General features: G+C 36.5%; 1 pseudogene; it reads right to left on the bottom strand.

Moving 5' to 3' along the window:
• Positions 1 to 11,826: 11,826 nt before the first annotated feature.
• LOC105725624 (dnaJ homolog subfamily C member 8-like) lies at positions 11,827 to 66,300 on the bottom strand (annotated as a pseudogene).
• Between the last annotated feature and the right edge of the window lie 5,789 nt (positions 66,301 to 72,089).

Raw genomic sequence — 72,089 nt, 5'->3', positions numbered from 1 at the left:
TCCTTGTTGCATATGCAAATTTCTGCAGCTGGCTTGAATTTCTCTTAGAAAACAGGGTTTTCTTTTCTATCACATTGTCAGGCTGCAAATTTTCCAAACTTTTATGCTCTGCTTCTTCTTGAGCACGTTGCCACTTAGAAATTTCTTCCTTCAGATACCCTAAATCTCTCTCAAGTTCAAAGTTCCAAAGATCTCTAGGGCAGGGGCAAAATGCCACAAGTCTCTTTTCATAGCAAAAGTGACCTTTACTCCAGTTCCCAACAAGTTTCTTATCTCTATCTGAGACCATGTCAACCTGGACTTTATTGTCCATATTACTATCAGCATTTTTGTCAAAGCCATTCAACAAGTCTCTAGGAAGTCCCAAACTTTCCCACATTTTCCTGACTTCTTCAGAGCCCGCTAAACTATTCTAACCTCTAACTGTTACCAAGTTCCAAAGTTGCTTCCACATTTTTGAGAATCTTTATAGCAACACCTCACTCTATTGGTCCCAATTTACTATATTAATCTGTTGTCAGCCCGAGACTGAGTAATTTATTAAGGAAGAGGTTCAGTGGACTCACAGTCCCACATGGCTAGGGCGGCCCCACAATCATGGTGGAAAGTGAAGGAGGAGCAAGTTACATCTTACATGGTGGCAGGCAAAGAAATCATGTGCAGGGGAACTGCTCTTTATAAGAGCATCAGTTCTTGTGAGACTTATTCACTATCAGGAGACCTGCACAATAAAGATCTACCCTCATAATTCAATTACCTCCCACTGGGTCCTTCCCAGAACACATGGGAATTATGGGAACTACAATTGAAGATGAGATTTGGGTGTGGACACATATTAACCATATCAAAGTGTCCTTAACTTGATATGGGAGATACATGATCTCTATTTAGTTTATATGTGCTATGTGTCTCTCTCTGTGGAGAAATATATTTTTTACATATTGAAAAAACATTTGTTACCTTAATAATGATTATCTAGGTATTGTCTAAGATCCCTTCCTGTTCAATCATTTTACTTTTTTACATAGTAGTATGTGGAGATTATAAAAACAACTGAACATGCATATAAAGATAGAGATGTTGTATTTTGATTTGGATTTAGTTCTGGAAACACATGACTATGTGACAATGAAGAGCTATTATCTCCCCTGGAAACCTTATCCATAACTAAGACTTACATTACTGTGTTAGGAAGATGACTTCCAAATTTATATCACCAGATCAGATTTGTTTTGGTGACATTTACTCACATATGTCTATCTACTGGGTATCACTCATTGATTTCTCAAAAGCCCCTCAAAGTCAATGTTGCCAGAACTGAAATTATCATCTTGTCCTCACTACCCTCCTCACTCCAAACCTTTTTAAACTACTATTTGTAGTTTAGGGAGTGTTTGTATTTACTGATGATTTTCATTTCTTAACTCACTGTGCTTTGGGGAGACCTTTCTCCATGTGTCTCCCATTTTTCTATGTGACTTACAGGTAGTGTTACTTACTGCCTTTGACCTGGACTATTTTTTTCAAAGATGTTTACATAGCTTATCTGTCTTGGAAAATAAAGATAACATTTCTCCAGAGCAAAGAGCAGATTTGTTTATTGTCTAGTATAACAGAGATAATGTCTCCCTCTAAGACAAGGTTAGGCATGCCTACAGCCAATTATAAAGATGTTTGTTCCCTAAATTCAGGATTTTTCTCTTCTAAGGCAACCTACTGCATCTACAGACCCAATTCACATTGTTGTGGGAATTAGAGGTAAAAGAACCAATGTATTATAATTGCTGACACTCTGGTTACTACTATTTTCACCATGAGTAATAAAATCTGTTGTCTCCAACACAGACGTCTCATATCCTCTACTGGCATCCATGAAGCTGCATCAGGCTAACTTCTTGTCTTGCAAGTAGGATAAAATATCAGGCCCTTTATACTTGTGGACAGGTATCATATTTTATATTAAATCAATGTTAAGTATTAGGTAACTCATTCTGTCCATTTTTATCCATCTGCATCATTACTCTTTTACTTTAAGTTACCATCTTATTCTAGACTGGATTGCTTTCAAAGCTTGTGCTAAAATGTTCAAAAATACTTAGTAGCTTGTCAGTGCACTTGGAAGATATGTATACTTATTTATGTAAAATCAAACTTCTTAGCCAACATGAACTTTATCAGTTCACACTGAGGACTGATGCTTATTCTAAACGGGTCAATATCTGTACCACACCCCTATAGTTGCTCTTTGGGGTTGAACCATGATGTTTTCTTTGCAGTTTAAGGGAATTTTAGGCTCCCTCTACTTCAAACCCTTTTAAAATGTAATTTAATCTGCCTGGCATGTTGTTTTTTCTTTACACTACTTTACTAAACTAACATTTATTCATACTTCTGTTCCAATTTAATGGTCACTTTCTCAGAGTAGTCTTCTTTGACCTCCTTTCCTCCCAAAATATATGTAATATACAATATGTATTTTAATAATATTCTATACTTTTGTATTCATGGTATCCTAATACTTTGTTATAATATGTTTGTGTGATTTTATATACAATATTTATCTCCAATTCTAGATGGCAACTCTATGCTGGCACACACTGGGTTAATTTTTCATTTAGTCACATTCTCAATTTTTAGCATGATGTATAACATAGATAATGAACTAGGCATATATTTGTTGAATGAATAAGTGAATGAATGATTAAATAGTCAATGTTTCCATTTTAGTGAGTTTGGGTTGCTTTAAGAAAACACCACAGTCTGTGGCTTATAAACAAAAGATATTTATTACTCACAGCTCTGGAGGTTGGAAGTTCAAGAACAAGGTGCCTGCATTGTGTGGTTCTGGTCAAGGCCCTCTTCTGGGTTGCAGACTGCCAACTTCTTGCTGTATCCTCACATGGCAGAAAGAGGACTGGAAATCTCTTTGGGATTTCCTTTATAAGTGCACTAATCTCATTCATAAGCCATCTACCTGCATGGCTTTATTAGCTCCTAAAACCACATTTCCTACTACCAATGCCTTGGAGCTTAGAATTTCTACATATGAATTTTGGGGTGACACAAATATTCAGTTTATAACAATAACTAACTGGGATTATCCTAATTGCCAAAATTTCATTTCACATATAAATTATATTTTTCTCAAAATGATTTGGTAGATTTTAGTGTTTCTTTTTAGACTAGGTGACAAATATCTTTTTTTTTTTTTTTTTTTTTTTCCTGAGACCGAGACTTACTCTGTTACCCAGGCTGGAGGGCAGTGGCACAATTTCAGCTCACTGCAACCTCTGCCTCCTGTGTTCAAGCAATTCTGCCTCAGCCTCCTGAGTAGCTGGGATTACAGGCATGTGTTATCATGTCCAGCTAATTTTTGTGTTTTTAGTAGAGACAGAGTTTCACCATATTGGCCAGGCTGGTCTTGAACTCTGACCTCTAGTGATCCATTTACCTGGGTCTCCCAAAGTGCTGAGGCTACAGGCATCAGCCACCACACCCGGCCTATTTCTTAATATATTTATGAAATACATTTGAAGCAATGTATGTATTTAATCCTGAAAACATTAAGTTGAATCTCTGTGACAGAGCAAGTTATTTATTATTTTCTCTTAGTGCCTGGGCTGGGACTGATTAGTACAAATACTCAGGGAAGGCAATAGCCATGGATCAAAGAGAAACCTATATTAAAGGGATTTTAAAATAGAAATTAAGTCATGTTTAATTTTATCATTTGATCACTTCCTATCAATATATACTCATGGTAAAATTATACGAATATAAATGGCTGTTTCCCAAATACTAATTCATAACTCCTTCTTAGCAAGTATATTTGGTATATAATTCATTTGGTTCTACTAATCTCCATTTTGGGGGTGGATAAAATGATCATATATTGTGGCTTCAACTACTACCTCTTTGTGGACACCTCTTATGTTTGGTTGCACCATCTCTAGTTTTAGCTCTAGTTTCATATATCTACATGTTGATAATATTATAAATTGAAAATTTAATTACCACCTCACTCAATGTACCTGTAATAAGGCTCATTACCTGCTCACTTCTCTTAAAAATATTGGCCTATTTCCCAACTTCATTACTTCAACCAAAGGCATTACCATTCTCTCAATCAGCGTTAAATTTCCGAAGCAAATTTTTATCCTCAAGTCCTGTTGATGTTCTCTTTAAAATCTCTCCTTATAACATTCCTTATGCCCTCTCCCTCCACACCACCTACCCTTCCCTGAAAATAAGGACTGGGTATAGATGCCATTTATCTTTATTATAGCAGTAATTAATTTCTATAATTTTATTTTGCTTCAGCATCCATTTTTAATAAAAGTTAGGCTTTCTCATACCAGGAATCTTAATTGCTCTTGACAAACTTTCTAGTTCTCCACCTCCTCCCAGTTCCTCAGTATGGTCGACCCAAATATTTGCCTTGTACATCCACCTCCTGGTGACCCACATCCCTGAGGAACAATTAGATACAACTTATTTGGCTCAACCCACTGACTCCTATACTCTGTATGGATTGTGCAGGTATGCCAAAGTTACCACCTCCCAGTCACAGTATGACTCCATGGAACCTGCTTGCTCTAAACCCATCAATTAGAACTTCTTGCAGGATACCTGCTTGATGAATGCCCTGGAGCCCCATAAGTGTAAATCTAGGGATTATAGCCACTCTTGTTATAGAGATCTCAAGACCAAATTAGAAACAAACAAACAAAAAAAATACAATAGTTCACCTAGCTAACTACAATATGGACAGATCACTTTGATGTATCCGAGCTCTTTTCTTGGAGAGCATTATTACCTATACCTTCTCATTTTATTGGATTCTTTTATTATATCCATATTTTTTTATCCTGACTGTATTAAAGATGGAACTTCAAAAGAGGATAGAAGGATGAAAGATAAATCTAAAAATATAGCTATCTTTTCCTTTTACTGCTTAAACTCTAGTCGTCTTTTCTAAATGTGGGTGATTAGTTACCATTTTTAATTCCCACTATTGCTCTCTGTAAGGAATTCATATATTATTACAAATCCAAAAACTTCTTGTAAGATATTGTGGAGTGATACATTATAATGCAAGCATATTCTCAACTATAATGTTATTTTGTGTTTCAGAAAACAGTTGTTTTTTCTTTCTAAATGTCCACAAAGGTATTGAGAAAAAAGTTTTATATACCTAAATTTTTCTTTAATATTAGGTTTCTTTTTTTATTTCAGAAATATAAATTTATAATGTCCAGGAATGACCACCCAATTAACAAAATAAACTAGTAGAAAGCAATCTGTAAACAGAGGAAGAATAGAGGAGATACATAAGACACAATAGTAGTAAATTATCTTATTCAATGTTGTAGTCTATCTTATATTTTGCTTCCCTATGAAATGATTCTAGGATAAATTTTACTCATAAAGCTCAAATAATTTTTGTGTGAGTTTATTCTATGGGAATCACTGTTAAAAGTTGACTAGAAGGAAGTTCATTCAACAACAGCAAAGCTTATATTTTAATTTTCCTTTCCAAACACAATTACTTCGTTAAAAGTGCACATTTAAAATACTATTTAGGAAATAATTCCCTAGTATTTGAAAAAGAAAAACACAAATTCTGAAACCGTGATTTTGTGAAAGAACAGAGAAATAAAATCACAAATTATTACAGTCGTTTAAATTAAGATTTATTATTTGACTTTCAAATACTGGGTAGGTCTTTCTGGTGTTTTGTTTTATTATGAGTATATTTTTCTGGGCATCCCTCAGATCTTCATAGTGTAAAAAAACTGTCAATATTAATTATAACCAACTAAAAACACAACTTGCATTGTTTAGTAAATTATGTATTATAACCGTACATTTATTCCTTATGTAGCCACTAAAGCTTTAAATGTATATATGTTCGTTCACAAATTATCTATTTTTCTCCTTTTCACACTTAAAATGATACAATCTTTCTATTTACTTATATAGTTTTATTTGCAGGATTCACATTATTATACCATAGGCTATGCCTGCCAATATAACCTAGACTATTAATACTAACCATGTTCTATTTCTCTCAAGAACAAAAGATCAACATTGAAAGAAGTCAGGAAGTAAACTTGTACCACACATAAAGCATGTGTTGTAATGATCTAAATATAATAAAATTTCTTTAACTTGTGCATCCCCATAAGCAATATCCTGGCTGGCTTATCCAATTCTCAAAACTTTCAGAGATTTTTATGTTGATAAACACACATCGTACTTTTACCATTGTGCTGTTATAAAAGAGCACTATTGTATTTTTGTTTTAATCTGCAGTTTTTGTTGCTAAACCTTGCCCCTTTGTACATATATTGTAAATTAAATTGTTTCATTATTTAGAATATTTACAAGTTTTTCTATATTTAAAATAATGAAAATTTATATTGTCACCTACATAACTTATACTTACCATAGACTTGTAGTTCCATTAATAAATCCATTGTGCACTCCATGAAATAAATGAAAATACAGCTCCATAACCACCAAAACCATTTTAAACAACATATTTATGCAAAGTTTTCACTGGAGTAGCTGAAGTTGAATTCCTTCTAATTACATCTCTTTCTATATCTGATAGAAATTGTTTGGTGGAATATTAATGGTTCATTATTGCTGAAATAATGACTTTTATCTTTAAAAAATTCAAAAATTCTATTACAAAGTCAGTAGTTTTGAGACCAGTTAAATTTACTATGGTCTTTTCCTTCTTCTCCTAAAACATTCAAAGGGTATAGGCTGATCAAAGTTATATTTTCTCCAGTATCTGCTGCTAAAATGCCTCATAATGTTCTTGTATGGCTAGTGACTTGGGCATTCTTTATTTCTTGATTTTTAAAAACTTTGTTCAATGAGTAATCATCTTTCATTGCAGAATGTCAGATTATTTAAATTTTTACTACAATTTGATTTCCAAATTTTGAGATCAACATAGACAAGTTTTAAAGAGTTTCTGTTAACTAAAAACTCTTAATAAACTAGGTATTGATGGAACATATTTCAAAATAATAAAAGCTATTTATGACAGACCCATAACCAATATCATACTGAATGACCAAAAAAACTGGAAGCACGGTGGCTCACGCCTGTAATCCCAGCACTTTGGGAGGCCGAGGCAGGTGGATCACGAGGTCAAGAGATTGAGACCATTCTGGTTAACATGGTGAAACCCCGTCTCTACTAAAAATACAAAAAATTAACTGGGCATGGTGGCGCGTGCCTGTAATCCCAGCTACTCAGGAGGCTGAGGCAGGAGAACTGCCTGAACCCAGGAGGTGGAGGTTGTGGTGAACCAAGATTGCGCCATTGCACTCCAGCCTGGGTAACAAGAGCGAAACTCCGTCTCAAAAAAAAAAATAAATAAATAAACTGGAAGCATTCCCTTTGAAATCTGGCACTAGACAAGGATGCCCTCTCTCACCACTCCTATTCAATATAGTATTGGACGTTCTAGCCAGAGCAATCAGGCAAGAAAAAGAAATAAAGGGTATTCAATTAGGAAAGGAGGAAGTCAAATTTTCTCTATTTGCAGATGACATGATTGTATATTTATAAGACCCCAGCATCTCAGCCCAAAATCTCCTGAAACTGATAAGCAACTTCAGCAAAGTCTCGGGACAGAAAATCAATGTGCAAAAAACACAAGCATTCCTATATACCAATAACAGACTTAAAGAGAGCCAAATCAAGAAAAAACTGCCATTCACAATTGCTGCAAAGAAAATAAAATACCTAGGAATACAACTAACAAAGGATGTAAAGGACCTCTTCAAGAACTACTAACCAGTGCTCAACGAAATAAGAGAGGACACAAACAGATGGAGAAACATTCCCTGTTCATGGTTAGGAAGAATCAATATCATGAAAATGGCCATACTGCCCAAAGTAATTTATAGATTCAATGCTATCCCCATCAAGATACCAATGGCCTTCTTCACAGAACTAGAAAAAAAATCTTAAACTTCATATGGAACCAAAAGAAAGCCCACAGGGCCAAGGCAATCCTAAGCAAAAAGAAAAAAGCTGGAGGCATTACGCTACCTGACTTCAAACTATACTACAAGGCTACAGTAATCAAAATGGCATGGTACTGATACCAAAACAGAGATATAGACCAATGGAACAGAACAGAAGCCTTGGAGGCAATGCCACTCATCTACAACCACCTGATCTTTGACAGACCTGACAAGAAAAGCAATGGGGAAAAGATTCCTTGTTTAATAAATGGTATTGGGATAACTGGCTAGCAGTGTGCAGAAAGCAGAAACTGGACCCCTTCCTGACACCTCACACTAAAATTAACTACAGATGGATTAAAGACTTAAACATAAGACCTAACACCATAAAAACACTAGAAGAAAACCTAGGCAAAACCATTCAGGACATAGGCATAGGCAAGGACTTCATGACTGAAACACCAAAAGCACTGGCAACAAAAGCCAAAATAGACAAAAGGGATGTAATTAAACTCCAGAACTTCTGTATAGCAAAAGAAACAATCATTAGAGTGAACTGGCAACCGACAGAATGGGAATAAATTTTTGCAACCTACCCATCTGACAAAGGGCTAATATCCAGAATCTACAAAGAACTAAAGCAGATTTACAAGAAAAAAAAAACAAAAAAAAACCCATCCAAAAGTGGGCAAAGGATATGAACAGACACTTTTCAAAAGAAGACATGCATGAGGCCAAAAAACATACGAAAAAAAATACTCATCACTGGTCATTAGAGAAATGCAAATCAAAACCACATTGAGATACCATCTCATGCCAGTTAGAATGGCGATCATTAAATCTGGAGACAACAGATGCCGGAGAGGATGTGGAGAAATAGGAACACTTTTATACTGTTAGTGGGAGTGTAAGTTAGTTCAACCATTGTGGAAGACAGTGTGGTGATTCATCAAGGATCTAGAAATAGAAATTCTGTTTGACTCAGCAAACCCATTACTGGGCATATACCCAAAGGATTATAAATCGTTCTATTATAAAGATACATGCACACATATGTTCATTGTGGCACTGTTTACAATAGCAAAGACTTGGAACCAACCCAGATGCCCATCAATGATAGACTGGACAAAGAAAATATGGCAGATACACACCATGGAATACTATGCAGCCATGAAAAACGATGGGTTTGTTTCCTTTGTAGGGACATGGATGAATCTGGAAACCATCATTCTCAGCAAACTGACATAAGAACAGAAAATCAAACACTGCATTTTCTCGCTCATAGGTGGGTGTTGAACAATGAGAATACCTGGACACAGGGAGGGGAGCATCGCACACTGAGGTCTGTTGGGAGGGGCTGGGGGAGAGACAATGGAGGTGGGGAGTAGGGGAGGGCTAACATGGGGAGAAATGCCAGGTATAGGTGACAGGGGGATTGAGGCAGCAAACCACCTCACTATTTAAGTAGCTATGCAACAAACCTGTATGATCTGCACATGTACCCCAGAACCTAGTACAATTAAAAAAAAACAACAAAATATAAAACATCTGAAATCAATTTAGGAGCTGAAAACACTTCATCTGAAATAAAGAATTCAGACAAATTATTTGATATTGTCTATTTATTATAAGAATAATTATAAAATCAATATATTGTGCTATTTTCCAGCCAATGGAGATTGCAAGATTCAACTATGATAGAAGGAATAGTTCTTTCTGTGAAGGCTGTTAAAACCTGACATTAACTATTGAAAGAGATTTTATAATATACATACCTGTGTATTTTTAATTATTACATCTATGTAGCAGGTTAATCCTCTGTGACACATGAACTGTTTCTGAGGACTTAACATATGCCAGGCTTTGTTCTAAATACTTCAGGTGTGTGAATTCATTTAATTCTTACACATCCTATGAGAGAAATATTACAACTACAAAGACCAGGAAACTGAGACCAAAATTGGGACCACTATACTATATTCTGATAATTAGCTGGTCTTTATATTTAATTGCTTAAAATTTTAACTCTTTTAATTGCAGTGTTTATTTAATTTGTTGCCAATTTGATTTCCTTCTTATATTCATCATGACTTTCCATGTTTTATTACACTTTATTTTAATAAATAATGTCATATAAGCCTATATTAGTTATTATGTGCAAAGCACTTGCTTAGTGTTTTATATGTACTACCTTTTTGCAGGAAAGTAAACAGATTTCAAGATAATATAGTAGATTAGTGAAAAGCAAAAACTGAAGCTAGACTGCTTGGATTTGAATTCTTACACTAAAGCTTACTAGCTATGTGACAAATTATTTGATCACTCCCTGACTTGGTTTTTCCACTTGTAGAATGGATTGTTGTGAGGATTAAAGGAGTATCAGCATTTATGTATCAGTTGGCCATGTATTTATTATCTATCAATCTACGTAGCATTTAAAAAGTATATTGTACATACTAAACACTGTAGTGGATAAATGTTAAATACTATTACCTACTAAATGGATGAATTAAACTGACTGACTAAGGCCACAGAACCAATAGCATTGAAAACTCCAACCTAGGTCTGACAAGTTATCAAGTCCAAGTTCTTTTTTTTTTTTATTGTGTTAAAAAAGACACATATACGAATTCCACCCTCTTAACAAATATTTAAATGCAGAGTACCTTGTTGCTAAGTATAATCCTAATGTTGTGGATTTCTAGAAAATTTTCACCCTGAATGAAGGAAACTATATCCTTTGAACAGCAACTGTCCATTCTCCGTTTCTCCCAGTCCCTGGGAGACAACATTCCACTCTGTACTTCTATGACACCTTTAGATAGCTAATATAAGTTAAATCAGACAGTTTTTGTCCTTCTGCAACTGGCTTATTTCACTTAACATAATGTCCTCAAACTTCATCCATATCATAGCATATGGCATATTTTTTATCACTAAATAAATTCTATGTATATATCACATTTTATTTCTTCACTAGTCTATGGACATTTAAGTAATATCTACCTCTTGGCTACTGTAAATAATCTGCCCAGAATATGAGATTACAAATATCTCTTCAAGATCTGGATTTCAGTTGTTTTTGAAAAAATACCCAGAATTAGAATTACTGGATCACATGGTAATAGCATTATTAATGTTTTCAGGAAATTCTATACTGTTCTTCCTCGCAGCTTTACTATTTTACATATCCACCTGTAGCACTCAAGTGTTCCTTGTGTTCTACAACCTCATCAACACTTGCTACTTTTTGTTTTTTGTTTTCGTTTTTGATTTTTGGTATAAAAATTTATTATACATGAAGAATATTACCACTAACAAATGCAGACAGGCTAGGACACCATGGTACTGGGAGGAGGACCGCTAGCTCTTCAGAAAGTGAAAGGTTTGGGTGGCTGGGCCTCATGCAATGCTGATTGGTCAGTAGACAGGAGGGCACATGACAGTCACCACAGGGTATCAGGGCAGCGGGTGCCTGCTCTGAGTGCTCACAAGTGTTCCCTGTCTCATCTGTGGCTTCGAAGGGAGCACACTCAGAAGTAAGCAACTGAAGCGAAGGGGCTTCCTAAGGTGCCCCAGGCTTGTCTCTGAAGTCATGGCAACACCATTTTAAGCAATATGTTTAATTGGATGATTTCCACAAACTATCCATGAAGTTTCTAACCATCACAATTCAGTGAAGTACAAAACATTAAGTTACAGGCTGTGGGAAAAGAAGGCAGTACCAGTGGTGGCACCTTCCAATCCTGGTGGGTCTAGAAACAGGGAGACTGGAAGGTCTTTTTTTAAACCAAGCCCCTTATTTCAACGTACAAAAGAATTGCTCTGATCCATATTAAATTGCACTAAAAACAAAATGGACTAAAAAGCAAATGTTACTGTATGTTGGGGTGGAAGTGGGAGGAAAGAATGAGTCCTTCAAAGCAGGAACGGAGACAGCAGGGGAAAGGTTCTGTGTCTGTGACCCCAGGCAGTCATGCTGCTTGATTTTTACTTTCGGTGGTCTCAGGAAGGTCTGATTTTTCCTCTCTTTCTTCCCCTTTGTATTGGCTTGGAAGTTTGGCCAGCTGTCGATGCGACCATCTCGACTTTCCTCAAAGTTTTTCTGCCACTCTCTTTCTCGTTTGGCTTTTTCTTGAGCTTCAATCTCTTCTTCCCTTTGTCATTTCCTTTCATGCGTCCCTTTGGCTTTTCTCTCTTTCCTTTTAGTTTCCAGCTCAGCAAAGGGTTTGTCTGTTTATATACAGCTTGTTTGAACAGCTCAGGATCATCCTCCCCTACAGTAGTAGGTTTTCCTTCTTTAACTTTTTTTTTTTCTTCACTCTTTCACAGTGTGTTCACGTATTCTTTTCCTGCCTGAATTACATCCAGGGCCCTCTTCTTTTGCTCCTGACCCAGTAGCAACTGGTAAGCTTTATCCACAGCTTCAAAAGCCTTTTGGGCTCTATCAGAATCATCTTGATTTTTGTCAGATTGCACCATATGGATAACTGCTGAAACATCTTTTTTATTTCTTCATCTGTAACTTCAGGATCTAGCTGAAAAACCTCAAATGGGTTCAAATTGAAGTAAGAGTAACCAAGACGTGTCAGCCTTTCAATCTGATTTTTGGATGTTAGAACCGAGTCTCTCTTCTCTATTTGTTTCACCTGAAGACAATGCCAGGGAGAACAAGCACCAGGCAGTCCCCAGAGAACATTCTTGGTGTCACTGTCAGAGTTAGAATGCTAGCTGGAATGAATCTCTTTTATGCTATATGCCATCTTTATTCCTCACTGTAGTTGGTCATAAATGCTTCCTCTGTGCTGTCTCCGTCACTGGATGTCCTGCTCTCACCTGAAGCCACCAATTCCTCCTGTTTTTGTTTTTAAATTCTAACAGGTATAAGGGGATATCTCGTTGTTGTCGAGTTGCATTTCCCTGTGGAGTATGATGTTGAGTAACTTCTAATATTCCTCTTGGCTATTTGGATATCTTTGAACAAATATCTATTCAGATCATTTTAGTATTTATTAATTGGCTTATTTGTTTTTTGGTATTGAGTTGTAGTTTTTTTAATATATTTTGGATATTAAGCTATCAGATATATGGTTTACAAATATTCTTCTATAGTCTGTAGGTTGCCTTTTTATTCTGTTGGTTTTTTCCTTAGTTGTGCAAAAGCTTTTTAGTTTGATGTAGTCCCACTTACCTACTTTTGCCTTTCTCACCTGTACTTTTGGTGTTATATCCAATATATGATTGCCAAGATCAATTTCATGAAGTTTTTCCTCTGTTTTTTTCTAGAAGTTTTACAGTTTACATTATACAATTAAGTTTTTAACTTATTTTTAGTAGGTTTTTATGTATTATGTAAGATAAAAGCCCAATTTTATTCTTCTGCACGTGAACTTGCAATTTTCTCACCACCATTTGTTGAAGAGACTACGCTTTCTCCATGTGTATTCTTAGCACCCATGTTGAAGCTCTGTTGACCATATATGCATGGTTTTATTTCTGGACTTTCTATACTGCCTATTGGTCTAAGTGTCTATTTTATGCTAGTATCATACTATTTTGATTACTGTGGCTTTGTAATCTGTGTTAAAATTAGAAAGTTAGAGTCCTTCATCTTTGTTTTTCTTAAGCTTTGTGTAGAGTCCTTTATAGTTTCATATAAACTAAGATTTTTTTTTCTGTTAATGTAAAAAAATGGGTTTTTGATGAAGATTGGAAAAATTTGTAGGTCATTTTGAGTAGTATGCATATTTTAACAATATTAAATCTTCCAATCCATAAACACAGGAAATCTTTGCATTTATTTGTATCTTCTTTACTTTTGTTTACCAGTGTTTTGTGGTTTTCAGTGTACACAAATCATTTCCCTTTTTGGTTGGGTTATTCATATGCATTTTATTATTTTGATGCTATTGTTAATGAGATTATTTTCATTACTTCTATTTCTAGTCTGTTTTTATCATGAAAATGTATTGAAATTTCTCAAATGTTTCTTCTGTACTTATTGAGATGATCAAATAAATTTTATTTTTCATTCTATTAATGTGGTATATCACATTGATAGCTTCCTATATTATTATTACTCATTATTATTATTATTATTTTGCATTCTAGGGGTAATTCCACTTGGTCATGATGTATGAGCCTTTCGTCATCTTGCTGAATTTAGTTTGCTCGCTTTTTGTTGAGGTGTTTTGCATTTATGTTCATCAGGCATATTGGCCCATAATTCTATTTTCTGGTAGACTCCTTGCTTTGCTTTGGTGACAGGATGATGTCAGCTTCATAAAATGAGTTCAAAAGTATTCCCTCTTCTTTATTTTTGGAAGAATTTCAGAAGGGTTGGTGTTAATTCTTACTTATGTGTTTGGTAGAACTCACCAATAAGACCATATGGTCCTAAGCTTTTCTTTTTTGGAAGGTTTTTGATTGCTCATTCAAACTCTTAGAGTACTAATTATAAGTCTGTTCAGAATTTCTATCTCTTCATGATTCATGCTTGGTGGGTTATATGTTTGCAGGAATTAATCCATCTTTTCAATTATCTAATTTGATGTATAATTGTTCATAATAATCTCGTAATAATTTTGTATTTCTGTGGCATCAGTTATAATGTCTCCTCTTTCATTTCTTATTTTATTTGAATTTTTTTCTCTTTTTCAGTCTAGCTGAAGTTTTGTGAATTTTGTTGATCATTTCAAAAAGTAACTCGCTTTTATTGAGTTTTTGCAAATTATTTTCTATTTTATTCTGTTTTAATATTTATTATTTACTTCAGTCTACTAAAGTGGGCTTAGTTTTTTTTTTTACTTCTTTGAGTCTGCACACACACAAACACACACACAGAGCACAAAACAATAAACAGAGGTGAAATGCTATAATCTGATATATTAAACTGAGCATTCAGAAACCAGAAATATTATGGTTAACCTGCCATCATCTTAGCATAATCAGTTTAACATAAATACTCATTATATTAAAATAGTTAATAAATTGTACCATTGGGGCTCTTATAGATGTGTGTCATTGAATTTGGCTTGTAGCTTATCACATTTATGGAGATAATATCAGGGTCTATGTGCTGTAAGTATTGTGTTTTGCAGCTCAAGGGCCAAAGCAAGCCAAGATTTAAGTGTAGCTTATCAACTTGTCTTCCAGATCTTGAAATATGTATGCTATTTGTAGCTAATATGTGTAGAGGGCAGCACTCTAGAATTTAGTTTTAGGTCGGAATTAAGATTTGCTACTCTTTCTTCAGTGAACCCAGGAATTAATTAAGAGAGAAAATATTTTGGTCTATGTCCTAGGAAAAATGAGCAATTTGATTGTACAGAATGAGAAAGCTCTATAAGCATACTTCTATACTTGTAAACTTCATTCAGTTAACCTATGTTGACAAAATATTTTGTGTTATGTATTATTGAGTATTCAGTGTATTAACAACCTAACATATGTCTAAGCAATGATCTATACTTTTCAATATATTATCACAGATAATAATAAGAGGATAGTTTAGGCAGTTTATAATTTTAAGCCACATTTCCTGCAAAAGTGAAGACAAAGATTCAAGAATACTATTTCCAGACCAGGCACAGTGGCTCATGACTGTAATTCTAGCACTTTGGGAGGCCAAGGTGGGTGGATCACTTGAGGTCAGTAGTTCAAAACCAGCCTGGCTAAAATGTTGAAACCCCATCTCTACTAAAAATACAGAAAATATTAGCCAGGCATGGTGGCAGGCACCTGTAATCCAGCTACTCAGGAGGCTGAGGCAGAGGTTGCAGCAAGCCAAAATCAAGCCACTGCACTCCAGCTTGGGCGGCAGAGTGAGACTCCATCTATAAATAAATAAATAAATAATAAAAATACTATTTCCAAATTGTTTTGTAAATGACTCAAAGGGAGATGAAAGAATAAAAAATAAAAATATTAGTTTGAGAAATTCATTCCATCATAGGTAAAATCATTTAAAACAGCAGTATTGATTATACAACTCAAACCATATATGAATAATTAGGCCCAAATTCCTCCATCACAAATTAAAATGTACAGTTAAACAAAGTTTGATTTTCAAACTACTAACATGGCATCCATTTTTCAGTTGGGATTATTGGGAACTTCTTAAGTAATAAAAGAAAATATTTTCATTTCTGAACAGATTTGGGTAGAGATAAATTATTAACACTGGCAGTGAAACCAGATCATTAGAAAAAAATATCTTATGACAAAGACACTTTAATTCCAATATTTTTTCTCCTGTATATGGTTGTTACCAGTCTTCATGGGAAAAAATTGTTTAGGCAATTAGTTTAGATATCAGAGAGGCTGGCTCATATAGGGAGATATGATTGTTTACCAATTATACTCGTGACACAGTTAACTGTTTAAGATTTGCAGACAAAGGAAACTTAAATTTGAGCAGTTAATTTGCTATGGAAACATAATAGGTTAATGATCCAGTGACCATCAAAACTTAAAATTTCCGCTTCCTATTTTTGTGAGTGCAGAGCCAATGGGTTAGGCAGTCGGAGCTTTTTTAGATTGTATTGTTTTGTGTTAAATTTTAATTTTTGAACTCTGATTTGTTTTCTGAATTTATAACTGGAAAAAAATTGATTTCATTACTGTTTTTAGTCTTCCTGGAGGCTTTAGAATCCCAGTGTTAGGGACGAGCCATGCTGCCTCAGAAAACCCCCTCCGCGCAGGCTGACCCCTTACCCCGCTCTGACTGCTCTGCAGCTGCATTCCTGAACCCCTACCTAGGCCTCACATCAAGGCTGCCAGACGTGCCACAATTAAGCAAAACCTCATTACAGCCATCCGGGCAGCACGCCCAGCTTGAGGGAGGACAGGGAAAACATATGTTCGTTATCTATACTTGTAAATTCCTATTTGACACATATCTGTAAAAAATCCTGGTTTTGGTCTTTTTTTTAAAAGACTGCTGCCACAAAAGTCACAGGATGATGTATTGTAGGTCTGTTGCAAGTTAATGAATTATCTCTGTGCCTGTTACCTGAAACCCCCTTATGCCCCCCTCACCCCATATAAACCACTCCTTTTGTAAACACAGAGTGCTGCCTCCTCTGAGCAGCCCAGGAAGGTTAATTAACTTTCTTGCCTAACTTGGGGTCTATTCTCCTTTCTCTCAGCTACCCTTACACCCAGGAAGTGGTGTTTATAATGAATTTTTAACAGGAAAACATCATATCCTTTTACAAAGTTCTGAAGATTTTATAAGAAAAATAAATGGATTTAAAATAGATGATTTTAATAAATTTTTGCTAGCATTATTTTTTTACTTTTTAATTTATGAAGAGATCACTCTTTTAGTTGCAGCGTTTAGAAAGACACCTGTTATTTTTCATGATTACAGAGAATATATGCCAATATATGTTTTATAGATTTATAGAATCTGGAAATGCCAATTTTAAATTCACTGTTAGAGAAAAGTATTACCAATATCATATTTACTAGCCCAGGATTGACTCTTGAAGCATAATCCTGGTGGTAGGTAGCTATAAAATAATTTTTATGCTTCCATCACTACTTTTTAGGCATCTTAGATCAAACTTTTTTGGCCCACTCTTACCTTATTTTTTCTACCAGGTAGACAATAACTAGGGATGTCAAATGACTTGAAATAGACACCATGACTGTGGAAAAAATCCTGCCTCTAGATGGCTTAATAAGTGACTGCTGTAGATTCCCGACTGGAGTTTACCAGCTCTTCCTGGAGTTAACATGCTCAGTTTCCTTGCCATGCACCCATTCTCTCCCATTGCTGTGTGCACTTGTGTGCACTCTGTCAATTCACTCTGCATCATGACATAAAGTTGGAGTGTCAGAGGTGGTATTGTGATATGAACTTGTTTATGACACTTAACCCTAGGAGTACATGAGTACTGGAGAAGAAATAAAGTTTGAAATGTGCATAGCCAGTATCTAAGCTATGGAAACATGTCCCAAATCTTGCTGCTTTTGTATGAAAGATACATTATAGTCAATTGTATAAATTTGACTAGAATCCTGTAGTTTTATTAGATTACCAAGAATGAGTTATAAAGCTAAAAGAAACTTTCCCAAACTATACTAGAGGAAAACCAAATTATTTTTCTCTTCTCTCTATAGAAAATAACGTCACAAAGTCATTGTGCTATGAAGAACTAATCAAAGCATTGGTAACAAAATATAGAAAAATAATATAAAAGAGGTTTTCCAGACAGTTAATTTAAAAATATTATGTTCCTTTTCTGGATGTTGTGATGTTTGTGATATTTGTCAGCTTTTATAAATTGGTAATTGTGTGTGATTTCCTTTGCTCATTCTAAAGAAATACTCACTTTCATTCCTAATTTGTTATTCTGAGTCCTACCTCAAATTATATAAGGGACAAAACCTACAGAGCCTGAATCCACCAGTGCACCTACATGAGACAATCTCACTTGCTTTCTCATGTTTATTAGTTTTGCAGCAGATATTTCTTCTATTACTCCTCTCTAAGGTATAATTGTACCTGCCTCTGGAAGATACTTCTGTTGCTACACATTCCGTAATAGCAATTTTTTTGTAGGAATTTGAAATTTGCACCTGGATAACACAGAACAGCAAAACAATTTTGCATAAGCTTTTGGCATTGTTGACCCCATCAAAATGTTTAAATTATTCCCAAATGATCGGATTGATTCACTCCTTTTGAACCATGTTTTCAATGCATGCCATGAAGTTGAAGTTCTTTGGCAGCGTTTGTTTTTTTCTGGCAGGTTAGAGAAATTTGACTTTTCAACATGGGAATTCAGATCAGGAAAATTAAAAAAAATAAGAAATAGGGAAATATAAATAAAGAAATAAAGAACGGTATACTGATCTCCATATGTTTGGAGATTGTAACTCTATTTCAAGCAATTATCATTATTAGCATTTATATGACTGCCTTTGTATTATAGAAAATGTTAGATTATGATGACTGGACAGGCCAGGTTTATATTTGTAGCAAAACAAAACAAAAACACTACTAAAATGATGAAAACTTGAAATAATTTGTTAATTTGTTACTTGTTAGTCATGCTGTGATAAGGCTTTTCTTTTTACATTGGTGTACTTTATTTGTGAATATCATTTACAAAATCAGTAAGCATAGCCTCAGGTCCATTGAGTCTTAATAAAAAATGTTGAATTTCAGTAATTAACTGCAACATTACACCAATTCCGTATTATAGGTTTCAAGGAGAAGTACATTTTATAATTTTCCAATAAAAATATAACTATTTAGCAGTTCTGATTGTCAGAAAATGTATACTTAAATTCAGCCTAATTCTTCTTTCCACAATAATTGTTACTTTCTTGTTCATCGGTGTTTGGTAAACAGTAGTGGTGGGATAAGTGTAGTTATATTCAACTGTCTGTTATTTTTAAATTCCAAAGCATTCAGAAGAGTAATGCAAAATTATCTACAACTCTGTAATGTAAGTATAGTACATTACCTCTGATTTGAAAATATGGAGTATTTAGAGAAAGAGAGAATCATTTAACAAAATATAGGCAAATTTGAAATAGCATTATTCTGAACACATGAATATGTTCGGAATTCAAAGATAAAGAAAATATTTGCAGCTCGGATTAACAGAGCAAAATGTTTAGCTCTAGAGGTACGTCTTAAGATTTAGTGGGAAAATTTAATGAGTTTCTATAGTTGTAGAGTTTAAACAAAGACAATGACAATGACACAAAAGAAAGCAAAAACAAACAACACAACAACAACAAAACCTCCTTTTGGGAGAACAGTAAAAATAACAGAAAACCAAACTTTTCATAAAGTGCTTAAGAAAGCAGTCCTTTCTAAATTATGATGTTTATAAATATCATCATCATTACCCAGTAAGCCATATGTGAAACTTCAGAGTCATCTGTGATTTATCTATAAACTTCTTGCCCATGAGTTAGTCACCAAAACATTAATTACTTTATTATCTCTCTCTCACAAATTATTTTATAATTTAGTATGGAGGTTATTCCAAGTTCTCGAAATAGCTCTGGTCAGTTATTAGCAATGTAGCCTTGAGTGAGCATATAAACTATAATAACCCCAAGTCACTTTACTTGTAACACAGTAATAATAAAAGCACATGCTTAATTTGTGTGGTAGATACTGTAGGACATTTATAAAGCACATAGCAGTTACCATAGTAAGTCTTCACTATTACCTATTAATATTTTATGTTATTCCAATAATCTCTAGTTTTGGCCTTAACTATTTGTGCTTAGTTATTCTAATAACCTTCATATTCATCCTTCTGACTATTATTTCCCCACAGCAATCTATCCTACATGCCTTTGCTAGATCAATATTCCAAAATCATAGTTATAATCCTGTTTCCTTTCTTCTCAAAATCTGTCCATATATTTTGAGCACCCAAATAGTTAATTTTAATACAATTTACCTGTCACGCAAGCCATTCGATATCCACATTTTGTCCTTCAAAGTTTACCTAATTACAGGCATAACTTGAAGATATTTTGTATTTGGTTCCAGATCACTGCAATAAAGCAAATATCACAATAATCTGACTGGCATGACTGTTTTGTTTTCCCAATGCATATAAAAGGTATGCTTACACCATAGTCTATTAAGTATGCAATAGAATAACATTATGTCTAAAAACATATGCATACCTTAGTTTAAAATTGTCTTATTGCTGAAATATGATATCAATCATCTGAGTCTTCAACAAGTCATATTCTCTTGAGTAGTGGAGGGTCTTCCCTGGATGTTGATAGCTACTGATTGATCATGGTGGTGATTACTGAAAGTTGAGTAAGCTGAGGCAGTTTCTTTTTTAAATTTTATTTTATTTTAATGTTTTTTTGGAAACAGACTTTTTTTGTTAGATACATAAGTCCTTAATGGTAATTTCTGAAAGTTTGGTGCACCCATCACCTAAGCAGTACACACTCCACCCAGTCTGTAGCATTTCATCCCTCTCACCCCTTCCACTCTTTCACCCAAGTCTCCAGAGTCCATTATATCATTCTTATGCCTTTGTGTCCTCATAGCTTAGCTCCCACTTATAAGTGAAAATATATGATTTTTGGTTTTCTATTCCTGAGTTACTTCATTTAGAATAATGGTCTCCAGCTCCATCCATATTGCTGCAAATGCCAATATTTCATTCTTTTTTTATGCCTGAGTAGTATTTCTTGGTATGTGTATATATACCATATTTTCTTTATTTACTCATTGGTCGATGGACTTTTAGGTTGACTCCATGGTTTTGTAATTGCAAGTTGTGCTGCCATAGACATGCGTGTGCAGGTGTCTTTTTCATACAATGATTTATTTTCCTTTGGGTAGATACCCAGTAGAGGGATTGCTAGATAAAATAGTAGTTCTACTTTTAGTTTTTAAGGGAATCTCCATACTTTTTTCCATAGTGTTCGTACTAGTTTACATTCCCATTAGCAGTGTAAAAGTATTCTTCTTTCGCCATATCCATGCCAACATTATTTTTTGATTTTTAAAATTATAGTGATTCTTGCAAGAATTGGGTGATATCTCATTGTAGTTTTAATTTGCATTTTCATGGGAAGTGTTTCCGTCAGTCTGTGTCATATGCGATTTCTTTTTCAGCAGTGTTAGGTAGTTTTTCTTATGGAGATATTTCACTTCCTTGGTTAAATATATTCCTAAGTATTTTATTTTTATTTTTTGGAAGCTGTTATAAAACAAATTGAGTTCTTGATTTGATTCTCAGCTTGGTGTTTATTGGTGTACAGCAGAGCAATTCATTTGTGTGCATTGATTTTTTTTTTATCCTGATACACTACCGAATTCATTTATCAGATATATGATTTTTTTGGATGAGTCTTCAGGGTTTTCTAGTTATATGAACGTATCATTGGTGAAAGTCAATGACAGTTTGACATTCCCTTTTCTGATTTGAATGCCTTATACTTCTTTCTCCTGTCTGTTCTGGCAAGGACTTCCAGTAATATGTTGAATAGAAGTGGTGAAGGTGGACATCATTGCCTTGTTCCAGTTCTCAGAGAAAATGCTTTGAACCTTCTTTCCGTTCAGTGTGATGTTGGCTGTGGTTTCTTCATAGATGGTTTTACCTACTTTTAGGTATGTTCCGTTCATGCCAATTTTGCTGAGGGCTTTAATAATAAAGGGATGCTGGAATTTGTCAAATACTGTTTCTGCAACTATTGGGATAATATATTTTTTGTTTTTAATTCTTTTTATGTGATGTATCACGTTTATTGACTTGCATATGTTAAACCATCCCTGCATCCCTAGTGTGAAACCCTCTTGATCATGGTGTATTCTCTTCTTGATATGCTATTGAATTTAGTTAGATATATCATTATATAATGTCCATCTCTTTCTTTTTCTATGTTACTCTTGTTGCTTTAAAGTCTGCTTTGTCTGACTGTAAGTATAGCTATTCCTGCTCACTTTGATTTCCATTTGCATGGAATATTTATTTTTTGCCCCTTTACCTTAAGTTTATGTGATTCTTAATTTTTTAGGTGAGTCTCTTGAAGACAGCAGATACTTGATTGGTAATTATCCATTCTGCCATTCTGTGTCTTTTAAGTGGAGCATTTAGGCTATTAACATTCAACATTACTATTGAGATGTGAGTACTTTTCAATTTATCCTATTAGCTGTTGCATTTATAGTTTTTCATTATGTTATTTTTGTATAGGCCCTGTGAAATTTATGTTTTAATGAGGTTCTACTTTGGTGTATATTGAGGTTTTGTTTCAAGATATAGAAGTGCTTTTAGAATTTCTTGCAATGCTTGCTTGGTAGTGACAAATTCTCTCAGCATTTGTGTATCCAAAAAATACTTTATCTCTCCTTCATTTATGAAGCTTAGTTTTGCTGGATAACAAAACTTTTATCTGACAATTAACTTGTTTGAAAGGCTAAAGATAGGACCTCAAGCTCTTCTGGCTTGTAAGGTTTCTACAGCGATATAGCTGTTAATCTGATAGGTTTCCCTTTATAAGTTATCTGATGCTTTTGTCACACAGCTCTTAAGAGTACTTCCTTTGTTTTGACTTTAGATATCCTGATGATTATTTTGCCTTAGTGACTATCTTTTGGTGATGAATTTCACAGGAATTCTTTGAGCTTCTTGTATTTGAATGTTCAGATCCCTAGCAAGGCCAGGGAAGTTTTCCTCAATTATTCCTTCAAATAAGTTTTTCCAGCTTTTAGATGTCTCTTCTTCCCCAGGAATACCAATTATTCTTACATTTGGCCACTTAATATAATCCCAAACTTCTTGAAACCCTTCATTTTTTAAATTATTTTTTTCTTTGTCTTTGTAGGATTGGTTTAATTTGAAAGCCTTGCCTTCAAGCTATAAAGTTTTTCCTTCTACTTTTTCTATTCTATTGTTGAAACTTTCCCCTGCATTTTGTATTTCTCTAAGTGTGTCTTTCATTTTCAGAAGCTGTGATTGTTTTTTCTTTATGGCATCTATTTCTCTGAAAATGTTCTCATTCATATCCTCTATTCTTTTAAAAAAAAATTATTTAAGTTGATTTTCATGTTTATCTGTTCTCTCCTTGAGTAGCTTAATAATCATTCTTCTGAATTATTTACCTGGAAATTCAGAGATTTATTCTTGGTTTGGATCCACTGCTAGGGATCCAGTGTGATCTTTTGGAGGTCTCATAGAACCCTGTTTTGTCATATTACCAGAATTACTTTTCTGGATCCTTCTCATTTGGGTAGACTAATACTTAAAATTGTTCTTGAATTTTTAATTGAACTGTGGATTTAAAAAATATATATATTTATTTTTATTCTCTTAAGGATCAGACTTCAATGTTTATTTTACCGTAATTTGATTCTTGATGCTTGTAGGGGTGATGAGTCTCTATGAGATCCTTAGTTATAGAGAGTCTTCGTGTGCTGGTTTTCCCTAACGCTAGTTGTAGTAGTTATATTCTTGGTGTGTGGGCAAGTTTACTATCTCCTATGGAGTTGAAATGGCATGTATCTCTTGAAGCGTATCTCATTCTCTTGTGGTATACACTTTATTCATTTATTATTTTTCCTCGTATTTTATGTACTGAGTTGATGATTCAGGTTTCAGGCCAATAGGGGAGGTATCCCTTGGTAATCTGATTCTGATTAAGGCAGGTGGGTAGATGTACTACCCAATGTTGGTTCCAGGTCCCCCCTTAATGTGGATAGCTGAGTGAACTCTCAATTGTGAGGATGGTTTTATCAGGATGAAGGTTTTATCAGGATGAAGAGTGGGAGCTTCCTCAGCTACCTGCCAGATCAGCAGGAAAGCTATTCACCTCACAGTCTCACTCCTGTCTTAGTGTTTCAGTTATTCAGGTCATACAGGCACCAATTTTTGTCTATGGAAATGTTGATGTTTCAAGTAGGGAGCAATTGTGACTCTGCCACACTTGCAGACCTGAATCTGGGGTGTGCTCATCCTGTGGGGCTGCATTCACCCTGGATTGTTCCAGAAAGGCTGTCTATAGGTGATGCCATGGTGCATTCCTGTGGGGGAAGCCCCAACTATGTCTGCAGTAGAATACCAGGGGGAAACAAGGACCCCTTCTCCAAGACTCTTCATGATCATAGAAGCTGCCTGCCTGTTATGGTATAGGTACAGACTTTTTATTGCTGCATCCAGCACTGCAATTGCATTTCTGCTGTGAGAAACTACCCACCAGAAGAAAGATCTGGAACTTAAGGCCATCTGTTCAGATTCTTTTTTCCCATGGGGTGATATCTTGATGTGGTGTTCTCCCCTTCCCCTAGAGATGGGGCCTCCTAAGAACCAGACTGCAGTGATTGAATTGTCAGTGAAAAGTAGTATTTGGAATGAAATCTTTATTTCTGAGTAGTAGGTCTCAACAATGGGCTTAACATATTAAGTAAACCATGCTGTAAACAGATGTTCTGTCATCCAGGTTTTGTCACTCCATTTATAGAGGACAGACAGAGTAGAATTAGCATAATTTTTAAATACCCTAGGATTTTTCAGAATGGTAGATGAGCATTGACCTCAACTTAAAGTCACCAGCCGCATAAGCCACTAACAAGAGAGTCAGCTTGTCTATTAAAGCTTTAATGCTAGGCATTGTCTTCTTTTGTCCAGCTGTGAAAGTCCTAGATGGCATCATCTTCCAACAGAAAGCTGTGTTTTTATGCAATGAAAATCTGGTGTTTAGTATAGCCACCTTCTTCAATTATCCTAGCTAGATCTTCTGGATAACTTGCTGCAGCTTCTACATCAGCATTTGCAGCTTCACATTGCATTTTTGTGTTATGAAGATGGCTTATTTCCTTCAACCTCATGAACCAACCTCTACTAGCTTCATTCTGTAACATCTTCACCTCTCTCAGTTTTCATAGAATTGAAGAGTGTTATGGACTTGGCTGGATTGGGCTTTTGCCTAAGTGAATTTTGTAGCTGGTTTGTCTTTGACTCAGACAACTGAAATTTTATCCATATCAGTATGTAATAAGGCTGTTTCACTTTCTTATCATTGAGGTTTTTGCTGGAGTAACACTTCTAATTTTCTTCAAGAACTTTTTCATTGCATTTACAACTTGGCTCATTATTTAGTTCAAGATGCATAGCTTTCAACCTATTTTGAGTTTTGAAGTGCCTTCTTTATTAAGTCTAATCTCTTTCTAGCTTTTGATTTAAAGTGAGAGACATGCAACTCTTTATTTGACATGAATACTTATATGTCATTGTAGGGTTATTAATTGGCCTAATTTAAATATTGTTGTGTCTCAGGGTATAGATAGGCCTGACAAGAGAGAAAAAGATGGGGGAAATGCTGGTAGGTGGAGCAGTCAAAACACATACATTTATGTATTAGGTTTGCTGTCATATGTGAGTGCAGTTTGTGGTGCCACAAAACAATTACAATAGTAGCATCAGAGACCATAGCTGACTTTAACAGATATAATACTGAAAATTTTTGAAATATAATGAGAATTTCCAAAATGTAACACAGAGACACAAAGTGAGCAAGGGATGTTGGAAAGTTATTACCAATAGACTTTCTTGATACAGGATTGCCATAAACCTTAAGTGTTAATAAACACGATATCTGTGAAGCACAATAAAGCAAATAACAATAAAACGAGGTAGCCCTGTTGCAATCATGTATTGTTTAGAACAGTGAATATGTTTCTGAGAAGTGCACTTAGGCAATTTCATCATTGAATGAATATCGTAGAATGTATGTACACAAACCTAGATGTTATAGCTCACTACACACCTGAGCTATAGGGTATAGCTTATTCCTTCTGGGATACATACCTGTATGATACATTACTGAATTGAATACTGTACGCAATTGTAACACAAAGAATACGTATGTGTGCATCTAAACATATCTAAGCATAGAGAAGGTAGAGTAAAAATATACTATACAAGATTAAATTGGATACATATGTATAGGGCTCTTACCGTGAATAGAACTCGCAGGACTAGAAGTTGCTCTGGTTGAGTCAATGAGTGAGTGGTAAGTGAATGCAAAGGCCAAAGATTGAATTCTACTGCAGGCTTTACAAACACTGAACACTTAGGTTATGCTAAATTCATTAAAAATATTGTGGGTTTTTTTCTTGAAAAATAAATTAAGTTTGGCTTACTATAACTTTTTTACATTATAAAATTTTTATTTTTTACAACTCCTTGACTGATTAAAACTAGTATTTAGCTTAAAACACAAACACATCTCATAGCTGTACAAAATATTTTGTTTATATGCTTATTTACAAGCTTTTATATAATTTTTAATGTTTTCATTAATTTTTGAACTTTTTTTTATTCAGATGAAATGAAGGATTTAATACATGTGTTTAGTAGCAAATTACGGTGGTTACATTTCAACTTGAGATTTAGACAGAGACAAATATCCAAACAATATCATTCTAGCCCTGACCCTCCCCGCAAATCTCACATCCTTCTCACATTGCAAAATACAATTTTGCCTTCCCAATAGTCACCCAAAGTGTTAACTTATTCCAGCATTAACTCAAAAATATAAAATCCCAAGTCTCATGTGTGACAAGGCAAGACTCTTCCACCTATAAGCCTGTAAAATCAGATGCAAGTTACATACTTCCAAGATACAGTGTGGTATAGGCATTGGGTATACACCCATTCCAAAAGTGAGAAATTGGCCAAAAGAAAAGGGCTACAGGCCCCATGCAAGTTTTATGACTGACTCAGCAGGGCAGTCATTAAATCTTAAAGCTGCAAAATAATTTTTATAAACTAAGATACAAATACATACTTGATCCTAGGCCTACACAGAGCCAGAATCATAAATATCACTGTCTTCTGCCTCTGCATCTTTTCCCATGAGAAGATTTTTGAGGGGCAATTACTTGCATGAAGCTGTCATCTCCTACCAATAAGAATACCTTCTGAAATACCTCCTGAAGGACCTGCCTGAGGCTGTTTTACAGGTAATGTTTTTTTATAAGTTACTCTGTCACAATAGTACACTCTAAATAATGATGAAAAGTACAGTACAGTAAACAACAGGCGATAGGAATTTTCAGCTCCATTGTAATCTTATGAAATCACCGTCACATACGTGGTCCATCACTGACTGATACTATGTGGTGCGTGACTGTGAATCTTTTATTCTGACCAGATTAATCTATTTGGTAGTCAGTCAAGAAAAATTTCTCATTTGTCACCACTAAAACTTTGTATAAGCTAAGTCTCCCCTAACCAGATCTGGTTCTCTCTCTCTCTCTCCTAATACTTTTATTACTTCTTAGGGGTTATTGAGATATAAATCTTTTTTCTTAACTTTATTTATTCCATGAGATGGTTCTTGACTACCTAAGAGAAAGTGAACTATTTTGTATTTTCCATAATGCTTAGAATGCTGATATATGCGTACAAGTTGCATGCAGGTGATTTTTGAAGCTCTAAACTCATTAATGGTCTACTGTGAATGGTTACTCTTCTTTCAACTCCCTCCTACAGCCAATTTGTCTCAGTTATTTATTCTGTTACTAATAGAATCTCCCTTGTGCTATCATGAACCGTGTAATAAGTTTCTTCATGGGAGAATAGTTAGAATTAACATTACAGACTCTGCTGTTTTTCGTTTCATAAATGTTACTTAGAATTTTTCTGCTAATTGATAAAAACCTTGAACATTAACATTAGGAATTTGAGCTAATTTCATTAGAAAAATATATGTTATTCTATTTCAAAGATCTGAGGAATCGTCCAATAAAGTGATGCTTTAAGATCAAATTGTCATGTGGAACAGGGAAAGATGGGAGTAAATGAGCCTAGCTAGGTGTCTACTACAATGCCCATCAGCAATCTCGTTACTGGATATATACCCAAAAGAATAGAGATCATCATACCAAAAAACACACTCACTTTTATGTACATCACTGTGCTATTCACAATAGCAAATACATGGAATAAATCTATGTGCCTAGCAATAGTGGATTGGATAAAGGAAGTGTGGTCCATATACACTATGGAATACTATGCATCCACAAAAATATGAGATCATGTTCATGTATGCTTGCTGCCTTCCTCCCCATCACCTACATCTGGCATTTCATACCATGTTATCCCTCCCCAACTCCCCACTCACTGCTGTGCCTCCCCTAGTTCCCCCCTGCAGACCCCAGTGAGTGATGCTCCCCTCCCTGTGTCCATGTGTTCTCATTGTTCAACACCCACCTATGAGTGAGAACATGCGGTGTTTGATTTTCTGTTCTTGTGTCAGTTTGCTGAGAATGATGGTTTCCAGCTTCATCCATGTCCCTAAAAAGGACACAAACTCATCAATTTTTATGGCTGCATAATATTCCATGGTGTATATGTGCCACATATTCCCTGTCCAGTCTATCATCGATGGGCATTTGGGTTGGTTCCAGGTCTTTGCTATTGTAAACAGTGCTGCAATGAACATTCATGTGCATGTGTCCTTATAATAGAACGATTTGTAATCCTTTGGATATATACCCAGTAATGGGATTGCTGGGTCAAATGGAATTTCTATTTCTAGGTCCTTGAGGAATCGCCACACTGTCTTCCACAATGGTTGAACTAATTTACACTCCCACCAACAGTGTGAAAGTGTTCCTATTTCTCCACATCCTCTCCAGCATCTGTTGTCTCCAGATTTTTTAATGATCACCATTCTAACTGGTGTGAGATGGTATCTTAATGTAGTTTTGATTCACATTTCTCTAATGACCAGTGATGATGAGCATTTTTTCATGTTTGTTGGCCTCATATATGTCTTCTTTTGTAAAGTATCTGTTCATATCCTTTGCCCACTTTTGAATGTGCTTGTTTTTTTCTTGTAAATCTTTTAGTTCTTTGTAGATTCTGCATATTAGCCCTTTGTCAGATGGGTAGATCGCAAAAATATTTTCCCATTCTGTTGGTTTCCGATTCACTCTAATGACTGTTTATTTTGCTGTGCAGAAGCTCTGGGGTTTGATTAGGTCCCATTTGTCTATTTTGGCTTTTGTTGCCAATGCTTTTGGTGTTTTGGTCATGAAGTCCTTGCCTATGCCTATGTCCTGAATGGTTCTGCCTAGATTTTCTTCTGTGGTTTTTATGGTGTTAGGTCTTATATTTAAGTCTTTAATCCATCTGGAGTTAATTTTAGTGTAAGGTGTCAGAAGGGGTCCAGTTTCTGCTTTCTGCACATGGCTAGCTAGTTTCCCAACACCATTTATTAAACAGGGAATCCTTTCCCCATTGCTTGTTTTTGTCAGGTTTGTCAAAGATCAGATGTTTGTAGATGTGTGGCATTGCCTCTGAGGCCTCTGTTCTGTTCCTTCGGTCTGTATCTCTGTTTTGGTACCAGTACCATGCTGTTTTGATTACTGTAGCCTTGTAGTATAGTTTGAAGTCAGGTAGTGTGATGCCTCCAGCTTTGTTCTTTTTGCTTAGAATTGACTTGGCTATGCTGGCTCTCTTTTGGTTCCATATGAATTTTAAGGTGGTTTTTTCCAGTTCTGTGAAGAAGGTCTTGGTAGCTTGATGGGGATAGCGTTGAATCTGTCAATTACTTTGGGCAGTATGGCCATTTTCACGATATTGATTCTTCCTAACCATGAGCATGGAATGTTTTTCCATCTGTTTGTGTCCTCTCTTATTTGATTGAGCTGTAGTTTGTAGTTCTCCTTGAAGAGGTCCTTTACATTCTTTGTTAGTTGTATTCTTAGGTATTTTATTTTCTTTGTGAATGGCAGTTTGTTCTTGATTTGGCTCTCTTTAAGTCTATTTGTGTATAGGAATGCTTATGACTTTTGCTCATTGATTTTGTATCCTGAGACTTTGCTGAAGTTGCTTATCAGTTTCAGGAGATTTTGGGCTGAGACAATGGGTCTTATAAATATATAATCATGTTGCCTGCAATTAGAGAAAATTTGACTTCCTCCTTTCCTAATTGAATACCCTTTATTTCTTTTTCTTGCCTGATTTCTCTAGCTAGAATTTCCAATACTGTATTGAATAGGAGTGGTGAGAGAGAGCATCTTTGTCTAGTGCCAGATTTCAAAGGGAATGCTTCCAGTTTTTGCCCATTCAGTATGATATTGGCTGTGGGTTTATCATAAATAGCTTTTATTATTTTGAGATACATTCCATCAATACCTAGTTTATTCAGAGTTTTTAGCATAAAGCGTTGTTGAATTTTGTCAAAGGCCTTCTCTGCATCTATTTAGATAATCATGTGGTTTTTGTCTTTGGTTCTATTTATGTGGTGAATTATGTTTATAGTCTTGGTATGTTGAACCAGCCTTGCATCCCCGGGATGAAGCCTACTTGATCATGGTGGATAAGCTTTTTGATATGCTCTTGCAATCGGTTTGCCAGTATTTTATTGAAGATTTTTGCATCTATGTTCATTATGGATATTGGCCTGAAGTTTTCTTTTCTTGTTTAGACTCTGCCAGGTTTTGGTATCAGGATGATGTTGGTCTCATAAAATGATTTGGGAAGGATTCCTTCTTTTTGTATTGTTTGGAATAGTTTCAGAAGGAATGATACCAGCTCCTCTTTGTATGTCTGGTAGAACTTGGCTGTGAACCCATCTGGACCTGGGCTTTTTTTGGTTGGTAGGCTATTAACTGCTGCCTCGATTTCAGCCTTTGTTATTGGTCTATTCAGGGTTTTGACTTCTTCCTGGTTTAGGCTTGAGAGGATGCAAGTGTCCAGGAATTTATCCATTTCTTCCAGATTTACTAGTTTATGTGCACAGAGTTGTTTGTAATAATCTCCGATGATGGTTTGTATTTCTGTAGAATCTTTGGTGATATCCCCTTTATCATTTTTTATTGCATCTATTTGATTATTCTCTCTTTTCTTTTTTATTAATCTGGCTAGTGGTCTGTCTATTTTGTTGATCTTTTCAAAAAACCAGCTCCTGGATTTATTGATTTTTTCAAAGGGATTTTTGTGTTCTGCTCTGATAGTAGGTATTTCTTGTCTTTCCTAGATTTTGAGTTTTTTGATCTTGCTCCTTCTTTTCAGCAACATGGATGAAGCTGAAGGCCATAGTCTTAAATGAATTAACACAGGAACAGAAAACCGAATAACCACAGTTTCTATTGTTCCCATGTTTATGTCCATATTTATTCATTGTTTAGCTCTCACTAATAAGTGGGAGCTAAACTACTAGACTACTACAGGGAGGAGGGAAAAAAGTGGGAGTGAGTTGAAGAAATAGCTACTGGGTACCGTGTTCTTAAATGGAGTCCAACATACCCATGTAACAATTCTATACGTGTACCCTCAGATCTTAAAAAAAGCTAAAATTAAAAATAAAATATATAACAGAATTCCTAGTCCCAGGTAAGCAGTGTTAAGAGGAAAGTTTATAGCATTAAATGCCCATTTCAAAAAGTTATAAAGATTTCAAATTAACAAGCTAAAACAACTGGAAAAAAAAAACCCAAAGCTGGAAGAAGAGAGGAAATAACCAAAATCTGAGCTAAACTGCAGGAAATTTAGAGTTGAGGACTATACATTAAAAAAAAGTCAAAGGAACAAGTAGTTGTTTCTTTGAAAGAATAAATAAAATTTATAGATCACTAGCTAGACTAATAAAGAGAGAACTAAAATAAACACAATCAGAAATGACAAAGGTGACATTACTACAGACTCAACAGAAATACAAAAAAATTCTGAGACTATTACAAACAATTGTGTGCACACAAACTAGAAAATATACATAAAATGAATGAATTCCTGGAAACATTCATCCTCCCAAGACTGAAACAGGAAGAAAGTGAAACCCTGAATAGACCAATAATGAGTTTGAAAATTGAATCAGTTACAAAAAGTCTAACAACCAAAAAAAGCCCTGGACCAGATGGATTCACTGTGTAATTCTATAAGATGTACAAAGAATGGCTGATACTATTCCCCCTCCTCCAAAAAAAAAAAAAAAACAAACAAAAACAAATGCAGAGGAATGACTCCTCCCTAAATCATTCTATGAGGCCAACTTTATTCAGATACGAAAACCTGGCAGAAACACATGCAAAGATGAGCACTTCAGGTCAATATCCTTGATGAATATAGACATAAAACTTCTCAACACAAATATTACCTAACTGAATCCTGTAGTACATCAAAATGCTAAACCAGCTTGATTAAGTAGGCTTTATTCCTGGAATACAAGGTCATGTCAACATATGCAAATTATAAATTTAATTCATCACATAAAAAAGAATGAAAAAATTCTACATGATCTCAATACCTGCAGAAAAGGGTTTTAATAAAATTCAACATCATTTTACGTTAAAATGCTCTTCTATCTTCTGATGTTTACAGGCACTTCTTGTATTGTTTGACTTGTAGCAGCATCACTCTTGTCACTACCTTTGTATTTAAATGATCATGTATTCCATATGTGTGTCTCTTTCTTCTTATAAGGACCTCAGTCATTTTGTATTAAGGCCCCGTCTTACTCTAGTATTACCTCACCTTTACTTAACAAATAACATTTGTAACAATCCTATTTTTAAACCAGGTCACATACTGAGGTGCTGGGGATAAGGACCTAAACATGTCTCTTGTGGAGACACAATTCAACCCATAATATCCACTTTCCCTTATCCACTGAATTGTTTTGCTTTTTACTTCTCCAGCACTACTTCTAATTTACAGCAATTTTAATACTCTTGTGGATAATCTTTCTAGTCTTCTGTTCTCTTTGTGCCTTGAAATATTTTTTGGTTAACTTGTACTTTGTTTTACCTCAGTGATAGGGTTAGGCTTTGTCTCCACACCCAAATCTCATCTTGAATTGTAATCGCCAGATGTTAAGAGAGGAACCTGTTAAGGGGTGATTGAAACATGTGTGCAGTTTCCTCCATGCTGTTCTTGTGATAATGAGTGAGTTACCATGAGATTCGATGGTTTTGTAAGTGTCTGGCAAGTTCCTCCTTTGTGCACTCTGCTCTCTCCTGATGCCATGTGAAGAAGGTCCTTGCTTCCCCTTTGCCTTCCTCCATTATTGTAAGTTTCCTGACACCTCACCAGCCATGTTTAATTGTGAGTCAATTAAACTTCCTTCCTTTATAAATTACCCAGTCTTGGGTATTTCTTTATAGCAGTGTGAGAACTGATTAATACACTCAGCTTCACATTCCTGTTGACAAACCGAAGACCTTACCATTATCAACAACTGTAATGCCTCCATATTCTTGACTTTATACATCCCATTCTCTGATTATTAAATCTGGTTTTTCTAGCTCACTCATCTAGATATACCAGTTCCAATAATTATACTACTCTACCCAGATTTAAAATGTGTTCCTACTACCAACTTTTCACTGTTTCCCATCATCTTTTGTTCTCAGTTTTCCTCTTCCTAGGGTAAATTTAATGGTCAATTACAATATTCACTTCTTTGAGTACACTTAGCTTCTTTGCCCTCTTTCATTTTGTTTAACTCACTTCACAAAACCACAATCCTGGTTAAATCTATCTGCCTAAACTCATGAATTCACACTTATCTGAAGAAAAAGAAACAAAAATACACTTACAGATCCATTTTAAATTCATAAAGATGAATTTAATTGGGTTCATAAGACTTCTTAGTAATTATACTGTTTTCCTAATCTACTCACTCTTCTACAACTGAGACCACTATTTCACACGTTCTCTGCAACATCTCAGCTAATATCCCTGGTTTATAATACATGGTGAAAACAAAAAATCATGAGAGGAAATATCCCCAGCTCTCATCACAAGTATCAGATTAACTACATCTAAACTAATTCACTGTTTTCCTGCTTCTACTGTGGATGAATTGTGCGTGTCCATAAAAAATGCCAGCAACTGTTGCATGCTCACTTAATCCCAACCACTCTTGTTTATTAAGGTCATCACTCCCGCAATTCCCTCTCTCCATTCTGCATCACATACATTTTCATTTTCTATCAGATTATTTGTATCAACACTCAAATATGTTCTATTTTCAATCATAAAAAGTAATTACCCCACGTAATGCCACACTTATCCAGCTCCCAGAATTTGCTTTCTATTAAAGCAAAATTTATTAGCAGAAATGTCTACACAGACTGTCTTCTCCTCCTTTCTTCCATATTTTTTCCGTAAATACGCTCTACTCAGGATTTCATTTCCACATTTGCGTTTAAAACCCCTGTCAAGTTCACCAATGACATTCATGTTCGTAAATGAAATGGTTAATTTTCAGTTCTCATCTTACTTGACATATTAAGTATTTGACACTGGTGATCATTTCCATTAAATTGAAATATTTATTTTTCTCCATTTTATTTCCAGAACAACGTTATTCTCTGTTAATTTTTATTCTGACTTCTGATTTTTTTTGACAAAATCACTTTTGAGATTTCCTCCTCATTTTTCTGCCTTAATAATTAGAGCTACCTAGAACTTAATAGTGTTCTTTAACTACCCACCCTCATTGTCTAGATGATGTTAACCTATGTTGTGGCTTTAAATTACATCTATATGCCAATGGAACCAAAATTTATTATCTCCAGTATAAACTTCTACCCTGATTTCAAGATTCATACATCCCACTGTCTTTTCATTATTTCCTCTTGGATCTCTAGGCATCTCAATATTAACATACCCCCCCCCAATATCCTGATTTCTCCTTTCCAAAAGTTGCTCCTCTATTATTTATCATTTAAGTAAATGACAATCCAAAATCTTAGAGTTATTACTGACTCACCTCCTTCTCTTACCTCTCATCTATTTCCTCAGGAAAACCCAGCTAGCCTCACATTTAAAATGTCTTTAGAATCAGAATCTGACTACTTCCTATCACCTTCTACTTGTCCTAGCCAAAGCTCCCATCGTATTTTACCTGAATTATTACATTAACCTACCAAGTGTTTCTCCTATTGTGTTTTAGTTTTTTCATCTTACTGTGTTCTAGGTCACTCCTCTTAATATCCCAGTTTCAATAATTAATACTACAATCTGTTGATACTACTAACTTTTCACTATTTCTCACCATCTTTTGTGGGTTGGTGCAAAACTGGAGATATTACATTACAGTATTAGAGCCAGATATTATAGATAATTTCTAGTTAATAGAAATAGTGAAGAGATTAACTATGTGGAACCCAAATTATGTGACTCCCACGTCCACTTAGCTCCACTTTTCTCCTGGATTTTGTTATTGACTAGTGAAGATTCCCCAGATTCTACCACTGTCATCTCATCTTCTAATAATTTTGATTATTGAAGTGAAGGCTAAACTCCAGTCTCATAACATTTGTTGTAACTTCCTAGTATACCAGTCTGACGTAATCTAACCATTGGAGTCACTCACTGGCTCTTCCTGGCACTTCTGAGCTTAGATGTAGCTGCTAAACTTAAATGGATATATGGAATCTGGCATCTCCAGTAGCTGGAAGGGCAGTGAATCAAAACACAGAAAAGAGAAAAAAGTAATACTCTATAGTTTTGTTTTTCTCCTACAGATAAACTTTTAATGCATGATGATTTACCATGGCATTTTCATTTTCATGCTTGATTCATACTCCATGTGATCAAGCAATAAGCTATGTTTCCTCATTAAGCCATTGGTAACTTTTTCACACTCATTTTCTTTTGTGTCATCTCACTTTTCCTTACTCCTGATGCCCTGAAATTGCATGGCTAACCACCCCATCCCAACTCCCACCTCAACAAAGCTTTAATACACAGGCTTTGTTTTTAATAAATTTGATCTAAGACATCAAAATTGCTGAATATTTTTCCAAATGGTGGAATCATAGATAGTACATGGGTATAGTCTCTATTCTAACATCTAGCAAAATAAACATTAGAGCATTTTATTTTCTATATGGCTTACATTCTCTTCTGGCATTTACTTTGTAAAGTAGATGTGGATTAAATTTATCTATTTTCATGTCCACAGGGAAGAAAATCATAGATTATTTAATACTTTATGATGGAAAAACTTTAGGTTACATAGTGAGGTGTCAAGTTCAATGTAGGTGAAATGCTCAGGATTGCAACTTTTTAAGCTGTCTCCACAAATTAAGGCATTTCTCCAAGTTAAAAATTATGAGTTGTTTTGTAAAAATAAAGGAGATTATGTTCTTATAACAACTTAAAGATGCTACTTTGTTTACTAAAGAAAAGAAAATATTCCTGTTAAAATCTTGTACTTTTATTATTCATATAGTCATTTATCATATCAAGGAGCTTATTGGCAGAGACTATGGGGCTTTCTAGATATAGAACAATAACATCTGAAAACAGGGATGATTTGACTTCCTCTCTTCCTATTTGGGTGTCATTATGTCTTTCTTTTGCCTGATCGCCCTCTCCAGGACTTGCAATACTTTGTTCCATAGCAGTGGCAAGAGAGAGGATCTTTGTCTTGTCCCAGTTTTCAAGAAGAATGCTTCTAGGATTTGCCTATTTAGGATACTGTTGGCTCTGGGTTTGCCATATATGTTTCTTACTATTTTAAGGTATAAAACTTCAATACCTAGTTTGTTGAGAGTTTTTAACATGAAAAAATTTTGAATTTTATCAAAAGTTTTTTCTGCATGTATTGAGATTATCATGTGGTTTTTGTTTTTATTTCTGTTTATTAGATGAATCACATTTATGGATTTGCATGTGTTGAACCAACTTTGTATCACTTAATAAAGCCTACTTGATTGTGGTGGACTAGCTTTTTGGTGTGTTGCTGGATTCAGTTTGCTAGTATTTTGTTGAGAATTTTTGCATCTATGTTCATCAAGAATATTTGCCTAAAGTTTTCTTTTTATGTTCAGTCTCTGCCAGGTTTTGGTATCAGCATGATGCTGGCCTCATGGAATGAGTTAGAAAAGAGTTTCTTCTCCTAAATGTTTTGGGAATATTTTTAGTAGGAATGATACTAGCTGTTCTTTGTGCATTTGTGAGAAATTGGCTGTGAATCCATTTGGTCCTTTTTGTTTATTGGTAGGTTATTTATTACTGATTCAATTTTGGAGCTCATTATTGGTCTGTTCAGGGAATCTGTTTCTTCCTGAGTGAGTCTTGAGAGAGTGTATGTGTCCAAAAATCTGTCCTTCTCTTCTAGGTTTTGTAGTTTGTATACATAGAGGTGTTCATAGTATTCTCTGATGGTTATTTGTATAATATTTTTGTGAAGTAAGTGGTAACATTCCCTTGGTCATTTCTAATTCTGTTTATTTGAATCTTTTCTCTTTTCTTGTTAATAGTCTAGCTAATGCCTATCTTACTCTTTTTTCCTAAAAAAATCGACTTACTCCTGGATTTGTTGATATTTTTATTGGTTTTTCGTGTCTCAATTTTCTTCAGTTCAGCTCTGAATCTGCTTATTTATTGTCTTCTGCTACTTTGGAGTTTGTTTCCTGTTACTTCTCTAGTTCTTAGTCATGATGTTAGCTTGAGATCTTTTTAATATTTTTATGTGGGGATTTAGTGCTATAAATTTTCATCTTAACACTAACTTAGCTGTGTCACAGAGATTCAGGTTGGTTTTATCATTGTTCTCATTGGTTTTAAATAACTTCTTGATTTCTGCCTTGATTTCATTATTTACCCAAAAGTCATTCAGAAAAAGGTTTTTTTTTTAAAAATATTTCCATGTAATTGCATGATTTCAAGTGATTTTTTAAGTCTTGGTTTCTATTTTTATTGTGCTGCTGTTCAAGAGTATACTTGGTATGATTTTAGTTCTTTTGTATTTGCTGAAGATTGTTTTATGTCTGATTATATGGTTAATTTTAGAGTATGTGTCATATGGTGGCAAGAAGAATGTACATTCTATTGCTTTTTAACTACAGAGTTCTGTAGATGTCTTTCAGATCCATTTGATCCAGTGCTGAATTAAGGTCCTGAATATCTGTAATGATTACTATTAAACCTCAACTTGATTGTATTGATAGATGAGAAGTATTATTTCTGGGTCTGTCTGTGAGAGTGTTGCCAAAAGAGATTAACATTTGAGTCAATGGACTGGGAGAGGAAGACCACCCTCAATCTGGGTGGGCATTATCCAACAGGCGGCCAGCATGGCTAGAAAAAGGAGGCAGATGAAGGTGGAATAAGCTAGATTACTAAGTCTTCCAGTTTTTATCTTTCTCCTGTGCTGAATGCTTCTGGCACTCAAATATCAGACTCCAGGTTCTTCAGTCTGTGGAGCTGGACTTTCACTGGTGGTTTTCCAGGGGTTCTTGAGCCTTTGGCCACAGACTGAAAGCTGCACTGTTGGTTTTCTTGCTTTTGAGGCTTTCCAACTCAGACTAAGCCACTACTGGCTTTTTTGCTCCTCAGCTTGCAGACGGCCTGTGGTGAGACTTCACCTTGTGATTGTGTGAGTCAAGTCTCCTTAATAAATTCCCTTGTCTATATACATACATCCTATTAGTTATGTCCCCCTGGAGAACTCTGACTAATACAATATCTTTGTTAATTTTCTTTACTGATTATCTGTCTAATACTGTCAGTGGAGTTTTGAAGACTGTCAGTTATTTTACAGAAGTCTAAATCTCTTTTTAGGTCTCTAAGAATTTGTGTTATTAATCTGGGTGCTCCTATGTTGGGTACATATATATTTTGGATAGTTAGGTCTTCTTGTTGTATTGAACCCTATACTATTATGTAATGCCTTCTTTGTCTTTTTTTCTATCTTTGTTGGTTTAAAATCTGTTTTGTCTGAAATTAGAATTGCAACTGCTGCTTTTTTCTGTTTTTCATTTGCTTCATAGATTTTCCTCCATCCCTTTATTTTGACACTATGGGTTTCATTGAATGTGAAATGGATCTTTTAAAGACAGCATACCTTTCAATCTTGCATTTTATTCAGCTTGCAACTCTATGCCTTTAAAATTGGGCATTTAGCCCATCAACACTCAAGGTTACTATTGATATGTGTGGATTTAATTCTGTCATCATGATGTTAGCTGGTTATTGTGCAGGCTTGTCTTTATGGTTGTTTTATGATATCACTAGTTGTGATGGTTAACTGTGTATGAACTTGATTGGATTGAAGGTTGCAAAGTGTTGTTCCTGGGTGTGTCTGTGAGGTTGATGCCAAAGGAGATTAACATTTGAGTCAGTGGACTGGGAAAGGCAGACCCACCCTTAATCTTGGTGGTCATAATCTAATCAGCTTCCAGCAGGGCCAGAATAAAAAGTAGGCAGAAGAACATGACAAGACTAGAATGGCTTACCCTCCCAGCCTACATCTTTCTCCAATGCTGCATGCTTCTTGCCCTTGAACATCACACTCCATATTCTTTAGCTTTGGAAAATGGACTGGCTTCCTTGCTCCTCAGCTTGCAGATGGTCCATCGTGGGACATTCTGGATGTGTGAGTTAATACTCATTAATAAACTCCCCTTTGTATATATGTCTATTGTATTGGTTCTGTCCCTCTAGAGAACCCTGACTAATACAGATATTGGTACCAGGGGTGGTTCTAGAGGAACAGAATATTGAGGATGGAGTTATTTCATTGGTTTTGGAGCTTCTGGAGTTGGCTGCTTAATGTGATTAGACCTAAAAATGCTAAGGACTCTGCTTTTAAAAGTATAGAGAATAGTGATAGTCCTTGGCATGAACTATTTAGAGATTTATGCAAAGTAAATGCATTAGACACTCCTAATTCACTGCTAGTGAGAGGCAAGGAATTTAAAGACTCTATACATATTACCACTGACTATATGTGGAGAACCAAGGAACATAATAAAGTTGGTTGGTTGTTCCTTAGTTCACTGGACTAAGTAATGAAAGCAAATGATAAATTCAGGGATTCTAATTCCCATCTTCAGAAGTAGATACTGAGCCTCAAATCTGCTAAGATTGTCCTGAGTGAGAGTCTTATCTCCTATAGAGAGAAAGCTGAAATTGTGGAAAATACAATATAGGTTTTTATGATGCAGTGGCTGAACTGCAACAAAATGTGCATGCATAGCCTCGCCAGGTGTCTACTGTGAATGTGATGCCATTGATTTGTAAAGAATAGGAGCCTGCAACTTGGAAAGGGGATGTGTGGGAGGATCCTAATGAAGCTAGGGACACTGAGCTTGTAAACGATGGTGAACCTTTTTTTTTTGCAGAAGAAACAGCTTCCTCATCCCCAGTAGTGGCAATATCCCCTCCAGACCCATGCTGCCATCAGTCTTTCCACCTTTGTCTGAGGCGATAAACCCTGCACTGACTGAGGCAAAAGTGATGGCCTTTCCTGGGGCAGTTGCCAGGCAAGATAATGTTGATTCTCCTCAACACCCATCTCCAACACCCTTGTGTGCTTCTAGACCTATAATTACACTAAAATCCCAGTGGGCTCATAGAGGTGAGGTTCAGAGTGTCACCCACAAGTAGGTCCACTACACTCAAAAAGAACAGGAATTTGTATAAGCAGGTATCAAATTTGTATAAGCAGGAATCTAGATAACAGGCATAAGAATGGATATTGAGGGTGTGGGATAATGGTGGAAGGAACATAGAGTTGAATAAGGCTGAATGTATTGATTTGGGCCTGTAAGGTTAGGGATTCTGCATTTTCAGGGAGCTGAAAAAGATTCTAATAGTTTATTTGCTTTGTTAGCTGAATTATATATTAAAAGATAGACCACTGTGAGTGATCTTGGTTTAATGTAGAGGAAGGGATCAAAAGGCTTGCAGAGATTGGAAGGGTGGCGTGGATTAGTCACATTAGTCCTACTCATACCAGCTGGGAGGGTCTAGAAGATATATCCTTGAACAATATTTTGTGAAATAGATTGGTGAGGACAGCACCTGCATCTTTAAAGAGCTCTGTATATATTGCTCTTCTCTGTATGACAGATCTAACAGTGGGAACCAGAGTCACTTAACTAAAAAATTTAAATTTGATGGGAATAATTGAATACCAAGGTGGCAGGGGACAAGTTGGGGCACTCAACCATAAAAGGCAAGGTAGGCATAGCCACCATAATGGACAACAAGTACAAAGCAGAAATCAGAATAGTTTGACTTGTATCGAGCTCTGGTATTATCTAATTAATCAGTTTCCCTAAATGTAAAATTCATGAGAAGATGGTTGCATTCCTACTTAATTTATATAAGCAGGAAACTTCCAGGTCAAGTGGACAAAAGACTAATTTAAATTATAAAAATGGATAATCATGGCCCTTCAATCAATTTCCAGATAAGCCAGGTTACAGACCCAGAACCCTTCAAATGAAGGGGAGTCCAGGTCCCCTTTAGGATGGAACCCACCACACTACGAAAAAGTTATGCTGTTAATCTTTCTCCCATCCTTCCCCAAGGAAACCGCTAGCCTTTTACCAGGGTAACTTTTTTGGGGGAAAGGAAAACAATCAGAAATTTTTGGGACTACTGGAAACTGGCTCTAAGCTGACATTGATTTTAGGAAACCCAAAATGTCATTGTGATTCTCCAGTTAAAGTAGGGGCTAACAGAGGTCAGGTAATTAATGAAGTTTTAGCTCAGGTTTCACTTACACTGGGTCCGGTGAGTCTCCGTACTCATGCTGTGGTCATTTCCCTAGTGCCAGGATGCATAATTGGCATAGATATACTTAGCAACTGGCAGAAACCCCCACAGTGGCTGCTTGACTGGTAGAGTGAGAGCTATTATGGTGGAAAAGGCCAAATGGAAGCCATTAGAGCTGCCTCTACCTAAAAATAAAATAGTAAATAAAAAACAATATTGCATCCCTTGAGGGACTGCGGAGATTAGTGCCACAATCAAGGACTTGAAAGATGCAGGGGTGGTTATTCCCACCAGATCCCCTTTCAAGTCTCCCATTTAGTCTGTGGAGAAAACAGTTGGATCTTGGAGAATGACAGTGGATTATTGTATGCTTAATGAAGCGGTGACTCCAGTTTCATCTGCTGTACAAGATGTGGTTTCATTGCTTGAGCAAATTAACACATCTCCTGATACCTGTTATGAAGCCATTGGCTGGACTAATGCCCTGTGTCCATTCTTGTCCATAAGGCCCACCAGAAGAAATTTGTCTTCAGCTGGCAAAGCCAGCAATATACCTTTACTGTCCTACCTCAGGAGTATATCAACTCTCTGACTTTGTGTCACAATCTTGTTTGGAGAGACCTTGATTGATTTTCCCTTCCACAAGATATCACACTGGTTCATTACATTGATTGAATCCAGTGAGCAAGAAGTAGCAAACATAATGGACTTATTGGTGGGTCATTTGCATGCCAGAGGATGTGAAATAAATGTTACTAAAACTCAGGAACCTTCTACCTCAATAAAATTTCTAGAGTTCCAGTGGTGTGGGCCTGCCATGATATTCCTTCTAAGATGAAGGATAAGTTGCTGCATTTGGCCTCTTTTACAACCAAGAAGGAGGCCCACACCTAGTGCCTATTTGGATTTTGGAGGCAACATATTCCTCATTTGGGTGTGTGTGTTACTCCATCCCATTTATTGTGTGACCTGAAAAGCTGCCAGTTTTGAGTGGGGTCCAGAACAGAAGAAGTTTCAGCAACAGGTCCAGGCTTCTGTGCAAGTTGCTTTGCTACTTGGGCCAGATGACCCAGTAGACTCAATGATGCTTGAGGTATCAGAGGCAGATAGGGATGCTGTTTGGTGCCTTTGGCAGGCCCCCACAGATGAATCACAGCAGAGGCCTGTAGAGTTTTGGAGCAAGGCTCTGCCAACTTCTGCAGATAATGACTCTCCATTTGAGAGACAGCTCTTGGCCTGTTACTGGACTTTGGTGAAAACCAAACTTTTGACTATGAGTCAAGTCCCCATGCAACCTGAACTGCCTATTGTGACCTGGGTGCTTTTTGATCCATCTAGCCATAAAGTGGGTCATGCCCAGCAGCATTCCATTATCAAATGGAAGTAGTATATACGTGATCAGGCTTGAGCAGGACATTAAGGCGTAAATAATTATGAGGAAGTGGCTCACATGCCCATTATTTCCATTCCTGCCACCCTGCCTTCTCTACCCCAGCCTGCACCAATAGCCTCATAGAGAGTTCTCTGTGATCAGTTTACAAAGTAAGAGACATCTAGGGCCTGGTTCACAGACGGTTCTGCACAATATGCAGGCACCACCCACAAGTGCACAGCTGCAGCACTATAGCCCCTTTTCAGGACATCCCTGAAAGAAAGTGGTGAAGGGAAATCTTCCCAGTGGGCAGAACTTCTAGCAGTGCACCTGGTTGTGCACACTGCATGGAAGGAGAAATGGCTAGATGTGCAGTTATCTTCATGGGCTGTAGCCAATTGTTTGGCTGGATAGGCAGGGACTTGGAAGAATCATGTTTGGAAAGTTGGTGACAAAGAAATTTGGGGAAGAATTATGTGGGTAGACTTTTCTGGGTGGTCAAAAACTGTGAAGATATTTGTATCCCATGTGAGTACTCACCAATGCATGACCTCAGCAGAAGAGATTTTTTCCCTTTTCATTTTTATTATATTTTAAGTTCTGAGGTACATGTGCAGAACATGTAGTTCTGCCACATAGGTATACACTTGCATGGTGGTTTGCCGCATCCATCGTCCAGTCAACTACATTAGGTATTTCTCCTAATGCTATCCCTCCCCTGTCCCCCCTATGTCTTGCTATGCCTCCCCTAGGCCCCCACCCCCTGACAGGCCGCAGTGTGTGACACTCCCTTCCCTGTGTCCAGATGTTCTCATTGTTCAACACCCATCCATGAGTGAGAACAAGAAGAGATTTTAATAACCAAGTGGATAGAATGATCTGTTCTGTAGACACCACTCAGCCTTTTTTTCCAGCCACCCATATAATCACCCAATGGGCCGATGAGCAAAGCAGCCATGGTGGCAGGGATGTAGGTTATGCATGAGCTGAGCAATATGGACTTCCAATCACCCAGCTGACCTGGCTATGGCCACTGCTGAGTGCCTAATTTGCCAGCAACAGAGACCATCACTGAGACCTCAATATGGACTTGTTCCTCAGGGTGTTCAGCCAGTTACCTGGTGGCAGGTTGATTACACTGGACCTCTTCCATCATGGAAAGGGCAGAGAGGGTTTTTCCTTACTGGAATAGACACTTATTCTGGATATAGTTTTGCCTAGCCTACATAGAATGCTTCTGCAAAGACTACCATCTGTGGATTCATGGAATGCCTTATCCACTGTCATGGTGTTTCACACAGCATTGCCTCTGACCAAGGCACACACGTTACATCTAAAAAAAAAATGTGGCAGCACGCTCACACTCATGTAATTCACTGGTCTTACCATGTTCCCCATCATCCTGAAGCAGCTGGATTGATAAAACAATGGAATGGCCTTTTGAAGTCACAACTAAAATACCAAATAGGTTATAATACTTTGCGTGGCTGGGACAAGGTTCTCCAGAAGTCTGTGTTTTCTCTGAATCAGCATAAAATATATGGCACTGTTTTTCCCATAGCCAGGATTCATGGGTCTAGGAATCAAGGGGTGAAAGTGAAAGTGTCACCACTCACCATCACCCATAGTGACCCACTAACACCTTTTTTGCTTCCTGTTCCTGTGACATTATGTTCTGCTGCCTAGAGATCTTAGTTTCAGAGGAAGAAATGCTGCCACCAGGAGACAGAGCAATGATTCCATTAAACTGGAAATTAAGATTGCCATCTGGGAACTTTGCACTTCTCCTACCTTTAAGCCAACAGGCTAAGAAGGGAGGTACAGTGTTGGTGGAGATGATTGACCAAGACTATCAAGATTCTATCAGTCTACTACTCTGCAATGGATGTAAGAAAGATTATTCATGGAATACAGGAGATTCATTAAGGTGTCTCTTATTATTACCATGCTCTGTGATTAAGGTGAATGGGAAACTACAACAGCCCAATCCAGACAGGACTACAAATGGCCCAGGCTCTTTAGGAATGAAGGTTTGGGTCACTTTGCCAGAAAAAAAAAACCTGCTGAGGTTCTTCCTGAAGAAAAAGGGAATACAGAATGGGTAGCGGAAGAAAGTAGTCATCAGTACCAGCTATGACCACGTGACCCGTTGCAGAAACAAGGACTGTAATTGTCATGAGTATTGTCTCCTCCTTTTGTTAAAAACATGTTTGCACATGTATATACTTGTACTAGAAAATGTCTTTACTTCCTTGTTTTTCTTTTATCATGTGACATATGATTTATTGACTTCAAATCAGCATTTAACTAACTCATGATGGAGCTGAAAAACACACTACAGGAATTTCACAATGCAATAACAGGTGTTTTTTTTTTTTTTGAGAAGGCTTCTTGGCCAGGATGGGACCAAGGTGGAGATTTTTAGCCCTCACACATACAAGAACCACCATAGTTAGGGCAGGGGCATTCATTAGGCTTGATAAGAAGCATGTAGGAGGTTCAGCAAGTAGACCACCTTCTGAGACACAACTAAAGGACCTGGAAACTCTAAGCAAGCACTTCAGCTTCCCCCGTATCTGCTGGGACACTCTAACTCTGATATGGGCACGCAGGGGCCCACTGAGGCAATTCCAGCTTGTTCAGGTGCCCCTTGGGCCCTACTCACGTGGTGAATCCACAGCCACCTGGACTGACTCTTTGGACTGGAGCAAACAATCAGGCGATGGAAGCACATTCTTTTTTTTTTTTTTTTTTTTTTTAATGGTAGCCTTGTATACAAATTAAGTTATGCTGTTTTAAAACGCTCATGGCTATGTTCACCCTTATTTTTACTATTAATTTACTAACATATACCAAAAAGGATGATTCCCACCCTTCCTTTTCTCCAGTTTAATTATATATTTTCCATTTTATTATAGATTTCTTATACATTTTTTCATAAATGACTAGTGAATGAGAAAGAATTCAAGAATGGGTAGGGATTAGAGATAAGTTTAACATGAATGCATCTGTTTAGTCATGAGTACTTTTTTTTTTTAGAAAGAAAGAAAAAAAAAAATGAAGAAGAGGAGGAAAAAGGAAGAGAAAGAGAGAGAGAGAGAATGGGAGTATTGCTTTCTTGCCCAGACTAGAATGCAATTTAGTAATGAGTTTTGAAAACCTCTTTTATACCGATAATTATACTTAATGATGTAGTCAGGAAGAAATAAGGGAAGAAAATAACAAACAAACAGCCAACCAATATTTCATTTAAACCTATGAAATGCTATGCGATTACTGAGGAGTGATTTACTTCCAATTATATAGTCACCTTTGGAATAGGTGTGAGGTGGTAATGTATGTTTTGTGTATTTGAAGTGGAGAGTTCTATAAATGTTTATTAAGTTTACTTGTTCCGGGTCTGAGTTCAAGTCCTGAATATCCTTGTTAATTTTCTATCTCGTTGATCTATAGAATTGTTAGCTTTTCTTGTTACATTGATCCTTTTGCCATTATGTAATGTCCTTCTTTGCCTCTTTTGATCTTTGTTGCTTTAAAGTCTACTTTATCAGAGGCGAGAATTGCATCTCCTGCTTTTTGTTTATTTGTTTATTTTTACTCCCTGTTTGGTTAGTAAATCTTCCTCCTTCTCTTTGTTTTGAGTCTTTGTGTATTGTTGCATGTGGGATGGGTCTGGATGCAGCATACCGATGGGTTTTGGCTTTTTATCCAATTAGAATATATATAAGTTTAATACTGGTATTTGATGCTAGCTGGCTGTTTTGCCCATTAGTTGATGTAAATTTTTCGTTGTGTTAATGTTCTTTGCTTTTTGATATATTTTTGGAAAGGCTGATATTGGTTGTTCCTTTATATGTATAGTGCTTCTTTCAGAAGCTCTTGTAAAGCAGGCCTGGTGGTGGTGAACTCTCTAAGTACTTGTTTGTTCGCAAAAGATTTAATTTTTCCTTCGCTCATAAAGCTTAGTTTGGCTGGATAGGAAATTCTGGGTTGAAAGTTCTTTTCTTTAAGGATGTTAAATACTGGTCCCCACTCTTTTCTGGCTTGTAGGGTTTCTGCTGAGAGATCTGCTGTAAGTCTGATAGGTTTCCCTTTATGGGTAACCTGACCTTTCTCTCTGGCTGCCCTTAGTATTTTCTCCTTCATTTCAACCCTAATAAATCTGGCAATTATGTGCCTTGGGGTTGGTCTTCTTGAAGAATATCTTTGTGGTGTTCTCTGTATTACCTGGAGTTGAATATTACCCTGCCTTCGTAGGTGGGGAAAGGTTTCCTGAATGATATCCTGAAGAGTATTTTCCAACTTGGATTCATTCTCTTCATCACATTCAGGTACACCTATCAAACGTAAATTAGGTCTTTTCACATAGTCCCATATTTCCTGGAGGCTTTGCTCATTCCTTTTTATCCTTTTTTCTCCAATCTTGTCTTCTCGTTTCATTTCACTGAGCTGGTCCTCGACTTCTGATATCCTTTCTTCTGCTTGATCAATTCGACTGTTTAAACTTGTGCATACTTCGTGAAGTTCTCGTATTGTGTTTTTCAGCTCCATCAATTCACTTATGTTCCTCTCTAAATTGCCCATTCTCGTTAGCATTTTGTCAAACCTTTTTTCAAGGTTCTTAGTTTCTTTGCATTGGGTTAGAACAAGTTCTTTTAATTCACAGAAGTTTCTTATCACCCACATTTTGAAACCTGCTTCTGTAATTGGAACACACTCGTTCTCCATTAAGCCTTGTTCCGTTACTGATGAGGAATTGCGATCCCCTGTAGAGGGAGAGGCACTCTGATTTTGAGTATTCTCTGCCTTTTTAGGCTGCTTTCTTCCCTTCATTATATATTTATCCCTCTGTCGTCTTTGTAATTACCGACTTTCTAACTAGGTCTCTGAGCGGACGTCCAACTTTTTGATTCCCAGCGCCGAAATCTGAGCAATCCACTGCGCCGGCCAAAACAGCGGTGTTAAGATTGATGGTGCTTTTCTGCCCGGGAATCTCCGGACTCTGCACCAAGAACTGCCACTCTAAGGCGCCAGCTAAACCGCCGCACCGGCCACAAGAGTCATCCTGGTGACCCGTGGGGCTCCTCTGCTGGGAATCTCTTGGTCCGTGAGCAACAAATATTCATCTGAAAGTGTGGCGTCCTCTTGTTCTCTGCGCCTTCACTGGGAGCTATGAGCCCGAGCTGCTAGTGATCAGCCATCTTGGATCTCATTCTTTTTAATGGCTGCATAGTATACCATGGTGTATATAAAGTACATTTCCTTTATCCAATCTCCCAATGATGAACATTTAGGTTCATTCCCTGTCTTTGCTGTTGTAAATAGTGCTGTGATGAACATATGCACGCATGTGTCTTTATGGTAGAACAATTTATATTTCTTTGGGTATATACCTAATAATGGATACACTGGGTTGAATGATAATTATGTTTTAAATTATTTGAAAATTGAAAAATGGCCAAACTACTTTTCAAAATGACTGAACCAATTTTCATTCCCACCAGCAGTGTGTAAGCATTCTTTTTTCTCTGCAACCTTACCAGCATCTGGTATTTTTTTGCCTTTTTAATAATAGCCATGCTGAGTGATATAAGATGGCATCTCATTTTGATTTTGATTGGTTTTTCTTTAATAATTAGTGATGCTGAGCATTTTTTCATGTGCTTGTTGGCCATATATATGTTTTCTTTGGAAGTATGTCTGTTAATGTCCTTTGCTCACTTTTTAATGTGGTTAAAAATCCATCAAGTATGAAGCCTTAGAATAAAAATTATAACCAAGGTAAAAAGACATGGAAATAATTAATATACAGCAATGTATATTACTTCATTCTGACTTTTATACATTTAATAAGCACTCATGGAGTACCTTTTTGTTAATGACACTGTGGCAAGGCAAACAATAGTTATATAGGGATGAAAACAAAGAATCTTTCTCAAAACATATTATTCAGTAAGAGGAAGTGAAATGTACTAATAGAATATTATAATAGATCTAAATGTAGTTATCAGTTAGCATGGTGAAATATCCAAAAATGGATTCGTTTTTAGAAAACTAAAAAAAATGCTCTTGTTTTATTATGTGTTAGTAACTGTTCTGTAGACCAAACCTGAATTATTTTATTTGCTTCTCATCACAATTTTATGAGGAAATACTGCCATTGTCCCCATTTTACATACAAGAAGACCAAACCACAGTGTGGCTATTTAAACTTACTCTAGTCTGACTCTGAAGGTTGCATGTTTAATCATTATGTAAGACTTCAGTATTAAAACTAATGGTAAATTTTTCACTTTTGTGGTCTGAGATTATTCTGTAATAAATAGAAAATCAATGCCAAGGGCCAATGTCCAAGAGCTGTTTCTCTATGTTCTCTTCTAGGAGTTTTATAGTCTCTGGTATTATATTTATGTCATTTTAGTAAATTTCTGTGTATGTTACAAGGGTCCAATTTCATTCTTTGGAGTTTGGAAATCCATTTTTCCCAGCACCATCTATTGAAGAGACTATTCTTTCCTCATTGTGTCCTCCTGGTGCCTTTTTCAAAAATTAGTTGACTATATATTTTATTTCCAGGCTCTCTATTCTATTCCACTAGTCTGTGTCTGTTCTTATGCAAGTACTACACTGTTTTGGTTACTAGAGCTTTGCAACGTTATATTAAATTAGGAATTGTGATACTCTCATTTTCTTTTCTTTTTCTTTTTTTTTTTTTTTTTGCTTTCTTGGAATTGTCTTGCATATTTGGAGTTGTTCACCATTCTAAACAAATTTTAGAAATTTTATTTTTTCTGTAAATAATATAATATGGTTTGTATCTGTGTTTCAACCCAAATCCCATGTAGAATTCTAATCCCCAATGTTGAATGTGAGGCCTAGTGGAAGGTAATTGGGTTTTGAGGGCAAAGTTTTCATGAATGGGTTAGCTTCAGCCCCTCAGTGCTATTCTCATAACAGTGAGTTAGTGAGTTACCATGAGATCTGGTTGTTTAAAAGTGTGTAGCACCGTGTCCATCTCTCTATCTTCCTCCTACTCTGGCCATGTAAGATGTGCCTGTTTTCCCTTCACTTTGTGCAATAATTTTAAGTTTCCGAGAACTTCCCTGTAGCAAAAGCCACTATGCTTCCTGTACAGCCTGCATAACGGTGAGCCAGTTAAACTCTTGTTTGTAAATTATCCAGTTTCAAGTATTTCTTTATTGTAGTGTGAGAAGAAACTAATACTAAAAATTGGTACCAAGAAGTGGGGCATTGCTACAAAGATACCTGAAAATGTGGAAGGAGCTTTGGAACTAGGTAATGAGCAGAGGTTGTAAGAGTTTGGAGGGCTCAGAAGAAGATAGGAGGATGAGGGAAAATTTAAAACTCCACAGAGACTGGCTAAGTGGTTGCAACCAAAATGCTGATAGAGATATGGACAATGAAGTCCAAGGTGATGAAGTGTCAGATGGAGATGAAGAATATATTGGGAATTAAAACAAATGTAACTTTTGTTATGTGTTACCAAATAATCTGGCAGCATTGTGGCTCTGCTCTAAGGATCTGTGGAACTTTGTACTTGAGAATGGTGATTTAGGGTATCTGGTAGAAGGAGTTTCTAAGCATCACATTGTTCAAGATGTGGCCTGGCTGCCTCTAACAACCTATGCTTATATGTGTGAGCAAAGCAATGACCTAAAACTGGAACTAACATTTAAAAGGGAAGTCGAGCATACAAGTTTAGAAAATTTGCAGCCTGGCCATCTGGTAGAAAAAAAAGCTCATTTTTTTAAGGGTGGAATTCAAGCAGGCTACAGAAATGTAAATAAGTAAACACAAGCCAAATGTTAATAGCCAGGACAATGAGGAGGCCTCAAAAACATTTCAGAGACTTTCCCAGCAGACCCTCTCATCACAGGCCCAGAGACCTAGCAGAGAAGAATAGTTTTCTGAGTCAGGACCAGGACCCCACCACACTGCATACCCTGGGGACACTGCTTCCTGCATCCCAGTCACTCCATCTCCAGCCATGGCTCAACAGGGTCCAGGTACAGTCTGAACAACTGCTTCAAAAGGTGCAAGCCATAAGCTTTGGCAGCTTCCACATGACGTTAAGCCTGCAGGTGAGCAAAGTGCAAGAGTTGAGTCTTGAGAGTCTCTGCCTAGATTTCAGAGGATGCATGGAAAAGGCTGGTTGTCCTGGTCTGCAGGGGCAGACACTTTAGGGAAAACCTCTGCTAGGGCAGTGTGGAAAGGAAATGTGGGGTTTGAGCCACTGGGGCACTGAATAGTGGAGCTGTGAGAGGAAGGCCACTATATTCCAGAACCTGGTATTGTAGATCCACTGGCAGCTTGTATCCTGTGTTTGGAAAATTTAAATGTACTCAATCCAGCCCATGAGAGCTGCTGAGGGAGCTGATCCCTGCAGGGCCACAAGGGCAGAACTGACCAAAGCCTTACCCATTGCATCAGTTGTGCCCTGGATGTGGGACATGAAATCAAAAGAGATTTTTTGGAGCTATAAGGGTTAATGACTGCCCTTCTGGTTTTCATACTTGCAGGGGCCTGTAGCCTCTTTCTATTGGCCAAGAAATGTCTGCCATTTAGATTGAAAGTATTTACCCCATTGTCTCTTGTAAGTAACTAACTTTTTGTCTGTTTTACAGGCTTATAAGTAGAAGAGACTTGCCTTGTCTCAGATGAGACTTTTGATTTTGACTTCTGAGTTAATGCTGAAATTAGTTAAGACTTTGGTAGACTGTTGAGAAGCCATTACTATATTTTGAAATGTGACAGGGACATGAATTTTGGAAGGGGCTGGGGTGGAATGATATAGTTTGGGTCTTTGCTCCCACCTACATCTCATGTTGAATCATAATCCCCAATGTTGGAGGTGGTATTTGGTGGAAGGTGATTGGATTATGAGGGTGGAGTTCTCATAAATGGGTTAACACTATTCCCTCAGTGCTGTTCTCCCTAAGTGAGTGAGTGAGATAACATCAGATCTAGTTGTTTAAAAGTGTGTAGTAACTCTCATTTCTCTCTCTCTTTCTCCTGTTCAGGCCATGTAAAATGTACCTGCTTTTCCTTCACTTTCCCCCACAATTGTAAGTTTCCTGAGGTATCCTCAGAAGCAGAAGCTGCTATGCTTGCTGTACAGCCTGCAGAACCATGAAACAATCAAACTTCTTTTCTTTATAAATTACTAATCTGCAGGTATTTCTTTATAGCAGTGTGAGAATGGAGTAAAAGAGGATGTCAGTGGGATTGTGGTAGTTATTGCATTTTTTTCTATAAATGGTTTTGAGTAATACAGACATTTTAAAAATACTAATTCTTCCAGTGCTGAACATGGGATATATTTCCATTTATTTGTGTCTTGAATTTTTTTTCATCAGTGTTTTGAGGTTTTCAATCTAGAGATCTTTTACCTCTTTGTTTAAATTTATTCCTAGGTATCATTTTTCATATACTATCATAAATGAGATTGTTTCTTTGATTTCTTTTTCAGTTAGGTTATCATGTATGTATAAAACTGCTACTGATTTATATATGTGGATTTTGTATCCTGCACATTATAACATTTGTTATTCTAAGAGTTTTTATGTGATTTGTTTTTAATTTTTTTATATATAGAATGATACCATTTGTAAAAACAGATAGTTGTACTTTTTTTTTTTTCAGTTTGGATGAGTTTTCTGTCTTTTTCTTATGTGATTGCTCTTGCTATTACTTCCAGTATTATGTTGAACAGAAGTAGTGACAGTTGGCTTTGTACTGAATTGTTCATAATAGAGAGGACTTCAGGTTTCTCTCCATTGGTTAGAATATTATCTGTGGGTTTTCAGAAATAGCTTTTATTTTATTGAAGAAGTTTCTTCTCTACCTAAATTGTTGAGAGCTTTTAACAATAAAGAATGGTTGACTTCATTGAATGCTTTTATCATGTCTATTGAGATGATCATGTGTTTTGTGTATTTCATTATGTTAATGTAGTGTATCAAATGGATGATTTGCATATGCCAAACCACCCTTCCATACCAGGAAAAAATTCCACTTGGTCACAATTTTTAATATTTTTGATGTGTATTGAACTTGGTTTGGTAATATTTTATTGAGAATATTTGCATCAATATTTCTTAGAGAAATTGGCCTAAATTTGTGTGTGTGTGTGTGTGTGTTTGTGTGTGTGTGTGTGTGTGTGTGTGTGTGTGATGTCTTTGTCTGACTTGGGTATCAAAGTGATGTTAGTCTATTAAAATGTTTGGAAATATTCCCTCTAGCTCTATGTTTTGGAATGTTTAAAAAATATTGTTATTATACTTTGAATATTGTTATTATACTTCACAAAGCTTGAATGTTCTTTGTATGTTTGGTAAAATTCGGCTGTGAAGACTTTTGGTCCTGAGCTTTTCTTTGTTGAGGTTTTTTATTACTTATTCAATATCTTTATTTGTTATTGATCTGTTCAGGTTTTCTCTTTTATCCTGATTCAATCTTAATAGGTTGTATTTTTCTAAATGGAACTATGTTAATCTAAAAAGCTTCTGCATAGCAGAGGAAATACTCAAGAAATGACATGGAAACATATAAATTGGGAAAAATATATTTACAATCTACAGATATAATAAAGGAATAATATACAACAGATATAATAAAGGAATAATATACAAAATTTGTATATAACTCATAAAACTCAATGGTGGAAAAACAAATAACTCGATTTTATAGAATGAGAAAAGACCTGAATAGATATTTTTCCAAAAAAAGACATAAAAATAGCCAACAGTTATTTTGAAAAGTGCTAAACATCATTAGTTTTGGGAAATGCAAATCAAAATAACTGTGGGATACCACTTCACACTCATTAGGATGCCTACTATTAAAATGTCAAAAGACAACAAATGTTGGTGAGGGTGTAGAAAAAAGAGAATGCTCATACATTGCTGGGGAGAATATAGATTGGTACAGTCATTATGGAAAACAGTGTGGAGGTTTCTAAACACACTCATAATACCCAGCAATCACTCTTCTTGGCATATAGACAAGGGAAACAAAATCATTACATCATAAGACAGCTGCAATCTTATGTTTATTGTGGCATTTTTATTTTTACAATAACCAATGTATGGAATAAACGTAAGTTTCATCAATGAATAAATGGATAAAGAAACTGTGTCACATATATACAATGGAATATTATTCTGCACTTAAAATGAACGAAACATCACCATTTGCCACAACATGGATGAGCCTGGAGGATATTATGCTAAGTTAAATAAGCCAGACACAGAAAGAAAAATATTATGTGATCTTACTAATATGTTAAATCTAAAAACAAATTCAAATATACAGAGATGAAGAAATGAGGTGTGGGACAGAGGATACAAAGTAGGAATTATGTAGGATTAACAAGTCTAAAATCTAATGTGCAACATGAGGAGTATTGGTGATAAAACTATATTGTATATGGTATTCATAATAAATGAGTAGATTTTATCTGCTCTTGCCACAAAAACAAAAAAAAGGTAATAGGTAACTATGTGATATGATTGATATGCTCATTTGCTTCACAAGGTCACCTTTTTAACAATCTATATGTATCACATAGCATAAGGTCATATACCTTATATATACACAGTAAAATTTATTTTTAAAAATAATAGAACAAATTAAGAAACATAAATTTTGCTTTTGTCTTCCTCTTTTTAAAAATTTAACCAACCATGGAGCAAACAGATGAAACTCATCTTCTAACAGATATTTGGAAAAGCAGAAATAAAGTTTAATATCAGACAACATTAAATAAAAAAGTAGACTCAACTAAATATATTCTGCTTATATGTTGTATTTTAAGCATGAAGGTACAAATAGGTGACAGTGAAAAGGTGAAAAAAGAAAATCTGTGAGAAAATGAATATACCTTCGTAAACAAAACTGCAAGGAAGTTGAAACAGCAACTGGGCAGAGTCCATGGCAGCTCAGCAACACCTCTGCTGGCAGACTGGCAGACTGTGACTAGACTACCTCCTTTCTGGGCAGAGGCAGCAGCACATCAGGAACTTATAAATAAAGCCCCACCTTCCCAGGGCAGAGCAACTGGGGAAAAAGGCTATGATGAGTTCTGCTGCAACAGACTTAAACGTACCTGCTCAGCAGCTCTGAATGGAAAAGGGAGCTCTCAGCTCAGCACTGGAGCTCCTATAAGGGACAGACTGTCTCCTCAAGCAGCTCCCCAACCCTTATATATCCAAAGAGACACCTCATAAAGGAGAGCTCAGGCTGACATCTGGTGGGTACCCTTATGGGATGAAGATAACAAGAAGAAACCGGCAATAACCCTTATTGTTCTGCAGCCCACACAGGTGATCCTTGGGCAAGCAGGGTCTGGAGTGGACCTTCAGCAGTCCTACGGCAGAGGGGCCTGACGGTTAGAAGGAAAACTAAAAAACAGAAATAAATAACTTCGACATCAACCAAAAGGACATCCACTCAGAGACCCCATCCAAAAGTCACCAACTACAAAGATCACAGATAGATAAATCCATGAAGATGGGAAGAAACCAGCACAAAAGGATGAAAACACCAAAACCCAGAAGGCCTCTCCTCCTCCAAGGGATCACCACTCCTCACCAGCAAGGAATGAACCTGGATGGAGAATGAGTCTGATGATTTGACAGAAACAGACTTCAGAAGGTGGGTAATGAAAAACTTCTTTGAGCTAAAAGAACATGTTATAACCCAATTCAAAGAAACTAAGAACCTGGAAAAAAGGTTAGACGAAATGATAACAAGAATAAACAGCTTAGAGAAGAATATAAATGACCTGATGAAGCTGAAAAACACAACACAGGAACTGTGCGAAGCATACACAAGTTTCAATAGCCGAATTGACCAAGCAGAAGAAAGGATACCAGAGATTGAAGATCAATTCAATGAAATAAAATGAGAAGGCAAGATTAGAGAAAAAAAGAGTGAAAAGAAAGGAACAAAGCCTTCCAGAAATATGGGATTATGTGAAAAGACCTAATCTACCTTTGATAGGTGTACCTGAATGTAATGGAGAGAATGCATCCAAGCTGGAAAACACTCTTCAGGATATTATCCAGGAGAACTTCCCCAACCTAGCAAGGCAGGCCAACATTCAAGTCAGGAAATACAGAGAACACCACAAAGATATTCCTCAAGAAGAGCAACCCCAAGACACATAATCAGATTCACCAGGGTTGAAATGAAGGACAAAATGCTAAGGGCAGCCAGAGAGAAAGGTTGGGTTACCCACAAATTGAAGCCCATCAGACTCACAGTGGATCTCTCAGCAGAAACCCTACAAGCCAGAAGAGAGTAGGGGCCAATATTCAACATCCTGAAAGAAAAGTACTTTCAATCTAGAATTTCATATCCAGACAAACTAAGCTTCATAAGTGAAGCAGAAATAAAATCCTTTATGAAAAAGCAATTGCTAAGAGATTTCATTACCACCAGGCCTGCCTTTACAAGAGCCCCTGAAAGAAGCACTAAACATAGAAAGGAACAACCAGTACCAGCCACTGCAAAAATGTATCAAATAGTAAAGACCATCAACACAATGAGGAAACTGTGTCAACTAATGGGCAAAACAAACAGCTAGCATCAAAATGGCAGGATCAAATTCACACATAACAATATTAACCTTAAATGTAGATGGGATAAATGCCCCAATCAAAAGACACAGACTGGTAAATTGGATAAAAAGTCAAAACCTATTGGTGTGCTGTATTCCAGAAACCCATCTCACATGCAAGGACACACATAGGCTCAAAATAAAGGGATGGAAGAAGATTTACCAAGCAAATGGAGAGCAAAAAAAAAAAAAAAAAAAAAAAAAAAAAAGGCAGGAGTTGCATTACTAATCTCTGATAAAATGAACTTTAAACCAACAAAGATTAAAAGAGGCAAAGAAGGGCATTACATAATGTTAAAAGGATCAATGCAACATGAAGAGCTAATGATCCTAAATATATATGAACCAAATACAGGAGCACCCATATACATAAAGCAAGTGCTTAATGACCTACAAAGATTCTTAGACTCCCACACAATAATAGTGGGAGACTTTAACACTCCACTGTCAATATTAGACAGATCAACGAGACAGAAAATTAACAAGGATATCCAGGACTTGAACTCAGATCTGGACCAAGTGGACCTAACAGACATCTACAGAACTCTCCACCCCAAATTCACAGAATATACATTCTTCTCAGCACCACATTGCACCTACTCTAAAATTGACCACATAATTGGAAGTAAATCACTCCTCAGCAAATGCAAAATAATGGAAATCATACCAAACAATCTCTCAGACCACAGTGCAATCAAATTAGAATTTAGGATTAAGAAACTAACTCAGAACTGCATAACTTCATGGAAACTGCAAGTGGCTCCTGAATGTTGACTGGATAAATAATGAAATGAAGGCAGAAATAAAGATGTTCTTTGAAACCAATGAGAATGAAGATACAACATACCAGAATCTCTGGGACACATTTAAAGCAGTGTCTAGAGGGAAATTGATAGCAATAAATGCCCACATGAGAAGTAAGGAAAGATCTTAAATCAACACCCTATCATCAAAATTGAAAGGGATAGAGGAGCAAGATAAAAACTCAAAAGCTAACTGAAGACAAGAAATAACTAAGATCAGAGTGGAACTGAAGGAGATAGAGAAACAAAAAACCCTTCAAAACCTCAGTAAATCCAGCAGCTGGTTTTTGGAAAAGATCAACAAAATAGATGAACCACTAGCCAGATTAATTAAAAAAAGAAAAGAGAGAAGAATTAACTAGCTGCAGTAAAAAATGATAAAGAGGATATCACTACTGATTCCACAGAAATACAAAGTACCATCAGAGATTACTACAAAGAACTCTCTGCACATAAACCAGTAAACCTGGAAGAAATGGATAAATTCCTGGATACTTGCACCCTTCCAAGCCTAAACCAGGAAGAAGTTGAAATCCTGAATAGACCAATAACAAGGTCTGAAGTTGAGGAAGCAATTCATGGCTTACTAAACAAAAAAGGTCCAGGCCCAGACAGGTTCACAGCTGAATTCTACCAGATGTACAAAGAGGAGTTGGTACCACTTCTTCTGAAACTATTCCAAACAATCCAAAAAGAGGGAATCCTTTTCAAATCGTTTTATGAGACCAACATCATCATGATACCAAAACTCAGTGGAGACTCAACAAAAAAGAAAACTTCAGGCCAATATCCATGAGGAACATAGATGCAAAAATATTCAATAAAATACTGGCAAACCAATTGCAACAGCACATCAAAAAGCTTATCCATCATGATCATGTAGGCTTCATCCAGAGGAAACAAGGCTGGTTCAACATACACAAGTCTTTAAAAGTAATCCACCACATAAACATAAATCAATTAATATAATATCCATAATTTTAATGACCCAACTCTTAAAGAATAAATTTTTTTTTAATTTTTTTTTATTGTATTTTAGGTTTTGGGGTACATGTGAAGAACATGAAAGATTGTTGCATAGGTACACACGTGGCAGTGTGATTTGCTGCCTTCCTCCCCTTCACCTATATCTGGCATTTCTCCCCATGTTATCTCTCCCCCACTCCCCACCCCTTGTTGTCCCCTCCCCTATTTCCCCCCAACAGACCCCAGTGTGTAGTGCTCCCCTCCCTGTGTCTATGTGTTCTCATTGTTCAACACCCGCCTATGAGTGAGAACATGCGGTGTTTGATTTTCTGTTCTTGTGTCTGTTTGCTGAGAATGATGGTTTCCAGGTTCATCCATGTCCCTACAAAGGACACGAACTCATCGTTTTTGATGGCTGCATAATATTCCATGGTGTTTATGTGCCACATTTTCCCTGTCCAGTTTATCATCAATGGGCATTTAGGTTGATTCCAGGTCTTTGCTATTGTAAATTGTGCTGCGATGAACATTCATGTGCATGTGTCCTTATAGTAGAATGATTTATAATCCTTTGGATATATACCCAGTAATGGGATTGCTGGTCAAATGGTATTTCTATTTCTAGGTCCTTGAGGAATCGCCACACTGTCTTCCACAATGGTTGAACTAATTTACACTCCCACCAACAGTGTAAAAGTGTTGCTGTTTCTCCACATCCTCTCCAGCATCTGTTGTCTCCAGATTTTTTAATGATCGCCATTCTAACTGGTGTGAGATGGTATGTCAATGTAGTTTTGATTTGCATTTCTCTAATGACCAGTGATGATGAGCATTTTTTCATATGTTTGTTGGCCTCATGTATGTCTTCTTTTGTAAAGTATCTGTTCATATTTTTTATTTTACTCTAAGTTCTGGGAAATGTGCAAAACGTGCAGGTTTGTTACATAGGTATACGTGTGTCATGGTGGTTTGCTGCACCCATCAGCTAATCATCTAGGTTTTAAGCCCGTATGTATTAGGTATTTGTCCTACTTTTCTCCCTCCCTTTGACCCTTACCCCCTGACAGTTCCTGGTGTGTAATGTCCCCTCCCTGTATCCATGTGTTCTCATTTTTCAACTCTGATTTATGAGTGAGAATCTGTAGTGTTTGGTTTTCTGTTCCTGTGTTAGTTTGCTGAGAATGATGACTTCCAGTTTCATCCATGTCCCTGCAGAAAACATGAACTTATTCTTTTTTATGGCTGCATATTATTTCGTGTTGTATATGTGCCACATTTTCTTAATGCAGTTTATCATTGATGGGTATTTGGGTTGGTTCCAAGTCTTTGCTATTGTAAATAGTGCTGCAATAAACATACATGTGCATGTGTCTTTATAGTAGGATGATTTATAATCCTTTGGGTATATACTCAGTAATGGAATTGCTGGGTCAAATTATATTCCTGGTTCTAGATTCCTTGAGGAATTGCCACACTGCCTTCCACAATGGTTGAAGTGATTTACACTCCCACCAATAGTGTGAAAGCATTCCTATTTCTCCGCATCATCTCCAGCATTTGCTGTTTTCTGACTTTTTAATGACTGCCATTCTAACTGGTGTGAGATAGTATCTCATTGTGGTTTTGATTTGTGTGTCTCTAATGACCAGTGATGATGAAGTTTTTTTTCATGTTTCTTGTATGGATTCTGAATATTAGACCTTTGTCAGATGAATAGATTGAAAGAAATGTTCTCCCATTCTATAGGTTGCCTGTTCACTCTGATGATAGTTTCTGTTGCAGAGCAGAAGTGCTTTAGTTTAATTAGATCTCATTTGTTGATTTTGGCTTTTGTAGCAATTGCTTTTGATGTTTTAGTCATGCACTCTTTGCTCACACCTATGTCCTGAATGGTATTGCCTAAGTTTTTCTTTTCTAGGGTTTTATGGTTTTAAGTCTTTAATCCATCTAGAGTTAATTTTTTGTATACAGTGTAAGGGAGGGGCTCTACTTTCTGTCCACTAAATGCCCACATCAGAAAATGGGAAAGATCTAAAATTGACACCCAACATTACAATTAAAAGAATTAGAGAAGCAAGGGCAAACAAATTCAGAAGCTAGCAGAAGAGAAGAAATAACTAAGATCAGAGCAGAACTGAAGGAGATAGTAACATGAAACACACTTCAAAAAATTAATTAATCTGGGAGCTGTTTTTATTTAAAAGATTAAGAAAATAGAAGGACCACTAGCCAGGTTAATAAAGAAGAAACGAGAGAAGAATCAAATAGACACAATGAAAAATGATACAGAGCATATCATCACAAATCCCACAGAAATACAAGCTACAAGCAGAGAATATTATAAACACCTCTACACAAATAAACTAGAAAATCTAGAAGAAATAGATAAATTCCTGGACACATACACCCACCTCCATGTCTAAACCAGGATGAAGTCGAATCCTTGAGTAGACCAATAACAAGTTCTGAAATTGAGGCAGTAATTAATAACCTACCAACCCAAAAAAGCCCAGGACCAGAAGGATTCACAGCCAAATTCTATGAGAGGTATAAAGAGGAGCTGGTACCATTCCTTCTGAAATGATTCCAAGCAAAAGAAAAAGAGAGACTCCTCCCTAACTCATTGTATGAGACCAACAACATTCTGATATCAAAACATGGCAGAGACACAACAACCAAAAAAAAAAAAAAAAAAAAAAAATTTCAGGCCAATATCCCTGATGAACATCAATGCAAAAATTCTCAATAAAAAACTGGCAAAATGAATCCAGCAGCACATCGAAAACTTATCCACCACAATCAAGTCAGCTTCATCCTTGGGATGCAAGGCTGGATCAACATACACAAATCAATAAACCTAATCCATCACAAAAATAGAACCAATGATAAAAATCACATGATTATCTCAATAGATTCAGAAAAGGCCTTTGATAAAATTCAATACTCCTTCATGCTAAATACACTCAATAAACTAGGTATCAATGGAACATATCTCAAAATAATAAGAGCTATTTATGCCAAGCCCAATGCAAATATCATACTGAATGGGTGAAAGCTGGAAGCATTCCCTTTGAAAACAGGCACAAGACGAGGATGCCCTTTCTCACCACTCCTATTCAACACAGTATTGGAAGTGCTGGCCAGGGGAATCAGGCAAGAAAAAAAATAGAGTATTCAAATAGGAAGAGAGGAAGTAAAATGGTATCTGTTTGCAGATGACATGATTATATATTTAGAAAACCCCATCGTCTCAGCCCAAAAACTCTTTAAGCTGATAAGAAACTTCAGCAAAGTCTTAGGATACAAAATCAATGTGCACAAATCAAGCATTCCTATATGCCAATAATAGAAAAACAGAGACCCAAATCATGGTGAACTCCCATTCACAATTTCTACAAAGAGAATAAAATACCTCTAGGAATAGAACTTACAAGGGACATGAAGAACCTCTTCAAGGAGAACTACAAGCCACTGATAAGGAAAAAAAGAGAGGACATAAACAAATGGAAAAACATTCCATGCTCATGGATAGAAAGAATCAATATTGTGAAAATAGCCATATTGCCCAAAGTAATTTATAAATTCAATGCTATTCTCATGAAGCCACCATTGACTTTTTTCACTGAACTAGAAAAAAACTACTTTAAATTTCATATGAAAAAAAAAAAAACAACAACCGCATAGCCAGGACAATCTTAAGCCGTAAGAAGAAAGCTGGAGGCATCACCACTATCTGACTTCAAACTATACTACAAGGCTACAGTAACCGATACCACACATCTACAACCATCTGATCTCTGAAAAACCTGACAAAGCAAACAACAGGAAAGGATTTCCTGTTTAATAAATGGTACTGGGAAAACTGGCTAGCCATATGTAGAAAACTGAAACTGGACCCCTTCCTTACACCTTATGCAAAATTTAACTCAAAATGGATTAAAGAGTTAAATATAAAACCTCAAACCATAAAAACCCTAGAAGAAAACCTAGGCAATATCATTCAGGTCATAGACATGGGCAAAGACTTCATGACTAAAACACCAAAAGCAATTCTAACAAATGCCAAAGTTGACGAACGGGATCTAATTAAACTAGAGATTCTGCATAGCAAAAGAAACTATCATCAGAGTGAACAGGCATTTGAATTTTTAAAGTTCTTTGGGTAATTCTGATATAAATAAAACGTTGAAACCCTCTATTCTATATCAGTGGAGATTACAATTCTTCTTACAGGTAGATGAAATGACAATGGGGTAAATAACATTCTTTTGAGAGATGACTTTCCTGGAAATATTCACATTCTTTTAGAAATATTTAATGAAATAATTAGATGTTATCTATAGAATTATTTAAGCTTTGAAGTCAGAAAGACTCTTATTCATGCAATTTTTAAAATTATTATACTTTAAGTTCTGGGGTACATGACCAGGATGTTACATAGGGATATACCCTGACAGGCCCTGGTGTGTGATGTTCCCCTCCCTGCGTCCATGTGTTCTCATTGTTGTTGAGATTATCAGTTTTTAAGGCTCAGTTGTAGAATTAAATCTGGAATAGAAGACAGCATAATAACAACAATCTTTGCAAAAATAACTGCTACACTTATCAGAATATTTTATCTTTATTCACTCTAGCTGATAGACACCAACAACCTTCAGTTTCTATCAGTAACCTAAAACGTAGAATTTTCAGGTCCTGGTAGAAACTATTATTAACTAGGACTTCAACAAGAGACAAAAGATTAGCATAAAGAACGTCAATGAGCTAAATATGAACATATATATATACACACACACACACACACATACACACACACACACACTCACACACTAAGTGTTTTTTAAAAATTAAGTTTCATCCTGGACTGACAAAACCCTGTATTTTTTTTAAAATAAAATTTCAATAGTTTTGGGGAACAGATGATTTTTTGACTAAATGGATAATTCTTTAATGGTAATTTCTGAGATTTTTGTACACCTCTCACAAGAGTGTATACACTATACCCATGGTGTAGTCTTTTATCCCTCAGCACCTTTTCCCACATTTCCTGGAGTCCCAAAAGTTCATTGTATCATTCTTATGCCTTCACATCCTCATAGCTTAGCTCCCAATTATAAGTGACAACACATAATATTTGGTTTTTGAGCCCTGAGTTACCTCACTAAGAATAATGACCTTCAGTTCCATCCAAGTTGATGCAAACATCATTAATTAATTCCTTTTCATGGCTGAGTAGTAACTTACGATGCATATCTATCACATTTCTTTATCCACTCATTAGGTGTATCCAAAATATTTATGTGTCACTAATGCCTCCTTATGTGTTGCTAATTGTCTATAGCTTGGGGTGTGAAGTGGCAGTGCTATAAAGAGGTTTGCTCTTTAGTAAGTATTATTTTACCCCTTGTGGGAAAATATTAATTCAGTAAGTCTCTGGTGAGGTTCAGAAATAGCGTAAGCTTAACTTTGTTATGTCCATACTATGTAAATTACTTTTTTCCTGCTGTAGAGTCTCTTGAAAACATATTTGTCCTCAGTATTTCTGTCTTATGTCATGTGAATAATACTTTCTACAGAGACTGCTTCTTTTTTGCACAAATGTTTAATTTATAGCATACCTCTGAGAAAAGCTACTCACCTTTGTATTTAATTTTTCTCATATTAATTAGAATCTGAGATGCATTATGTTATTTCCACAGGCTTTATGTGCCAAGTGGGATGAAAAGAAACAGTAAAATATTAAGAAGTTCTCACATCTCCCTTAGAAATGTTTTGTTCTTACACGGTCTATGAAGCGATGGTAGAAGCAACTGTCACACATTTTTATTATAATTTCAAAAAGTTGAGGAACAATTACATCCAAGTCTGAAATTCCATGTAAGTCTCAAGAACCCTTCTCTTTTTTCTCAAATCACCAACATTTCTCTCTTCTCTCACATAATTTCTGCAATCATTTTTTTTTACAAAATCTCACTAGACAGATGTGACTAAAGAAGAAATTGTTTTCTAAATTCCATACCAAATTACCTGTAAATAGAAATTAAACTATTCTACCTTCTTTATGCACTAGTAAAACATGTATTATATGCAAACAGTTGCGTTATTGATAGCCATTATGTTTCTACCTAAACTGGACAAATGATACTTGATTCTAACAAATTTAATTTCAAGTAGACATATCTCAGTCATTTTTAGTATTCTAATGGAATATTAGAATATTCCATTCTAATATTGAGTATGACAGATCCTAATTCATTTCTCAAGAGGACTAATTTGCCATGTTGAGGGTGAAAGCAGTATTTCTTACTTGAGATAGAGGGAGAAAATTTTTCTCTATTTCCCTCAAAAAGTATATTTTCAAATTTCTTCCTTGTAGCTAGAATCCTCTGTGGTTTCTGGCACCCAAAATTTCTAACAATACTCTAAAAGAAGTGTAAGAAACAGACATGGTTATGGTAAAAATAGCTACTATAATATCAAGAGTCTAGCACAGTACCCAACTCCTTTTATCAGCTACATAAACTCTTTGCAATACATGTTTATAACTGCACTCAGAAGCCATTGGATATTTATTAAGCTACACCACAATAGTAGGTTTCAGGGAGTAATGTGACTAAAAGTTTGAATATGTATAAATATATTTTTGCAGTGGAGAGAATAATTAAGAAAAATTTGGGGGCCTGGCCAAGATAGCTGGCTATAAACAGCTGTGATCAGAGGCTGCCACCAAGAACAAAAACAGTGTGCAAATTCTGAACTTGCAACAGAAATAACCAGCTTCTCTTATCAAGACTGACTAGGTATTTGGCATGACCCACAGAGAGCAAGGAAAAGCAGGGTTGTGTGAGGGCCCACTTGGGAGCCACACAGGGCAAGGTGAGCCCCTATCCTCAGCCAAGGGAGGTGGTGAGTGATCGTGCTACCCAGCCTGGAAAACCATGCTTTTCCATGAATTTGTGCAACTCATGGATCATAATATCCCACTCATGAGCCCATACCACCAAGGCCTCGGATCCCAACCACAGAACTGCCGATTCTCAATGGCCATTTGGCTGGAGACTGCTTAAGACTACCAAGTGTCTGGAGAGAGGGGTGGCCATTATCACTGCAGCTGCCTGCTGCCTAAGACAACTGAGCTCCCTCGGGGAAGAATGGCCATCCTCACAGCAGCTGCCTGCTGCCTAAGGTGACTGAACTCCCCAGAGGAGGGGTGGTAGCCATTGTGGCTGCCAGCTGCCTAAGATGACTGAACTCCTGAGAGGAAGAGTGGCAGCCATCACTGCATCTCCAGGCTGCTATTATTTTTTTCCTTGCTGGTGCCAGGAAGACTGGACATTTAGGACCCAGGAGGGATTCCCCACAGTACCTCAACTGGCTGTGGCAGATTGTGACCAGACTGCCTTTTTAGGCCGGACACTGGCCTATCTCTCCTCACCAGGTGGGGCCTACCAGCAGGAACTTCAACAACTCCAGCCAGCGGTTTAGGGACAGAACTTTGATCACCCTGGGCCTGAGCCCCTGGGGGAGTCATGGCTATGGTCCCCATGGACAAGCAGACTTAGTCCTCCCTGCTGCTGGCTCTGAGGAACTGGGCAGCCCAGATGAGTTGGATTTTCCCCAGCACAGCACAGCCCCTCCACCAGGGAGCAGCCAGAGTGCTTCATTAACCAGATCCTGGATCCTGAGGCCCCTGACTGGGTGAGACACCCCAACCAGGGTCATCAGAAACCTTATACAGGAGTGTTCCTGCTGGCATTAGCTCTGTGCCCCTCAGGGACAGAGATTCCAGAGGAATGAGCAAGCACCACTCTTTGCTGTTCTGCAGCCTCCTTGGGTGACATCTCTAGGTGCAGGGGGGACAGGTGAATAGGTCCTAAAGTAAACCCCCAGGAAACAGCAGCAGCCCTACAGAAGAGGGGCCTGACTGTTAAAAGAAAAACAAACAGAAAGCAACAACTACAGCATCAACAATAAAGTCCTCACAATAACCCCATCCACAGGTCAGCAGTATCAAAGAACAAAACTACACAAACTAAATAAGATGAGAAAGAATCAATGAAAAAGAATGTTGAAACCTCAAAAGGCCAGAGGGCCCTCCTCCTACAAATTATCACAGCTCCTCCCCAGCAAGGGCACAGAACTGGGCAGAGGTGGAGATGAATTAACAGAAGTAGGCTTTAGAAGGTGTGTAATAAGAAACTTTGCTGAGCTAAACGAGCATATTTAAGCCCAATGCAAAGCAGCTAAGAATATTGATAAGAGGTACGGGAGCTGCTAATTAGAATAACCAGTTTAGAGAGAAATATAAATGACCTGATGGAGCTGAAAAACACAGAACAAAAACTTCATGATGCAAACACAAGTATCAATAGCCAAATTGATCAAGCAGAAGAAAGAATATCAGAGCTTGAAGACAATCTTGTTGAAATAAAGCAGGGAGACAAGATTAGAGAAAAAAGAATGAAAAGTATTAAACAAAACCTCCAAGAACTATGGAACTGTATAAAAAGACAAAATCTGCAACTGATTGGAGTGCCTGAAAGAGATGGAGAGAATGAAACCATGTTGGAAAACACACTTCATGATATCATCCAGGACAACTTCCACAGCCTAGCAAAATAGGCCAACATTTAAATCCAGGAAATCCAGAGAACCCCAAGAAGATACTCCCTGAGAAGATCACCACAAAACACATAAACATCAGATATTTAAGGTTGAAATTAAGAAAAAATGTGAGGGGCAGCCAGAGAGAAAGGCCAGGTCACCTAAAAGGAAAGTCCATCAGACTGACAGCAGACCTCTTAGCAGAAACTCTACAAGCCAGAAAATAGTGTGTGTGGCAGGCGGGTGGGGGCGTGGGGTGCAGGGGGTGGAATATTAAACTCTTAAACTAAAGAATTTCCAACTTAGAATTTCTTATCTGGTCAAACTAAGCTTCATAACCAAAAGAAAATAAAATTCTTTTAAGACAATCAAATGCTGAGGGAATTCATCACCACTGGGCCAGCCTTGGAAGAGATAATGAAAGAAGCACTAAATAAGAAAGAACAAACTGGTACCAGCCACTGCAAAAACATACTGAAGTCCAAAGACCAATTACACTATGAAGAAACTGCATCAACTAGTCTGCAAAATGACCAGGTAGCATCATGAGGATGGGTTCAAATTCACACATAACAGTATTAACCTTAAATGTAATTGAGCTAAATAACCCAATTTAAAGACACTGAATGGCAAACTGGAAAAGAGCCAAGAACCATCGGTGTGCTGTATTTAAGAGACCCATCTCATGTGCTCAAAATAAAAGAATGGAGGAAAATTTACCAAGAAAATAGCAGAAAAAATCAGGGGTTGCAATCCTAGTTTCTGAAAAAGTAGACTTTAAACCAACAAAAATCAATAAAGACGAAGAAGAGGAAGACATGATGGTAAAGGAATTAATTCAACTAGAAGCGCTAACAATCATAAATATATATGAACCCAATACAAGAGCACCCAGATTTATAAAACAAGTTCTTAGAGACATAAAAAAGACTTTGACTCCCTCACAATAATAGTGAGAGACTTTAACACCCCACTGTCAATATTAGACATATCATTGAGACAAGAAATTAAACAGGATATTTAGGACTTGAACTCAGCTCTAGGTCACTCTAGTTCTTTAGATAGATATCTAAAGAACTCTCCACCCACAAACAGCAGAATATACATTTTTCTCAGTGCCACATGGCACTTACTCTGAAATTGATCACATATTTAGAAGTAAAACACTCTTCAGCAAATGGAAAAATACTTAACTAATAACAAACAGTATCTCAAACCACAGTTCAATCAAATTAGAACTTCAGATTAAGAAACTCACTCAAAATCACACAATATGGAAATTGAACAACCTGATCCTGAATTACTCCTAGGTAAGTAATGAAATTAAGACAAATATCAAGAAGTTCTTTGAAACCAGTGAGAACAAAGAGACAATGCACCAGAATCTCTGGGATGCAGCTAATGCGGTGTTAAGACAGAAATTAATAGCACTAAATGCCCACATCAGAAAGCCAGAAAGATCTCAAATTGACATCCTAACATTACACCTAAAAGAACTGGCAAACCAAGAGCAAACAAATCCAAAAGCTAACAGAAGACAAGAAATAACTACGATGAGAGTGTAACAGAAGTAGACAGAGACAAGAACAACCCTTTATAAAATAAATGAATCCAGGAGTTGTTTTTTTTTTTAATTAATAAAAGTAAGACTGCTAGCTAGACTAATAAAGAAGAGAGAAGAATAAAATAGACATGATAAAAATGAAAAATGGAATATCAACACTGACCTCACAGACATACAACAACCATTAGAGAATACTATAAACACCTCTCCACAAATAAACTAGGAGTCTAGAAAAAATGGATAAATTTCTGGACACATACACCCTCCCAAGACTAAACCAGGAAAAAGTAAAATCCCTGAATAGATTAATAACAGTTTCTGAAATTGAGGCAGTAATAAATAGCCTACCAAACAGAAAAAAGCCCAGAAACAGATGGCTTTACAACCAAATTGTACAAAGAGGAGCTGGTACTGCTATAGGAAAGAGAAACCAATTATTTAGGTATACAGTTAGGGTGAAGAGTCCCTAGCAGAAAATTTTCTAACAAAAAGCACATCAGAAATTACTCCCTTTCTAACCACACACAGTTCAAAGAAGTCACTTCTCTTCTAACAAAGAGCAGTGTGAAAGATCAAGCTGTAAAACACAGATAAGCAACTCAGGTACAGAGGAGGAGCTTCCTAGGTAATTACCAAACTTCACTTACATATGATGGATTCCAGTAAAAACAGTGGGCCTTAATAAGCACATTCCTTTCCGTTTTCTTAGGCACACTAAGATAAGGAAGCTTAAAGTTTAGAGAGGGGAGAGGTGGCGTGGATGCCTGCAGCTGCAAGGTTCCTGGAAACAGGTACAGAAACTCCCCCTTTCCTTTTAGCACATGCAGGTAAGCAGCTCAAACTAAGGACCTGCCTGCATGATTAAAGAATAGGGTGGGGGCTGCTAGAAACCCTGCCCTACACAGATGGCACACCTGGTCCTAATGCGCTTTTCAGGCCCTATAAAAATAAGATGCCCCCACCTCACTATTTATAAAAATCCTGACATTTTTACTACAACCTGCCAACCTATCAAGGACCCCTGTCTGTGGCTGAGAGCTGTTCTTGCTTTTTGCCTATTAAACTCCTGCTCCAATCTCACTTGTGTTCATGCATCCCTGTTCTTTATTTCCTCAGCTGTGAGATCAAGAACCTTGGTATTGACTCTAAAAAACAAGGCTGTTTTAGTACCATTCCTTCTGAAACTATTCTAAACTATTGAAAAGAATAGACCTCTCTGAAACTGATTTAATGAGGCCAGCATTATCTTGATAACAAAACCTGGCAGAGATATAACAAATAAAGAGACCTTTAGGCCAATATCCTTGACAAAGATTTGATATGGTTTGGTTGTGTCTCCACCCAAATCTCATTTTGAATTTTCATGTGTTGTGGAAGGGATCCACTTGGAGGTAATTGAATCATGGGGGTCTTTCCTGTGTAGATTTTGTGATAGTGAATAAGTTTCAAGAGATTTGATGGTTTTATAAAGGGGAGTTTCCCAGCACAAGTTTTATCTCTTTGCCTGCTGCCATCCCTGTAAGACATGACTTGCTCTTCCTTGCCTTCTACCATAATTTTGAGGTCTCTCTGGCCATGTGGAACTGTAAATCCATTAAACCTCTTTCTTTTGTAAATTCCCAAGTTTGAAGTATGTCTTTATCAACAGTATGAATATAAACTAATACAGTGGGTATCAGTAGCATGGGGTGCTGATGTAAATATACCCAAAAATGTGAAAGCAACTTTGGAACTGGGCAACAGGCAGTGGCTGAAATAGTTTGGAGGGCTTAGAAGAAGAGAGATAAATGTGGGAATGTTTGAAACTGCCTAGAGATTTGTCAAAAGGCTTTGACCAAAATGTTGATAACAGTATGGACAATGAAATTCAGGCCGAGGTGGTCTCAGATGGAGATGAGGAACTTGTTGGGAACTGGAGTAAAGGTGACTCTTGCTATATTTTAACGAAGAGACTGGGGGCATTTTGTCCCTGCCCTAGAGATTTGTATAACTTTGAACTTGAGGGAGATGATTTTGGGTATCTGGCAGAATAACTTTCTAAGTAGCAAAGCATTCAAGAGGTGACTCAGGTGCTGTTAAAGGCATTCCATTTTAAAAGGAAAACAGAGCATAAAAGTTAAAAAAAAAGCAATCTGATGATGTGATAGAAAAGACAAACCCATTTTATGAGGAGAAATTAAAACTGGCTACAGAAATTTCCATAAGTAATGAGGACCCAAATGTTAATCTCCATGAAAATGGGGAAAATGTCTCCAGGGTATGTCAGGGACCTTCATAGCAGCCCCTCCCATCATGGGCCCAGTGGCTTAGGATAAAAAAATGGTTTCATGGTACAGGGCCAGGGCCCCTGCTATGTATAGCCTGGAGACTTGGTGTCCTGCATCCCAGCCACTCCATTCAATGAGAAAATATATCTTTTGTATTTATCCACAAATTTATTTTTTTTCAACAACCTTCATTTTTTAGAATAGATACTAGCTTCCATCTGGTGTCATTCTTATTCTCTCTAAAGAATGTCCTTTAAGAGTTTATCTCGCTCAGGTCTGCTGTGGAGGAATTTACTTTAGGCCCAATGAAGTTTTACTTCTAAGGAATGACACTTGAAGGATCTCTACTGAGAGACATTATATATTCAGAAGATATCCCCATGTGGTTGTTGTTGTTTTAATTATAAGTTTTATTTTAGGTTTAGGGATACATATGCAGTTATGTTGCACAGGTAAACAGCATGTCATTGGAGTTTGATGTACAGATTATTTTATCACCCAGGTAATAAGCATAGTACCCAATAGGTAATTTTTCTGATTCTCCCTTCTTCCCACCTTCCATTTTCAAATGGGCCCTGGTATCTGTTGTTCTCCTCTTTGTGTTCATATGTTCTCATTGTTTAGCTCTTACATATAAATGATAATGTGTGGTATTTGGTTTTCTGTTCCTGTATATTCACTTTAATTGAATTAGGTCCTTTTTGTTTAGGATAATGGCCTTTGGCTCCATGCATGTTTCTGCAAAGAACATAATCTAATTCTTTTCCTGACTGTGTAGTATCCCATGGTGTATATGGACCATATTTTTTTAAATCCAGTTTACTGCAGATAGACATTTAGGATGATTTCATTTCTTTCTATTGTAAATATTCCTGCAATGAACATACATGTGCATGTGTC

The sequence above is a fragment of the Aotus nancymaae genome, unplaced genomic scaffold (genome assembly GCF_030222135.1).
Source record: "Aotus nancymaae isolate 86718 unplaced genomic scaffold, 86718_ANA_hifiasm-v0.15.2.pri h1tg000004l, whole genome shotgun sequence".
Taxonomy (NCBI): Eukaryota; Metazoa; Chordata; class Mammalia; order Primates; family Aotidae; genus Aotus; species Aotus nancymaae.
Note: the sequence above shows the minus strand (reverse complement) of the source record. Positions and strands in the feature narration are given on the sequence as shown.